Genomic DNA, 72,089 nt, shown 5'->3' with positions numbered 1-72,089 from the left:
TCAGAAAACAAGAGTATTGCCACCACATCAAGATAATTAAACTGTTATAAAATTCAGAATTCATGCAATTCTTCTCTTTTTCAATTAAGAACATTTTTCATTTAAGAGAGGTGATGGATTCATAGGACATTCATAACTTTAAGGCATAGACACTAAGACACTAATGATCACAAGACACAAACATAGATAAACATAAGCACTAAAATTCGAAAAACAGAAAAATAAAGAACAAGGAAATTAAAGAACGGGTCCACCTTAGTGATGGCGGCTTGTTCTTCCTCTTGAAGATCCTATGGAGTGCTTGAGCTCCTCAATGTCTCTTCCTTGTCTTTGTTGCTCCTCTCTTATGATTCCTTGATCTTCTCTAATTTCATGGAGGAGAACAGAGTGTTCTTGGTGCTCCACCCTTAGTTGTCCCATGTTGGAACTCAATTCTCCTAGGGAGGTGTTTAGTTGCTCCCAATAGTTTTGTGGAGGAAAGTGCATCCCTTGAGGCATCTCAGGGATTTGATGATGAGAGGGGTCTCTTGTTTGCTCCATCCTCTTCTTAGTGATGGGCTTGTCCTCATCAATGGGGATGTCTCCCTCTATGTCAATTCCAACTCATGAACTTCTATTTCTTCTCCAATCATGATGCTATGAATCATGATAGCCCGGTCTATAGTAACTTCGGACCGGTTGCTAGTGGGAATGATTGAGCGTTGGATAAACTCCAACCATCCTCTAGCCACGGGTTTGAGGTCATGCCTTCTCAGTTGAACCGGCTTCCCTCTTGAATCTCTCTTCCATTGGGCGCCCTCTTCACATATGACTGTGAGGACTTGGTCCAACCTTTGATCAAAGTTGACTCTTCTAGTGTAAGGATGTTCATCTCCTTGCATCATGGGCAAGTTGAATGCTAACCTTACATTTTTCGGACTAAAATCCAAGTATTTCCCCCGAACCATAGTAAGCCAATTCTTTGGATCCGGGTTCACACTTTGGTCATGGTTCTTGGTGATCCATGCATTGGCATAGAACTCTTGAACTATTAAGATTCCGACTTGTTGAATGGGGTTGGTAAGAACTTCCCAACCTCTTCTTCGGATCTCATGTCGGATCTCCGGATATTCACTCTTTTTGAGTGAAAAAGGGACCTCGGGGATCACCTTCTTCAAGGCCACAACTTCATAGAAGTGGTCTTGATGCACCCTTGAGATGAATCTTTCCATCTCCCATGACTCGGAGGTGGAAGCTTTTGCCTTCCCTTTCCTCTTTCTAGAGGTTTCTCCGGCCTTGGATGCCATAAATGGTTATGGAAAAACAAAAAGCAATGCTTTTACCACACCAAACTTAAAAGGTTTGCTCGTCCTCGAGCAAAAGAAGAAAGAAGAGAGTAGAAGAAGAAGAAATGAGGAAGAAGGGAATGGCTTTGTGTTCGGCCAAAAAAAGGGGAGAAGTGGTGGTTTGGTTGTGTGAAAATGAAGGAGTGAAGATGGGTTTATATAGGAGTGGGGGGGCTCATGGTTCGGTCATGTATGGGTGGGAAAATTTGTTTGAATTGGAAGGGTGAGGTAGGTGGGGTTTTATGAAGGATGGATGTGAGTGGTGAAGAGAAAGATGGGATTTGATAGGGGAAGGGTTTTGGGGGAAGAGATGTTGAGGTGATTGGTGAATGGGTGAAGAAGAGAGAGAGTGGTGGGGTAGGTAGGGATCCTGTGGGGTCCACAGATCCTGAGGTGTCAAGGAAAAGTCATCCCTGCACTAAGTGGCAAGCAAAAATGCGTTTTGAGCCAATTCTGGCGTTAAATATCGGGCTGGTGCCCATTTCTGGCGTTTAACGCCGAATGCTTGCCCTTTTCTGGCGTTTAACGCCAGTCTGGTGCCCCTTTCTGGCGTTAAACGCCCAGAATGGTGCCAGACTGGGCGTTAAACGCCCAACAGCTAGCCTTACTGACGTTTAAACGCCAGCACGCTCTCCTCCAGGGTGTGCTATTTTTCTTTCTGTTTTTCATTCTGTTTTTGCTTTTTCAATTGATTTTGTGACTTCTCATGATCATCAACCTACAAAAGAACATAAAATAACAAAGGAAAATAGATAAAATATAACATTGGGTTGCCTCCCAACAAGCGCTTCTTTAATGTCAGTAGCTTGATAGAGGGCTCTCATGGAGCCTCAGAAATACTCAGAGCAATGTTGGAACCTCCCAACACCAAACTTAGAGTTTGAATGTGGGGGTTCAACACCAAACTTAGAAGTTGGTTGTGGCCTCCCAACACCAAACTTAGAGTTTGACTGTGGGGGCTCTGTGTGGCTCTGTTTTGAGAGAAGCTCTTCATGCTTCCTCTCCATGATGACAGAGGGATATCCTTGAGCCTTAAACACAAAGGATTCTTCATTCACTTGAATGATCAATTCTCCTCTATCAACATCAATCACAGCCCTTGCTGTGGCTAGGAAGGGTCTGCCAAGGATGATGGATTCATCCATGCACTTCCCAGTCTCTAGGACTATGAAATCAGCAGGGATGTAATGGTCTTCAACTTTTACCAAAACATCCTCTACAAGTCCATAGGCTTGTTTTCTTGAATTGTCTGCCATCTCTAGTGAGATTTTTGCAGCTTGCACCTCAAAGATCCCTAACTTCTCCATTACAGAGAGAGGCATGAGGTTTACACTTGACCCTAAGTCACACAAGGCCTTCTTGAAGGTCATGGTGCCTATGGTACAAGGTATTGAAAACTTCCCAGGATCCTGTCTCTTTTGAGGCAGTTTCTGCCTAGACAAGTCATCCAGTTCCTTGATGAGCAAAGGGGGTTCATCTTCCCAAGTCTCATTTCCAAATAACTTGTCATTTAGCTTCATGATTGCTCCAAGGTATTTAGCAACTTGCTCTTCAGTGACATACTCATCCTCTTCAGAGGAAGAATACTCATCAGAGCTCATGAATGGCAGAAGTAAGTCCAATGGAACCTCTATGGTCTCATTTTGAGCCTCAGATTCCCATGGTTCCTCATTGGGGAACTCATTGGAGGCCAGTGGACGTCCATTGAGGTCTTCTTCAATAGCGTTCACTACCTCTTCCTCCTCTCCAAATTCAGCCATATTGATGGCTTTGCACTCTCCTTTTGGATTTTCTTCTGTATTGCTTGGAAGAGCACTAGGAGGGAGTTCAGTAATTTTCTTGCTCAGCTGACCCACTTGTGCCTCCAAATTTCTAATGGAGGACCTTGTTTCAGTCATGAAACTTTGAGTGGTTTTGATTAGATCAGAGACCATGGTTGCTAAGTCAGAGGTATTCTGCTTAGAACTCTCTGTCTGTTGCTGAGAAGATGATGGAAAAGGCTTGCTATTGCTAAACCTGTTTCTTCCACCATTATCGTTGTTGAAACCTTGTTGAGGTCTCTGTTGATCCTTCCATGAGAGATTTGGATGATTTCTCCATGAAGGATTATAGGTGTTTCCATAGGGTTCTCCCATGTAATTCACCTCTTCCATTGAAGGGTTCTCAGAATCATAAGCTTCTTCTTCAGAGGAAGCTTCCTTAGTACTACCTGGTGCATTTTGCATTCCAGACAGACTTTGAGAAATCATATTGACTTGCTGAGTCAATATTTTATTCTGAGCCAGTATGGCATTCAGAGTGTCAATCTCAAGAACTCCTTTCTTCTGATTGGTCCCATTGTTCACAGAATTCCTTTCAGAAGTGTACATGAATTGGTTATTTGCAACCATTTCAAACAGCTCTTGAGCTTCTGTAGGCGTCTTCTTCAGATGAAGAGATCCTCCAGCAGAGCTATCCAAAGACATCTTCGATAGTTCAGAGAGACCATCATAGAAAATTCCAATGATGCTCCATTCAGAAAGCATATCAGTGGGACACTTTCTGATTAATTGTTTGTATCTTTCCCAAGCTTCATAGAGGGACTCTCCTTCCTTCTGTCTGAAGGTTTGGACTTCCACTCTAAGCTTACTCAATTTTTGAGGTGGAAAGAACTTTGCCAAGAAGGCATTGACTAGCTTTTCCCAAGAGTTCAGGCTTTCTTTAGGTTGTGAGTCCAACCATATTCTAGCTCTGTCTCTTACAGCAAAAGGGAATAGCATAAGTCTGTAGACCTCAGGGTCAACCCCATTAGTCTTGACAGTGTCACAGATTTGCAAGAACTCAGCTAAAAACTGATGAGGATCTTCCAATGGAAGTCCATGGAACTTGCAATTCTGTTGCATTAGAGAAACTAATTGAGGCTTAAGCTCAAAGTTGTTTGCTCCAATGGCAGGGATAGAGATGTTTCTCCCATAAAAGTCGGGAATAGGTGCAGTAAAGTCACCCAGCACCTTCCTTGCATTGTTGGCATTGTTGTTGTTTTCGGCTGCCATGGGTTCTTCTTCTTTGAAGATTTCTGTTAGGTCCTCTACAGAGAGTTGTGCTTTAGCTTCTCTTAGCGTTCGCTTCAAGGTCCTTTCAGGTTCAGGATCAGCCTCAACAAGAATGCTTTTGTCCTTGCTCCTGCTCATAAGAAAGAGAAGAGAACAAGAAAATGTGGAATCCTCTATGTCACAGTATAGAGATTCCTTGAGGTGTCAGAGGAAAAGAAAAATAGAAGGCAGAAGTAGAAAATTCGAACTTATCAAAGAAGATGGAGTTCGAATTTTGCATTAAGGAATAGTGTTAGTCCATAAATAGAAGGATGTGAGAAGAGGGGAAGTAATTTTCGAAAATCAAGTAAAAGATTTTGAAAACATTTTGAAAAACACTAATTGATTTTCGAAAATAAAAGTGGGAAAGAAATCAAGTGATTTTTGAAAAAGATTTTGAAATTAGAAATCAAAAAGATTTGATTGAAAGTTATTTTGAAAAAGATGTGGTTAAGAAGATATGATTGGTTTTAAAAAGATGTGATTGAGAAGATATGATTTGAAAAACATTTTTTTTTTAAAAAAAATTGATTTTGAAAATTAATGACTTGGCTATCAAGAAAAGATATGATTCAAACATTAAACATTTCTCAACAGAAAAGGCAACATACTTGAAATGTTGAATCAAATCATTAATTGATAGCAAGTATCTTTGAAAATAGAAAGAAATTGATTTTGAAAAAGATTTGATTGAAAAGATATGATTTGAAAAAGATTTGATTTTGAAAAGATTTTGAAAACTTGAAAAAAATTTGCATTGAAAACAAAATTTTCCCTCTTGTGCCATCCTGGCGTTAAACGCCCAGAATGGTGCACATTCTGGCGTTTAACGCCCAAAACTCTACCCTTTTGGGCGTTAAACGCCCAACCAGGCACCCTGGCTGGCGTTTAAACGCCAGTCTGTCCTTCTTCACTGGGCGTTTTGAACGCCCGGCTTTTTCTGTATAATTCCTCTGCTGTATGTTCTGAATCTTCAATTCTCTGTATTATTGACTTGAAAAGACACAAATTAAAAATATTTTTGGATTTTTTATAGTGAGGAATAATCAAAATGCAACTAAAATCAAATAATAATGCATGCAAGACACCAAATTTAGCAGTTTGTATACTACTGACACTAATGAGAATGCATATGAGACACATAAACACTCAAGTCAAGAGGAATTAAAGATCAGAGTAATGAAATCATCAAGAACATCTTGAAGATCACTAAGACACATGAATGAATGCAAGAAAAACAGAAACATGCAATTGACACCAAACTTAAAATGAGACTTTAGACTCAAACAAGAAATTTTTGGATTTTATGATTTTCTAAATTTTTTTGTGCTTTTTCGAAAATTAAGTGGAAAAAGAAAATAAAGATATCAAAATTCTTAATGAGAATTCCAGGAATCATGCAATGTTTAGTCTAAAGCTTCAGTCTAAAGGAATTAGACATGGCTAGCCAAGCTTCAGCAGGACATTGCATTCAAGAGCTAAATTGATGAAAATCAATCAGCCTTGGTGATGATAAGAACATCACCTTGAAACACTAGAATTCATTCTTAAGAACTCTGAAGAAAAATACCTAATCTAAGCAACAAGATGAACCGTCAGTTGTCCATACTCGAACAATCCCCGGCAACGGCGCCAAAAACTTGGTATGCGAAATTGTGATCAATACTTTTCACAACACAAATAATCCCCGGTGATGAATCCAAAAACTTGGTGTTCAAAACCATGGCATAAACACAACTTCGCACAACTAACCAGCAAGTGTACTGGGTCGTCCAAGTAATAAACCTTACGCGAGTAAGGGTCGATCCCACAGAGATTGTTGGTATGAAGCAAGCTATGGTCACCTTGTAAATCTTAGTCAAGCAAACTCAAATGATTATGAATGATGAATAAAACATAAAGGTAAAGATAGAGATACTTATGTAATTCATTGGTGGGAATTTCAGATAAGCGTATGAAGATGCTTGTCCCTTCCGTCTCTCTGCTTTCCTACTGTCTTCATCCAATCCTTCTTACTCCTTTCCATGGCAAGCTTATGCAAGGGTTTCACCGTTGTCAGTGGCTACCTCCCATCCTCTCAGTGGAAATGTTCAACGCACCCTGTCACGGCACGGCTATCCATCTGTCGGTTCTCAATCAGGCCGGAATAGAATCCAGTGATTCTTTTGCGTCTGTCACTAACACCCCGCCTTCAGGAGTTTGAAGCTCGTCACAGTCATTCAATCATTGAATCCTACTCAGAATACCACAGACAAGGTTAGACCTTTCGGATTCTCTTGAATGCCGCCATCAGTTCTATCCTATACCACGAAGACTCTGATCTCACGGAATGGCTGGCTCGGTTGTCAGGCGAGCACTCGGTTGTCAGGTGATCAACCATGCATCGTGTATCAGGAATCCAAGAGATATTCACCCAATCTAAGGTAGAACAGAGGTGGTTGTCAGGCACACATTCATAGGTGAGAATGATGATGAGTGTCACGGATCATCACATTCATCAAGTTGAAGAACAAGTGATATCTTGGAACAAGAACAAGCGGAATTGAATAGAAGAACAATAGTAATTGCATTAATACTCGAGGTACAGCAGAGCTCCACACCTTAATCTATGGTGTATAGAAACTCCACCGTTGAAAATACATAAGAACAAGGTCTAGGCATGGCCAAATGGCCAGCCTCCCAAAGAGGGTTCAAACATAAAAACATGATCAAAAGCTCCCAAAGATCAAAAGCTTCAAATACAATAGTAAAAGGTCCTATATATAGAGAACTAGTAGCCTAGGGTGTACAGAGATGATTAAATGACATAAAAATCCACTTCCGGGCCCACTTGGTGTGTGCTTGGGCTGAGCATTGAAGCATTTTCGTGTAGAGACTCTTCTTGGAGTTAAACGCCAGCTTTTATGCCAGTTTGGGCGTTTAACTCCCATTCTTGTGCCAGTTCCGGCGTTTAACGCTGGGAATTCTGAGGGTGACTTTGAACGCCAGTTTGGGCCATCATATCTTGGGCAAAGTATGGACTATCATATATTGCTGGAAAGCCCAGGATGTCTACTTTCCAACGCCGTTGAGAGCGCGCCAATTGGGCTTCTGTAGCTCCAGAAAATCTGCTTCGAGTGCAGGGAGGTCAGAATCCAACAGCATCTGCAGTCCTTTTTAGTCTCTGAATCAGATTTTTGCTCAGGTCCCTCAATTTCAGCCAAAAAATACCTGAAATCATAGAAAAACACACAAACTCATAGTAAAGTCCAGAAAAGTGAATTTTAACTAAAAACTAATAAAAATATACTAAAAACTAACTAGATCATACTAAAAACATACTAAAAACAATGCCAAAAAGCGTACAAATTATCCGCTCATCAGAGATTGACCCTAGACACTTGAGAGATTTGAGCACATATACACTACCAGTGAGGGTTCAATGCTTGATTCTATGTTCCCCGCTTTCATGAGCTATCTTCTTACAAGCTTACTTGTTTTCACTGTAAGATTTGAATTAGTTAAATCTAATTTATGTTTGTCTAGGAGAACTTATTTATTTTTAACCAAGTAGGTAGAAACATTTTGCATTTAGTTGCATTCATAGGTTGCATCTCATACATTCTATCATTCATCTTCATCTCTTTATAGTTTCTCTTGAGCTTAGCATGAGAACATGCTATTATTTAAGTGTGGGGAGGTTGATAAACTACTATTTTATGGTTTATCTTATGCTGAATTGAGTGATTTTTATCAACTCTTTACCCACTTATTCATACTATTTGCATGAGTTTACGTTTTCCTTCCGGATTTTGTGCTATGATTAAAAACATGCTTCTTTGGTCTTATATTTGTTAATATTAATCCTCTTTTATTACCATTAGATGCCGTGATATGTGTGTTAAGTGATTTCAGGGATTACACGGCATGAATGGCTCAGAGGATGGAAAGGAAGCATGCAAAAGTGGAAGGAATACAAGAAGTTGAAGAAATTGCTAAGCTGTCCAACCTGACCTCTTCGCACTCAAATGACCATAACTTGAGCTACAGAGATCCAAATGAGATGGCTCTAGTTGCGTTGGAAAGCTAACATCCGGGGCTTCGCAACGATATATAATTGTCATAGCTGCCCCGACGCCAGGTGATGCGAACGCGTGGATCACGCGGCCACGTGACCTGGCAGGAACACAACCCACGCTAACGCGTGGACGACGCCTCCACGTCACTCTTCCGCGACCTGTACGGACCAGAAAGCGCTGGGAGTGATTTCTAAGCTATTTTTGACTCAGTTTTCAGCCCAAAACACAGATTACAGGTTATAAAGTGAGGGAATACATCCATTCATAATCATGCTTTCATAATTCACTTTCCATGATTTAGATTTAGTTTGGAGAGAGGTTCTCTCCTCTCTCTCTTTAGGATTAGGATTTAGTTTTAGGATTTTATATGCTTCCAGGATTATCTTTTTACCAGGTTCAATGTTCTTTTGCTTGACAGTTATCTCTTATTTTCAGATACCATTAATGCTTGCTTGTATTAGTTATGTTGCCTATTTGGCTTATGCTACATTCATGTTATGATTTTCTTATTTAATGTTACTTGAGATATTTCAGTTCAATATTGCTCTTTTTATTCATGTTATTGATCATTCCCAATCTGAAGATATTCTTATTCTGGTAGATTTAATTTCCTTCCCTTTTGGTCTTGGTTAAGAAATCAGTAACTCAGGAAGTTATCTTAGTTCAACATAATTGATAACTGTTATCTTGCTAATTGAACTGAACTTCAATAATCCCAACCTTTTCTTAGGAAATAAATAGGATTCGAAGTCTAACTAATTAGTCCCTTGACTTTCCTTTGCTTTAGCAAAGGTTAACTAAGTGGAATTAAGATTCAACTTTCATTATTATTGATAAGAATAACTAAGTCTGGACTTCCGATTTCTCATACCTTGCCAAAAGTTTGCTTTACAGTATTTATTTATTTTAATTGCCATTTGAATTACTTGTCATACTTCCCCCTTATTTCTAAAACCCCCAATTTTACCTTTTTCATAGCCAATAATAAGAACATACCTCCCTGCAATTCCTTGAGAAGGCGACCCGAGGTTTAAATACTCGGTTATCAATTTTAAAGGGGTTTGTTACTTGTGACAACCAAAATGTTTGCACGAAGGGATTTCTGTTGGTTTAGAATCTATATCTACAACGTGACTATTTTTATAAAATTCTTTACTAGCAAAAATCCTAACGTCAGATTACATGTCACGATATCCATCCAAACCCCAACCTAATCCAATGTGAGAAAGATTTCAAGCATGATTTTGTGATTTCTCTTCCAAGCCTATCACAGAGCCCAATTACATCCAATTTCTCTCCCAAGACAATTGAATAATTGAATGAAGAACGAAATCTTTCTAGTAGACCAAGAGAAAAGACAGAAGAAGAAGAATGAAAATTGGTATTGATCCATTAAATCACAACAAAGCTCCCTAACCCAATGACGGTGGGTTTAGTTGTTCATAGCTCAATTCAAACAGAGAGAAAGAAAGTGCAGAAAAATAAAGATGAAGAATTGATGAGCGGATATTTTATATGCTTTTTGGGGGTAATTTCATATAGTTTTTAGTATGTTTTAGTTAGTTTTTAGTATATTTTTATTAGTTTTTAGGCAAAATTCATATTTCTATACTTTACTATGAGTTTGTGTGTTTTCTGTGATTTTAGATATTTTCTGGCTGAAATTGGGGGAGCTGAGCAAAAATCTGATTCAGGCTGAAAAAGGACTGCTAATGTTATTGGATTCTAACCTTCCTTTACTCGGAATGGATTTTTTTGAGCTAAAGAAGTCCAATTGGCGCGCTCTTAATTGGGTTGGAAAGTAGACATCCAGGGCTTTCCAGCAATATATAATAGTCCATACTTTGCGCGAAGATAAACAACGTAAACTAGCATTGAACGCCAGTTCCATGTTGCATTCTGATGTTGAACGCCAGAAACAGGTTACAAAGTGGAGTTAAATGCCAGAAACAGGTTACAACCTAACGTTTAACTCCAGAAACAGCCCAGGCACGTGAGAGGCTTAAGTCTCAGCACTAGCACACATCAAGTGGGCCCCAAAAGTGGATTTCTGCACTATCTATCTTAGTTTACTCATTTTCTGTAAACCTAGGTTACTAGTTTAGTATTTAAACAACTTTTAGAGACTTATTTTGTATCTCATGACATTTTAGATCTGAACTTTGTACTTTTTGATGGCATGAGTTTCTATTGGGGGTGAGGAGCTCTACAGCGTCTTGATGAATTAATGCAATGATTTCTGTTTTCCATTCAAACACGCTTATTGCTTCTATCTAAGATGCTGATTCGTACTTAACTGTGATGGATGTGATGATCCGTGACACTCATAACCATTCTCAACCCATGAACATGTGCCTGACAAACACCTCCGTTCTACATTAGATTGAATGAGTATCTCTTAGATTCCTTAATCAGAATCTTTGTGGTATAAGCTAGAATCCATTGGCAGCATCCTTGAGAATCTGGAAAGTCTAAACATTGTCTGTGATATTCCGAGTAGGATTTAGGGATTGGATGACTGTGACGAGCTTTAAACTCGTGAGTGTTGGATGTAGTGACAAACGCAAAAGGATCAATGGATCCTATTCCGACATGATCGAGAACTCACAGATGATTAGACATGCTGTGATAGAGCATTTGGACCATTTTTCACTGAGAGGATGGGAAGTAGCCATTGACAACGGTGACGCCCTACATACAGCTTACCATGGAAGGAGCCTTGCATGTTTGAAAGTGAGAAAACATTATGTTACATGGATTCAGAAGACAAAGCATCTCCAAAACTCCAACATATTCTCCATTATTGCGTAACGAGTACTTATTTTATGCCCTTTCACTTTTTACAATTGAAACTAAAGAACCCTATTGGTATCCTGACTAAGAATAATAAGATAACCATAGCTTACTTCAAGCCAACAATCTCCGTGGGATTTGACCCTTACTCACGTAAGGTATTACTTGGACGACCCAGTGCACTTGCTGGTTAGTTGTGCGGATTGCAAAAGTGTGATTGCAATTTCGTGCACCAAGTTTTTGGTGCCGTTGCCGGGGATTGTTTGAGTTTGAACAACTAATGGTTTATTTTGTTACTTAGATTAGGAAAAATTTGTCTTTTTTTTTTTGGTTTAGAGTCACTAGAATTACATCTTTTATTATCCCTTTAAAAAAAATTTTCTTCAAAAATATTATTTTTCTTCATTAATTGTTAGTTCTTCTTTGAGTCCAAGTTTCTTGATTTAAGTTTGGTGTCAATTGTATGCTTTTTGTGTTCCTTCAATTTTTCAAAAAAAAATACTTTTTCTCCGTTTAGTTCATGCATTTTTTGAATGTGTCTATTTTCTTGGGAATAGTTGCCCCTGTGAATTTTCCTTTTAAAAATCTTTTTCAAAAATAATTTTTATTTGATTAAATCTTGTGCCAAATTTTAAGTTTGGTGTTTTCTTGCTAATTTTTTCTTAGTTTTCGAAAATTTATTTTTGGTTTTCTAAAAATTTTAAGTTTGGTGTTCTTTCTTTTGTTCTTGTTGTTCTTGTGAGTCTTCAAGGTGTTCTTGGGTCTTCTTTGTGTTTTGATCTTAAAATTTTTAAGTTTGGTGTGCCTTGGTGTTTTTCCTCTAAAATTTTCGAAAACAAGGAGCATTGGGTTTAAAAATTTTAAGTCTTGTGTCTTTTGTGTGTTTTTCTCTTTCATAATAAAATTCAAAAAAAATAAAAAATATCTTTTCTAACTATTTTTAAGCAGATTTTTCAAAATTTTTTATAAAAATTAATATTTCAATTTCAAAATTTTTCAAATCTTATCCTTTTTAAAAATTACATCTTTTTCAAAATATCCTAACCACTTTCTCTCTCCTCATTTTTTCGAAAATCTTCAAAAAAATATTTTCAAAATCCTTTTTTATTTTTATTTTATTTTATTTTATTATTTCGAAAATAATTTTTTTAATAATATAATAAAATAAATCCACATCATCTTCCTTACTCCATCATGGACCTAAGTGGAAATGAACAATCCAGGAGGATGCTGGGGTCATATGCTAACCCCACTACTGCTTCATACGGGAGTAGTATCTGTATACCCTCCATCGGAGTCAGTAGCTTTGAGTTGAATCCTCAGCTCATTATCATGGTGCAGCAAAGTTGCCAGTATTCCGGTCTTCCACAGGAAGAACCTACAGAGTTTCTGGCACAGTTTTTACAAATTGCTGACACAGTACATGATAAGGAAGTAGATCAGGATGTCTACATATTATTGCTGTTTCCATTTGCTGTAAAAGACCAAGCTAAGAGGTGGTTAAATAACCAACCTAAGGCTAGCATAAGGACATGGAAACAGCTGTCAGAAAAATTCCTGAATCAATATTTTCCTCCAAAACGGATGACACAGCTAAGGCTGAGCATCCAAGGCTTTAAACAAGGAGATAATGAATCTCTTTATGATGTCTGGGAGAGGTACAGAGAGATGCTAAGAAAATGCCCCTCTGAAATGTTTTCAAAGTGGGTGCAGTTAGACATCTTCTATTATGGGCTTACAGAGAAAGCTCAGATTTCTCTAGACCACTCAGCCGGTGGATCTATACACATGAGAAAGACAATTGAAGAGGCTCAAGAGCTCATTAATACAGTTACCAGAAATCAGCATATGTACCTAAGCAATGAACCCTCTATGAAAGGAGAAGCTAAAACAATAACTGTTGAACTCAGTCCTGCAGAACAAGTTATGGAATTCAATTAGCAATTAGATTTTCTAACAAAACAGCTAGCCAAATTCAAGGAGATATTACAAGAAACAAGAATGGCTAATATGAATACGGAAGTGCAGTTGAAGCAAACAGAACAGCAATTGTCAAAACAAATAACAGAAGAGTGCCAAACAGTTCAATTAAGAAGTGGGAAAACATTAAATACCTCACTTCAAGGTAGCAGAAAGCCAAGAAATGAACAAACTGCTACCCAAAATCCCTCTGAGGACAGTCAGAGCCCAGAGAAGAATAATTCTGGCACTCAAACGCCATAAAAGGGGTGGAGAGCTGGCATTGAACGCCCAACCCATGCTCAGTCCTGGCGTTCAACACCAGAAACACGCAAGGAATTGGCGTTGAACGCCCAAAGGAAGCACAGTTCTGGCGTTCAGACGCTAGAAATAGGTAAGGAGTTGGCGTCTAACGCCACTCCAGCTTCCACCCCTGGCATTCAAACGCCAGTGGGGGATCAGACACATACAAGTGCTGATAGCAACCTCTCTAAAAAGGCTTCTCAACCCACATTTATAGGCAATAAACCTACAGCAACTAAGGTTGAAGAATACAAAGCCAAAATGCCTTATCCTCAAAAACTCTGTCAAGCGGAAAAGGATAAGCAATTTGCCCGCTTTGCAGACTATCTCAGGACTCTTGAAATAAAGATTCCATTTGCAGAGGCACTTGAGCAAATACCCTCTTATGCTAAGTTCATGAAAGAGATCTTAAGTCATAAGAAGGATTGGAGGGAAACTGAAAAAGTTTACCTCACTGAAGAATGCAATGCAGTCATTCTGAAAAGCTTACCTGAGAAGCTTAAAAATCCCGGAAGCTTTACAATACCATGCACATTAGAGGGTACTTGTACCAAGCAAGCTTTATGTGATCTTGGGGTAAGTATCAACCTAATACCTGCATCTACTATCAGAAAGCTTGGTTTGACTGAAGAAGTCAAACCAACCCGGATATGTCTCCAACTTGCTGATGGCTCCATTAAATACCCATCAGGCGTGATTGAAGACATGATTGTCAAGGTTGGGCCATTTGCCTTTCCCACTGACTTTGTGGTGCTGGAAATGGAGGAGCACAAGAGTGCAACTCTCATTCTAGGAAGACCTTTCCTAGAAACTGGATGAACCCTCATTGACGTCCAAAAAGGGGAAGTAACCATGAGAGTCAATGAGGACGAGTTTAAGTTGAATGTTGTCAAAGCTATGCAGTATCCAGACACCCAAAATGACTGCATGAGCATTGATATTATTGACTCTCTGGTAAAAGAGGCCAATATGACTGAGAGTCTCGAATCAGAGCTAGAGGATATCTTTAAAGATGCTCAGCCTGATCTGGAAGAACCAGAGAGAATAATAGAACCTCTAAAAATTTCTCAGGAAGAGCAGAAACCTCCCAAACCTGAGCCCAAACCATTACCACCATCCCTGAAATATGTATTTCTGGGAGAAGGTTATACCTTTCCTGTAATCATAAGCTCTACCTTAGAGCCACAGGAAGAGGAAGCACTAATTCAAGTGCTAAGCACACACAAGACAGCTCTTGGGTGGTCCATCAGTGATCTTAAGGGCATTAGCCCAGCCAGATGCATGCACAAGATCCTATTGGAGGGTGACGCTAAGCCAGTGGTTCAACCACAGAGGCGACTGAATCCAGCCATGAAGGAGGTGGTGCAGAAGGAGGTCACTAAATTACTAGAGGCTGGGATTATTTATCCCATTTCTAATAGCCCCTGGGTAAGCCCTGTCCAAGTCGTCCCTAAGAAGGGTGGTATGACAGTGGTTCATAATGAAAAAAATGAACTGGTTCCCACAAGAACAGTTACAGGGTAGCGTATGTGTATTGATTACAGAAGGCTCAATATAGCTACCAGAAAAGATCATTTTCCTTTACCATTCATAGACCAAATGCTAGAAAGACTAGCAGGTCATGAATACTACTATTTCCTGGATGGATATTCAGGTTATAATCAAATTGCAGTAGATCCCCAAGATCAAGAAAAAATAGCATTCACATGTCCATCTGACGTATTTGCATACAAGAGGATGCCTTTTGCCTGTGCAATGCACCTGCAACCTTTCAAAGGTGCATGCTCTCTATTTTCTCTGATATGGTGGAAAATTTTCTGGAAGTCTTCATGGATGACTTTTCAGTATTTGGAGACTCATTCAGCTCCTGTCTTGACCATCTAGCACTTGTTCTAAAGAGGTGCCAAGAGACTAACCTGGTTTTAAAGTGGGAAAAATGTCACTTTATGGTGACTGAAGGAATTATCCTTGGGCACAAATTTTCGAACAAGGGAATAGAGGTGGATCAAGCTAAGATAGAGGTAATTGAAAAATTACCACCACCTGCCAATGTTAAGGCAATCAGAAGCTTTTTGGGGCATGCAAGATTCTATAGGAGGTTTATAAAAGATTTTTCAAAAATTGCCAAACCTCTGAGTAATCTGCTAGCTGCTGAGACACCATTTATCTTTGATAAGGAGTGTCTGCAGGCGTTTGAGACTCTGAAGGCTAAGCTGGTCACAGCACCAGTCATCTCTACACCAGACTGGACATTACCATTTGAACTGATGTGTGATGCCAGTGACCATGCCATTGGTGCAGTGTTGGGACAAAGGCATGACAAGCTTCTGCACGTCATTTACTATGCCAGTCGTGTTTTAAATGACGCACAGAAGAACTATACAACCATAGAAAAAGAGTTACTTGTAGTGGTTTACGCCATTGACAAGTTCAGATCTTATTTAGTAGGATCAAAAGTGATTGTGTACACTGACCATGCTGCTCTTAAATATCTACTCACAAAGCAGGATTCGAAACCCAAACTCATCAGATGGGTGTTGCTTCTGCAAGAGTTCGATATAGAAATAAGTGACAGAAAAGGAACAGAGAACCAAGTGGCAGATCACCTGTCTCGAATAGAACCAGTAGAAGGGACGTCCCTCCCTCTTACTAAGATCTCTGAAACTTTTTCGGATGAGCAACCTTTTGCCATTCTGGAAGCGCCATGATTTGCAGACATTGCAAACTACAAGGCTGTGAGATTCATACCCAAAGAGTATAGTAGGCAGCAATCAAAGAAATTGATCACAGATGCAAAGTACTATCTTTGGGATGAACCATATCTCTGCAAGAGATGTGCAAACGGAGTAATCCGTAGATGTGTGCCTAAAAAAGAAGCACAGAAGATTCTATGGCATTGCCATGGATCACAGTATGGAGAACATTTTGGAAGTGAGCGAACAGCCACAAGAGTCCTCTAAAGTGGCTTCTACTGGCCTACTCTCTATAAAGACTCCCGAGTGTTTGTACTTAATTGTGACAGTTGCCAAAGATCTAGCAATCTGCCTCACAGTTATGCCATGCCTCAACAAGTGATCTTGGAGATTGAGTTGTTTGATGTATGGGGTATTGACTTCATGGGGCCTTTCCCACCATCATACTCAAACACTTATATTCTGGTGGCAGTAGATTATGTATCCAAATGGGAGGAAGCTATTGCAACATCCACTAATGATACTAAGACAGTGTTGAAATTCCTCTAGAAACACATCTTCAGCAGATTTGCTATCCCTAGAGTACTAATCAGTGACAGGGGCACTCATTTCTGCAATAAACAGCTTTACTCTGCTTTAGTTCGATATGGAGTTAGCCACAGGGTGGCCACACCATATCATCCACAGACAAATGGGCAAGCTGAAGTCTCTAATAGAGAACTTAAAAGAATCCTGGAATGGACTGTGATTAACTGTAGAAGGGATTGGGCAAGAAGCTTGGATGATGCTCTGTGGGCATACAGAACAACATTCAAGACTCCTATAGGGACCTCTCCATACCAGCTTGCGTATGAAAAAGCCTGTCACTTGCCAGTGGAATTAGAACATAAGGCCTATTGGGCAACCATGCCAAGTTAGCTAGAGAAAAATGATTGCTCCAGCTAAATGAGCTAGAGGAATTCAAACTCAATACTTTTGAAAATGCAAAAATTTACAAAGAGAAAGAAAAAAGATGGCATGATAAGAAATTGTCATCCAGAGTCTTTGAGCCAAGGCAGAAAGTTCTGCTATTTAAGTCTAGGCTCAGATTATTCCCCGGGAAATTGAAATCCCAGTGGAAAGGTCCATATGTGATTACAAGTGTGTCACCATATGGATACATGGAGCTTCAAGATAATGATTCTAACAAAAAGTTCATTGTTAATGGACAGAGAGTCAAACATTATCTTGAAAGCAATTTTGAGCAAGAATGCTCAAAACTAAGACTTGATTAAAGCTCAGTAATAGTTCAGCTAAAGACAATAAAGAAGCGCTTGCTGGGAGGCAACCCAGCCATTAACAAAGCTTAATTGTTAATTAATTGATTTTTACAGGTTTATGTCAATTATCTTCAAGGTAAAAGAGCAATTGCTTGAGTTCACAGAGTTACAGAAGGATTCAGAGGATAAAACAGCAAAAAGGAAGCTCACTGGTGCGAAAAAGCCAGAAAGAGCTGTTTTGGGCGTTGAACGCCCAAAAGAAGCATCTACTGGGCGTTCAACGCCAGTAGAGATAGCCATCTGGGCGTTAAACACCAGAAAGAAGCATCTTATGGGCGTTAAATGCCAGAAAGAAGCATCCTCTGGGCGTTTAACAGCATCCTGGGTGTTTAGAAAAATTGCCCAGTGACAAAGGCATTCCTGGCGTTTAACGCCAGCCAGAAGCAACAGCTGGGTGTTAAACGCCCAGGAGAAGCTACAAATGGGCGTTAAACGCCCAAAACATGCAGTGTTTGGGCGTTTAACGCCAGGATTGTGGAGAAGAGGTGAATTCGTTTTCAACTCAATTTTCTTTCATTTTTCATGTTTCAATTCATAATTTCTTGCATAAACATGTTACAAACTCTAATCTTCCAACTTTCAATTCCAAAAATTTTTAATCCTAATTTCTAAAATCCCTTTTTCAAAAGATATCAAATGTATCTTAATTCATAAACACAAATCCTTTTCAAATCTTCTCCAACTTCTTTTCAAATCTTTTTCAAAACTCAATTATCTTTTCAAATTCATCTCAAATCTTCTTTTTAAAAAATTTAGATTTATCTTTTTCAAATATCTTTCATAACTTTTAAATTTTAAATTACATCTTTTTCCTATCAAACTTATCTTTTACAAATCATATCTTCTATCTTATCTTTTTCAAAATTTTCGAAAACCCACCCTCTACCCTTTAAATCCACGTTCGGCCTCTCTTCTCTCCTCCACAATTCAAAAATTGGCTCTCCTTCTATCCCTCTCCTTTCCTTTCCTTTGCTTGAGGATAAGCAAATCTCTAAGTTTGATGTGTTTATATGTGATAACTAAGCCATAACCACTAAGATCATGGCCCCTAAAGGAAAACAAACCACTCCAAGAGGCAAGAAAGAGAATATTCTAAAACTACTTTGGAATCAAGAGAAGTTCTTAACCAAAGAACATTTAGACCATTACTCAAAATAATGGGTCTAAGGTTAGTGATCCCGGAAGTTAAATTCGATCTGAAAGAAGATGAATATCCGGAGATCCAAAAGCAAATTCGAAACAGGAACTGGGAAGTCCTAGCTAATCCTAAAACAAAGGTGGAAAGAAACATGGTTCAAGAATTCTACGCTAATCTGTGGCAAATAGACAAGCAGAGAATATATGAAAATGTCCTCTATGACTATTGGACCTTGGTCAGAGGAAAGGTTGTTCACATCCACCTTGACAAAATCAGGGTGATCTTTAAGCTACCTCAGCTGAAAGATGACCCAGACTCCTTCAATAGGAGAATGATGAGAACAAATAAGGGCTTGGACAAGATTCTAGAGGACATATGCCTCCCTGGAACCAAGTGGACAACCAGCACCAAGGGCGTCCCAAATCAACTCAAGAGAGAAGATCTCAAACCAGTCACCAGAGGCTGGCTGGACTTTATTGGGAGTTCTATACTGCCCACTAGCAACCGCTCTGAAGTCACCATTAAAAAAGCAGTGATGATCCATTACATTATGTTGGAAAAAGAAGTGGAAGTTCATCAGCTGATTTCGTGTGAACTTTACATAATTGCAAACAAGAACTCCAAAGATGCCAAATTGGCTTACCCAAGCTTAATCTCTATGCTATGTAAAGATACTAGGGGTGAAGATGGGAGTAACTGAGTATATCTCAGTTGAGCGACCAATCACCAAAATATCAATGGAAAGACAACAAGTGCAGGACGACCCCATCAAGAGGAGAGCAAAAGAATTCCTCCTGGAGATCCCTCAAATTGAATACTGGGAGCATCTTGAAGCATCTGTTACCAAGTTGCAAGAAGCTATGGACCAAATAAAGGAAGAACAGAATAATCAAAATAGCATGCTTTGCAAATTGCTTGGGGAACAAGAAGAGCAAAGGCATGACTTGAAGGAACTGAAGCGTCAAAAACTATCTCTTGAAGGACCAAGCACCCCACAGACTAGAGGAACATCCACTTTCCAAAATAAAGGTTGTTGAGTCCTAATCTTAGCTTTAACTCTGTGATGGTTGTTCTTATAGGAATTTACCTTAGAAGTTATATAGGAGTAGTAGTAATTAGTATATCTATTTTGATTTTATCTCCAATTAAGCTATAATTTATTTTTCTCATCATCATCAAACATAAATAAAATAGTAGATTTTTTAGAATAAAGAGGCAATGTTTTTTTCGAGTTTTTAATAAGGAAAATTCTAATTAATTATATGTGGTGGCAATACTTTTTGTCTTCTGAATGAATGCTTGAACAGTGCATATTTTTTATATTGAATTTTATGAATGTTAAAATTGTTGGCTCCTGAAAGAATGATGAACAAGAGAAATATTATTGCTGATCTAAAAAATCATGAAATTGATTTTTGAAGCAAGAAAAAGTAGTGAAAAAAAAAAGCAAAAGAGCTAGAAAAAGCCAATAGCCCTTTAAACCAAAAGGCAAGGGTGAAAAGGATCCAAGGCTTTGAGCATCAATGGATAGGAGGGCCCAAGGAAGTAAATCCAGGCCTAAGTGGTTAGATCAAGCTATCCCTAACCATGTGCTTGTGGCATGCAGGTCCAAGTGAAAAGCTTGAGACTGAGTGGTTAAAGTCGTGATCCAAAGCAAAAGAGTGTGCTTAAGAACTCTGGACACCTCTAATTGGGGACTTGAGCAAAGCTAAGTCACAATCTGAAAAGGTTCACCCAGTTATGTGTATGTGGCATTTCTGTATCCGGTGGTAATACTGGAAAACAAAGTGCTTAGGGCCACGTCCAAAACTCATAAAGTAGCTGTGTTCAAGAATCAACATACTAAACTAGGTGAATCAATAATACTATCTGAATTCTGCGTTCCTATGGATGCCAATCATTCTGAATTTCAAAGGATAAAGTGAGATGCCAAAACTGTTCGGAAGCAAAAAGCTACTAGTCCCGCTCATCTAATTAGAATCTGAGCTTCACTTAAAACTCTAAGATACTATTGCTTCTTGATTTCTTTTTATCCTATTTTATTTATCTAGTTGCTTGAGGACAACTGATAAACCCATATTTTATGATATATTTTGTGCCTAATTTAAGTGATTTATTCAATCCTTCATTCACTTATTCATATAAATTGCATGGTTTTACTTTTCCTTCCTTATTATGAGATATATGTGAAAAACATGTTTCCTACGCTTTAAAAATAATAATTTTAATTTTTCTTCATTATCATTCGATGCCGTGATTCATGTGTTGAGTAATTTCAGATCTTCTAAGGCAGGAATGACTTAAAAGATGGAATGGAAACATGCAAAAATGGAAGGAAAGCATAAAGCGGAGTTTTTGAAGAAACTGACAGCGACGTGATCGCATGGGCGACGCAGCCGCATGCCAGCGCGAAATGGCAGTGATGCAACCGCGTGATTGACGTGATCGCGTGTCATAAGCGAAACGCAAATGATGCGGACGCATGACTGAAGCGATTGCGTGACAAGGAAAACTCCAAATGACGTGACCGCGTGACCCACGCGGACGCGTGACAGAGGCCACGCACCAGAAATTACAGAAAATGCTCCCAGCGATTTCTGAAGCCCTTTTTGGCCCAAATCCAAGTCTAGAAGGTGCAGATCAGAGGTTATGAAGTGGGAGAATGCATCCGTTAGAAAGAGAATCTCCAATTAGTTACTATTCATGAATTAGATGTAGTTTGGAGGGAGAGGTTCTCTCCTCTCTCTTCTAGGATTTAGAATTAGGATTTCTTTTGCTTTCAGGATTATCTCTTTTCATCAGGTTCTGTATTCCTTTTTATTTATCTTCTCAATTTAATTTATGAATTCTTCTACGTTACAGATTATTCTTTGAATTAATGTTATTTGAGTTATTTCAGTTTATTATTACTCTCTTTTATTTATGTTACTGTTGCTTCCAATCCGAAGACGTTTTTATTCCAGTAGATTTACTTTTCTCCTTTGGTCTTGGTTAAGAAATTAGTAACTCAGGAGTTATTAGACTCAACATGATCGATAATTGCTATCTTTGCTAATTAGCTTGAACTTCAATAATCCCAATCTTTTTCTAGGAATTAACTAGGATTTGAAGATTAAACTAATTAGTCACTTGACCTTCCCTTGCACTAGCAAAGGTTAACTAAGTAGAATTAAGATTCAATTTTCATCATCATTGATAAGGATAACTAGGATAGGACTTCCAATTTCTCATACCTTGCCAAAAGTTTATTTTAGAGTTATTTATTTATTTTACAGTCTTTTATTTATTTTAATTGCAATTTAAATGACTTGTTCCTCATCTTTAAAAACCCCGATTTATAATCTTCATAACCAATAATAAGAATATACCTCCCCGCAATTCCTTGAGAAGATGACCCGAGGTTTAAATACTCGGTTATCAATTTATTTAGGGGTTTGTTACTTGTGACAACCAAAACGTTTGTACGAAGGGATTTTCTGTTGGTTTAGAATCTATACTCACAACGTGACTATATTTTATAAAATTCTTTACTAGCAAAAATCCTAACGACAACAAGCAACAGTTTAAGTTTGGTGTTGTGATGAGCGGATATTTTATACGCTTTTTGGGGGTAATTTCATATAGTTTTTAGTATGTTTTAGTTAGTTTTTAGTATATTTTTATTATTTTTTAGGTAAAATTCATATTTCTAGACTTTACTATGAGTTTGTGTGTTTTTCTATGATTTCAGATATTTTCTGGCTGAAATTGAGGGAGCTGAGCAAAAATCTTATTTAGGCTGAAAAAGGACTGCTAATGTTGTTGGATTCTGACCTCCCTGCACTCGGAATGAATTTTTTTAAGCTATAGGAGTCCAATTGGCGCGCTCTTAATTGGGTTGGAAAGTAGACATACAGGGATTTCCAGCAATATATAATAGTCCATACTTTGCGCGAAGATAAACAACGTAAACTGGTGTTGAACGCCAGTTCCATGTTGCATTCTGGCATTGAACGCCAAAAACAGGTTGCAAAGTGGAGTTAAACGCCAGAAACAGGTTACAACCTGATGTTTAACTCCAGAAACAGCCCAGGCACGTGAGAGGCTTAAGTCTCAGCCCCAGCACACACCAAGTGGACCCCAAAAGTGGATTTCTGCTCTATCTATCTTAGTTTACTCATTTTCTATAAACCTAGGTTACTAGTTTAGTATTTAAACAACTTTTAGAGACTTATTTTGTATCTCATGACATTTTAGATATGAACTTTGTACTTTTTGACGGCATGACTTTCTAAACTCCATTGTTGGGGGGTGAGGAGCTCTGCAGTGTCTCGATGAATTAATGCAATGATTTCTGTTTTCCATTCAAACATGCTTGCTTCTATCTAAGATGCTGATTCATACTTAACTGTGATGGATGTGATGATCTGTGACACTCATCACCATTTTCAACCCATGAACGTGTGCCTGACAAACACCTCCGTTCTACATTAGATTGAATAAGTATCTCTTAGATTCCTTAATCAGAATCTTCGTGGTATAAGCTAGAATCCATTGGCAGCATCCTTGAGAATCTGGAAAGTCTAAACCTTGTCTGTGGTATTTCGAGTAGGATTCAGGGATTGAATGACTGTGACGAGCTTTAAACTCGCGAGTGTTGGGCGTAGTGACAGACGCAAAAGGATCAATGGATCCTATTCCGACATGATCGAGAACCGACAGATGATTAGCCGTGCTGTCACAGAGCATTTGGACCATTTTCACTGAGAGGATGGGAAGTAGCCATTGACAACAGTGACGCCCTACATATAGCTTGCCATGGAAGGAGCCTTGCATGTTTGAAAGTGAGAAAGCATTATGTTACAGGGATTCAGAAGACAAAGCATCTCCAAAACTCCAACATATTCTCCATTATTGCGTAACAAGTACTTATTTTATGCCCTTTCACTTTTTACAATTGAAACTAAAGAACCCTATTGGTATCCTAACTAAGAATAATAAGATAACCATAGCTTGCTTCAAGCCAACAATCTCCGTGGGATTTGACCCTTACTCACGTAAGGTATTACTTGGACGACCAAGTGCACTTGCTGGTTAGTTGTGCGGATTGCAAAAGTGTGATTGCAATTTTGTGCACCAAGAATAAAAACTGAAATTGAAAACTACAAAGTTCATAAATGAAAATTACAAATTAAAACTAAACTACTACTAAGGAAAGAACGAAAAGTGTGTGAGGGGAGGGAGTCCGAAGACCCCCCTCTCTAGTGTGTTTTCTAATTTAAACTCTAAGCTATTTATACACTTTCTTAATTAGGTCTTCCATTCTTGGATGTGGGCCTTGGCCTTTTCTTGAAGCAGATTGAAGTGGATCTCGGTGATGTAGAGGAGAGAGGTGCTCAATTGCATTGTTCTAGTATCAACGTTTGGGTCAACATTTTTAAGCAAATGTTGGGTCAAACGTTCTTTTAAAGAAAATAGATTCTGGGTGTTTCAAGCAATGTTTGACTCAACGTTGGGACACCAACGTTCGCCTGTTCACGCGTACGCGTGGCCCACGCGTACGCGTGAATGGGCAAATTTTCCATTCTATGCGTATGCGTTCCATATGCATGTGCGAGGTTGGAACGAAAATGCACATCCACGCATACGCGTCATCAACATGTACACGTCACTGCAAATTCCCCAACTCCAGGTTTTGAATAATTATCGCAAACGTTGGACTCAGCATTGGCTTGGCAACGCTCCCTCCAACGTTGGTCTACCCACGCGTGCGCGTTACCCACGCGTACGCGTGGATTGTTTGTTTCAATTTCCAGAAAGCAAAACATTGGGTGTAATATTGGTGTACCAACGTTCCCTCCAACGTTGGCACCAGAACTTTTCAGAGCTTTGCATTGCCCTTCCTCCAACGTTTGAGGCAACGTTGGTGAGCCAACTTTGGCCACCAACGTTGCTTGCTCTGCTTCTTCTCTGCCCTTGCTTTGCTTCTTCTTACCTATCATCAACCAAACAAAATACATCAAAGCATTGCCATAATCACAAGATAATGCATCATTCATAGCATCAAATAATTCTTGCATAAATTTCATGAAAATACACATATTTAACAATGTTTGATTAAATCAAGACATGCATACAATTCTCATCCAAATACTTGCTTATTGCTCAAGAAAGTGCATGAAACTAACTTAAAACAACTAAAAATGACTTGTGAAACTAGCCAATATGCCCTGGCACCAGTGTTTCCGTTCTACCACGGCATTTTGTTGTGGTTTGTATGGACAAGAGAATTGGTGGAGAGCTCCCTTTTGTTGCAAGAGATCTGTGAGTGCAAGTTCTTTTGCATTGTCCGACCTGAAACACTTAATCTTGATGCTAAATTGAGTTTCTATTAAGGAATAGAAATTCTTTAAACAAGTTGTAGCATCTGATTTATTAGTCAATAGATAAATCCAACAAAATCTCGTGGCATCATCAACAATAGTCTAGAAAAATCTCTTTCCATTATAAGTTGGAACTTGATAAGGTCCCAATACATCACAATGATCAAGGTCAAAAGAATTTGAAGACAAATTATTGTAGAAATCAAAAGGAAGTTTTTGAAATTTTGCAATTGGACATATCTCACAACCACTGCAATCAACTTTATTTTGTAAATGAACAGTATTATCTAAATGATGCAGAATTTTAGATGAAACATGACTTAAGCAAGTGTGCCACAATTGTGAGTTGCACAAATTTATTGAAACAAGATTAAAATTAGAACTTCAAAGATTTGGTGATGTCAGCGGCTTTGAGTAAATGGTTGGGGATGATGCCTTTAGGATGTATAGTCTTTGATGCAAATCACCATTTCCAATCCTCTTCAATCTGGAGTTGTCTTGAATAGTGAAGTATGTTGAGCCAATAGTTACAGTAAGAGCAGTGTTGGATAAGAAAGCAAAAACTGAAAGTAAATTTACACAAAAGGCTTATGGAGAGAAATGTGTTGGTTTAGAACAACTGTCCGTATGAAATTTGCAAAAAAATGTTCACCGATTGATAAAGAGACAGAAAATTTTCTAGAAGTGTGAATTGAAGAAAAAAGTGACAGATGCATAATGCCTAATACTTTCCAGTCTTAATATCCTGCTCAGTCATCGGCAACCTACATTACTCGGGTATCTGGTACTTGTCCAAATCACTAGGCCTAACCCCGAGCCACTTTATGTTAGGGGTTGTCAGGTTGGCACTGTCGTAGGACATATTCTTTGATCCACATCCATAGAAAAAGAGAATCTTCAACCCATACGAATCACTGTCCATAAATGCAAGCACTGGCAGCTTCATCTCTGTCTTCATCTTCTTTAGGAACAGCCTTGTAGCAACATCAGGTTTCCCTTTTGCAGTCACGATTATACAAGGAAACCGATTGTAGAACCTATCCTCTCGGCCAATCTCATATAAGCAGCATCCTTCTCCACCAACATAATGAACAAAGCATCACTCTACATATCCCCAACTCGATCAATATTTGGTGGAATGGCCTTCCCACCCATACCCATCTTCGTGCAATCCATCATGTCCCCATTCTCGCTGAAGATCATCAGCCTCCCGACAACAACACCTTTGGTTGATAAACATCACATAAAATAAGAGAAAATAAGAATTGGAGATTAAAATTTTTTACTAAGCAATGAATACGTATAACAAGTCATTTATACAAACATGAGTAGTAAATTACATACGCATCTGAATCTAAGCCTATTAATCAAATCACCCAAAGAGGTAAATGATCACTAGCTAACCACATGAACATATGCAACTAATCAGCTGACTCAACTAACTAATAAGATTTCATGGGAGCAACTAATCAACTACTCAGCTAACTAATCAAATTGCCAGAGTAACTAATCACTAACTACTCACAAAGGATCAATCTACATGATAAACAACTGAGATTCTAGCATAATAACATGGGTTTGAATATATAGTTAGTGATATTAATTTGCATACTGCATAAACTCTATAAATTAAGGCAGCCAAGAGGAGCCAAAAAATATGGAACACGTCTTTCAAAGAGGACCAAGCCTAACACCACATCTTAAACTTAATTTCAAATTTATAGTCCTCCCTTAGACCAAGTCCATATTACCATGTTAAGCTTCTTCCCTAAAATTTAAACGCCTAACTTTACACTCCCAATGTCATACACAACCAAAAGGCTTATAACGTGATGCCGACGCAACATTGCAATCACAACCACCACAATTTGAATGTGACTCTCTATCACACAACGGGTAAGACCCGGACTTTTTAAAATTAAAAATAAATTATTTATGATTTATTATATTTAATTAAGATTATATTTTAAGAGATTTTATATATAAATTAAATAATTTTTTATTTATAATTTAAAGTTGTAGTAATCGAATAATAACGAGGATTATATATGCTTTAAATTTAAATAATTAGATTTTTAACTTTATTTTATAATTTAAAAGAAATTAATTTAATTATCTTATCTCTAATTATAAAATTAAAATTTTTATTAAAAATAAATTTGTAAATTTATAATTAAATAATATTTTCATAAATGAGTGGTGGATTAAAAATTAGTTTTTAATTACTATATATCCCTAATTTTTATTAAAATTATTAAACTACCGAAAAATTTTCAAATTAAAACCCTAATTTTATCCTGACCCCTACCCACACTCACCGCCACTCAACCCATCCCTCACCCACAGCACTCTCACTCAACATAAGTGCGCGCGCACACACACTCAACAATGACACACACAGCGAAGAACCAAGAAAGGGGAAGGAGGAGGGGACGGCGCCAGCGAGCTGGGAGCCGTTGTCGCTGTCGAGTCACTGAGAGGGAGAGAGAGAGTTCTCGAAGAAGAAAGATGGAGACATGTGAGGAGAACTGCGACGGAAGGAGAGGAAGAAGCCGCCTCATGTTTTGCTGTCATCGCCACTGTCGTCCTCATGGTGAATCGCCGTCACCGTAGTCACGGTGGGTTGAAGCCACTGTACGAGAGAGGGACGCCGTCAAGGAGAGAGAACGAGCGTGTGAGGGAGGATCTCGTCGTTGCTACTGGAGGTGCGGTCGCCGAGCCTCTGGCAACTGGAAAACAGCATCGTCGATGCCGGAGGTTGCCATCGGAGCTGCTGATCCATTCCGTCGTTCTTTGTTACAATAAGCTGTTCCCGTTCTGAAACTCTTGTTATACTTGTTCTGGTTATTTGTTGTTAAGAGTTTTGAGGTATGGATGTCGTAAGATTAATTTACTGAGACTATATACGGTGAAAGTTGCCGCAAGAGTGGAATGGGTTGTGGTTGTCGCTGTCGAGGTTATAGGCCGAGAGAAAACGGAGTTTTTCGCAAACGAGGTAGGTTTTTTTAATTTATTTTATATTACAGAATTGTTTTAAATAGATGTTGATGTGAAAAACATATTTCTGAGATTATGTTTGTCTTATAGATGTGGTTGTTTGCTGGATTCACTACAACATTTTGGGTCTATGGCCACGGTTTTTTTTGTCACGATAAAAAATCGTGACCATAGACCCTCTATGGTCACGGTTTTTTAGCGTGACAAAAAAAGTTATGGTCACGATTTTTAGAGAAAGGGTGACCATAGAGTACCTATGGTCATGGTTTTTAAAAAAGGGTAGCCTAAAAGGGTCTATGGTCATGGTTTTGGGAGTGGCCTAAAGGGGTCTATGGTCACAGTTTTTTACAGTGACCAAAAAGGGTCTATGGTCACGATTTTTCAAAGGGTGACCTAAAAAGGTCTATGCTCACAGTTTTGTGGGATGGCCTAAAGAGGTCTATGGTCACGGTTTTTGGAGGTGACCTAAAGGGGTCTATTGTCATGGTTTTGGGGGTGACCTACAAGGGTCTATGGTCACGATTTTTCAAAAAAGGATGACATAAAATGGTCTTTGGTCACGATTTTGGGGTGGCCTAAAGGATTCTATAGTCACGGTTTAGGAGGGTGGTGGTCTAAAGGGACCTATGATCACAGCTTTGGAGAGTGGCCTAGAGGGATCTATAGTCACAGCTTTGGGAGGTGATCTAAAGGGGTCTATGGTCACGGTTTTTGGAAAGAGTGACCTAAAAGAATATATAGTCACGATTTTAGGAGGTAACCTAAAAGAGTCTATAATCACAATTATTGAGAGTGGCATAAAGTAGTCTATGATCATAATTTTTTTATTTTTTTTAAATTTGTCCCTAAAACAGCATCGTTTCTCCTCTCCCAAAATCTCCATTTTTTTCATTTTTTTTATTACCCCTCCCCAAAACGTGGTCGATTCCCCTCCCTCCCAAAATTCCCATTCCCTCATAAATTAGAAAAAAAAAGATAACCATAGCCTGTTTCGTTCTTCTTCTTCTTTCGAGCTCACTTTCCTTCCTCCCAACCCCCACCATCGCCAAAGACAGAAACCCCCAGCCTATTCACTGTGTATTCAACTCAGTCTCTCTTCACTGCGTGCGCCGGGGCTGCTTCTTCGCTCCTGGCCGTGCGTCGTCGTTGCTCCGCTCCTTTCCGTGGGTCGTCAATGCTTCTTTGCATCCTCGCTAGGCTTGTTGTTGCTACCTGGTGCACGAATTTGTGATCCGCACAAATAACCAGCAAGTGCACTGGGTCGTCCAAGTAATACCTTACGTGAGTAAGGGTCGATCCCACGGAGATTGTTGGTTTGAAGCAATCAATGTTTATTTTATTAATCCTAGTCAGGATGTCAATGAGATTAATTGGTTTTAATGATAAGAAGTCAAAGTATTTGGAATAAGGAATTGTTACTTTATTAATGGAGAATATGTTGGAGTTTTGGAGATGCTTTGTCCTCTGAATCTCAACTTTTCCTTGAAATCCTCTTCCCACACGCAAGGTCCCTTCCATGGCAAGCTCTATGTAGGGTGTCATCGTTGTCAATGGCTACTTCCCATCCTCTCAGTGAAAACGTTCCTATGCTCTGTCACAGCACGGCTAATCATCTGTCGGTTCTCAATCAGGTTGGAATAGAATCCATTGATTCTTTTGCGTCTGTCACTAACGCCCAGCCTTCAAGAGTTTGAAACTCGTCACAGTCATTCAATCCCAGAATCCTACTCGGAATACCACAGACAAGGTTTAGACTTTCCGGATTCTCATGAATGCCGCCATCAATCCGGCTTATACCACGAAGATTCTGATTAAGGAATCTAAGAGATACTCATTCAATCTGATGTAGAACGGAGGTGGTTGTCAGGCACACGTTCATGGATTGAGGAAGGTGATGAGTGTCACGGATCATCACCTTCTCCACAATTAAGCGCGAATGAACATCTTAGATAAGAACAAGTGTGTTTGAATGGAAAATAAAGGAATTGTATTAATTCATCGAGACGCTGCAGAGCTCCTCACCCCTAACAATGGAGTTTAGAGACTCATGCCGTCAAAAAGTATGTAATTCAGATCTGAAAATGTCATGAGGTACAAGATAAGTCTCTAAAAGTTGTTTAAATAGTAAACTAGTAACCTAGGTTTACAGAATATGAGTAAACTAAGATAATTGGTGCAGAAATCCACTTCTGGGGCCCACTTGGTGTGTGCTGGGGCTGAGACTAAAGCTATCCACGAGTTGAGGCCTTTCTTGGAGTTGAACTCCAAGTTGTAACGTGTTTTGGGCGTTCAACTCCGGATCATGACGTTTTTCTGGCGTTTAACTCCAGACAGCAGCATGTACTTGGCGTTCAAGGCCAAGTTACGTCGTCTATCTTCACACAAAGTATAGACTATTATATATTGCTTGAAAGCCCTGGATGTCTACTTTCCAACGCCGTTGAGAGCGCACCAATTGGACTCCTGTAGATCCAGAAAATCCATTTCGAGTGCAGGGAGGTCAGGATCCAACAGCATCAGCAGTCCTTTTTCAGCCTAACTCAGATTTTTGCTCAGCTCCCTCAATTTCAGCCAGAAATTACCTGAAATCACAGAAAAACACACAAACTCATAGTAAAGTCCAGAAATATGATTTTTGCCTAAAAACTAATGAAAACATCCCTAAAAGTAGCTCAAACTTACTAAAAACTATCTAAAAACAATGCCAAAAAGCGTATAAATTATCCGCTCATCACAACACCAAACTTAAATTGTTGCTTGTCCCCAAGCAACTAAAAATCAATTAGGATAAAAAGAAGAGAATATACTATAAATTCCAAAATATCAATGAATATTAATTATGATTAGATGAGCAGGACTTGTAGCTTTTTGCTTCTGAACAGTTTTGGCATCTCACTTTTTCCTTTGAAGTTTAGAATGATTGGCTTCTCTAGGAACTTAGAATTTCAGATAGTGTTATTGATTCTCCTAGTTAAGTATGTTGATTCTTGAACACAGCTACGTTTTTTTAGTCTTGGCCGTGGCCCTAAGCACTTTGTTTTCCAGTATTACCACCGGATACATAAATGCCACAGACACATAACTGGGTGAACCTTTTCAGATTGTGACTCAGCTTTGCTAGAGTCCCCAGTTAGTGGTGTCCAGAGCTCTTAAGCACACTCTTTTGCTTTGGATCACGACTTTAACCACTCAGTCTCAAGCTTTTCACTTGGACCTTCATGACACAAGCACATGGTTAGGGACAGCTTGGTTTAGCCGCTTAGGCCTGGATTTTATTTCCTTGGGCCCTCCTATCCATTGATGCTCAAAGCCTTGGATCCTTTTTACCCTTGCCTTTTGGTTTTAAGGGCTATTGGCTTTTTCTACTGCTCCTTCTTTTTTTTTTTGAAAGCTTTTGCTATTCACTGCTTTTTCTTGCTTCAAGAATCAATTTCATGATTTTTCAGATCATCAAAAACATTTCTCTTTGTTCATTATTCTTTCAAGAGCCAACAATTTTAACATTCATAAACAACAAGATCAAAAACATGCACTGTTTAAGCATTCATTCAGAAAACAAAAAGTATTGTCGCCACATCAATATAATTAAATTAAATTCAAGGATAATTCGAAATTCATGTACTTCTTGTTCTTTTGAGTTAAAACATTTTTTTTTAAGAGAGGTGAAGGATTAATGGAATTTATTCATAGCTTTGAGACATGGTTACATACTAATAATCATGAATTTAGAGACACAAAACATAGATAAATACAATATTAAAAACCAAAAAGCAGAAAGAAAATAAGAACAAGGAATGAATCCACCTGAGTGAGGGTGGCGCCTTCTTGAAGGTCCAATGGTGCTCTTTGAGCTCCTCTATGTCTCTTCCTTGCTTCTGTTGAATGATTCCTAGTAATTTTGGTGTTTCTACCCTTGGTTGCTTCCAATATTTGTGTGGAGGACAATTTATCCCCTGAGGTATCTCAGGGATCTCTTGATTTGCAGCCACATGTTCTACCACTGAGCTATGACGGCTTTATATGAGTCTTTCCATCTCCCAAGACTCAGAGGTGGAAGCTTTTGTCTTCCCTTTGAGGTTTCTCTGGCCTTAGGTGCCATTAATGGTAATGAAAAAGCAAAAAGCTATGCTTTTACCACACCAAACTTAGAAAATTGCTCGCCCTCGAGCAAGAGAAGAAAGAAAAGATGATGAAGAAGAAGAAGAGATGGAGGGATGTGTGTATTTGGCTATATGGGTGGGTTTGGGTGGGAAAGAGTTTTGAATTTTGAAGGGGAGTTGGGAAGAGTGGATAGAAGTGAGTGGTGAATGAAAAACAGAAGAGATGACCATGAATGGAGAGAGAGAGAGGGCGAGGTAGGTGGGGATCCTGTGAGGTCCACAGATCCTGAGGTGTCAAGGAATTCCATCCCTGCACCAAATAGGCATGTAAAATGCCTTTGCACACCATTCTGGCGTTTAAACGCCGTGTGGTGCACATTCTGGGCGTTCAACGCCCATGTAAAGCATGTTTCTGGCGTTGAACGCCAGTTTCATGCTTGTTACTAGCGTTCAGCGCCAGCTTTTCTTCTCTAGGCACATTCCTGGCGTTCAGCGCCAGAATGTTGCTTATTTCTGGCGTTCAGCGCCAGAATGGTGCTCTGTTCTGGCGTTGAACGCCGGCCAGATGCATCTTACTGGCGTTGAACGCCAGCCTGTGCGTCCTCCAGGGTGCGAATTTTTTTCTTCTGCTGTTTTTGATTCTATTTTTAATTTTTATGATTTTTTCGTGACTCCTCATGATCAAGTACCTAATAAAACACAAAATAACAATAAAATAAAAATTAGATAAATAAAATTGGGTTGCCTCCCAACAAGCGCTTCTTTAATGTCAATAGCTTGACAGTGGCTCTCATGGAGCCACAAGGTGATCAGGTCAATGTTGTATAGTTGCCAACACCAAACTTAGAGTTTGGATATGGGGTCTTTACACCAAACTTAGAGTTTGGTTGTGGCCTCACAACACCAAACTTAGAGTTTGACTGTGTGGACTCTTCTTGACTCTGAACTGAGAGAAGCTCTTCATGCTTCCTCTCCATGGTTATAAAAGGAGAACCTTGTTTCTTATAGTTTGCAATGTCTGCAAACCACAGAGCTTCCTGAACAGCAAACAATTGCTCATCCGGAAAGGTTTCAGAGATCTCAGTAGGAGGGAGGGATGCTCCTGCTATTGGTTCTATCCGGGACAGGTGATCAGCTACTTGATTTTCTGTTCCTTTTCTGTCTCTTATTTCTATATCAAACTCTTGCAGAAGCAACACCCATCTTATAAGCCTGGGCTTTGAATCCTGCTTTGTGAGTAGATATTTAAGAGCAGCATGGTCAGTGTACACAATCACTTTTGATCCTACTAAGTAGGATCTAAACTTGTCAATGGCATAAACCACTGCAAGTAATTCTTTTTCTGTGGTTGTGTAATTTTTCTGGGCATCATTTAAAACACTGCTAGCATAATAAATGACATGCAGAAGCTTGTTATGCCTCTGTCCCAATACTGCACCGATGGTATGGTCACTAGCATCATACATTAGTTTAAAGGGTAATGTCCAGTCTGGTGCAGAAATAACTGGTGCTGTGACCAGATTAGCTTTCAGGGTCTCAAACGCCTGCAAACACTTTGTGTCAAACACAAATGGCGTGTCTGCAGCTAGCAGATTGCTCAGAGGTTTGGCGATTTTTGAAAAATCCTTTATAAACCTCCTATAGAATCCTGCATGCCCCAGAAAGCTTCTGATTGCCTTAACATTGGCAGGTGGTGGTAATTTTTCAATTACCTCTACCTTAGCTTGATCCACCTCTATTCCCTTGTTTGAAATTTTGTGCCCAAGGACAATCCCTTCAGTCACCATAAAGTGACATTTTTCCCAGTTTAAAACTAGGTTGGTCTCTTGGCATCTTTTCAGAACAAGTGCTAAATGGTTAAGGCAGGAGCTGAATGAGTCTCCAAATACTGAAAAGTCATCCATGAAGACTTCCAGAAACTTCTCCACCATATCAGAGAAGATGGAGAGCATGCACCTTTGAAAGGTTGCAGGTGCATTGCACAAGCCAAATGGCATCCTTCTGTATGCAAATACTCCAGATGGACATGTGAATGCCGTTTTCTCTTGATCCTGGGGATCTACTGCAATTTGATTATAACCTGAATATCCATCCAGGAAGCAGTAGTATTCATGACCTGCTAGTCTTTCTAGCATCTGATCTATGAATGGTAAAGGAAAATGATCCTTTCGGGTGGCTGTATTGAGCCTTCTATAATCAATACACATACGCCACCCTGTAACTGTTCTTGTAGGAACCAGTTCATTTTTTTCATTATGAACCACTGTCATGCCACCTTTCTTAGGGACGACTTGGACAGGGCTTACCCAGGGGCTATCAGAAATAGGATAAATAATCCCAGCCTCTAGTAACTTAGTGACCTCTTTCTGCACAACTTCCTTCATGGCTGGATTCAGCCGCCTTTGTGGTTGAACCACTGGCTTGGCGTCACCCTCCAGTAAGATCTTGTGCATGCATCTGGCTAGGCTAATGCCCTTGAGATCACTGATGGACCACCCAAGAGCTGTCTTGTGTGTCCTTAGCACTTGAATTAATGGTTTCTCTTCCTGTGGCCCTAAAGCAGAGCTTATGATTACAGGAAAAGTGTCACCTTCACCCAGAAATGCATATTTCAGGGATGGTGGTAGTGGTTTGAGCTCGGGTTTAGGAGGTTTCTCCTCTTCCTGAGGAGTTTTCAGGGGTTCTTTTATTTCCTCTGGTTCCTCCAGATCAGGCTGAACATCTTTAAAAATGTCCTCTAGCTCTGATTCGAGACTCTCAGTCATATAGACCTCTTCCACCAGGGAGTCAATAATATCAACGCCCAGGCAGTCGTCTAATGTGTCTGGATGTTGCATAGCTTTGACAACATTCAACTTAAACTCATCCTCATTGACTCTCAGGGTTATCTCCCCTTTTTGGACGTCAATGAGAGTTCGTCCAGTTGCTAGGAATGGTCTTCCTAAAATGAGAGTTGCACTCTTGTGCTCCTCCATTTCCAGCACTACAAAGTCAGTAGGGAAGGCAAATGGCCCAACCTTGACAATCATGTCCTCAATTATGCCTGATGGATATTTAATGGAGCCATCAGCAAGTTGAAGACAGATCCGGGTTGGTTTGACCTCTTCAGTCAAGCCAAGCTTTCTGATAGTGGATGCAGGGATTAGGTTGATGCTTGCCCCAAGATCGTATAGAGCTGTCTTGGTGCAGTTACCTTCTAATGTGCATGGTATCATGAAGCTCCCAGGATCTTTAAGCTTCTCAGGTAAGCTTTTCAGAATGACTGCACTGCATTCTTCAGTGAGGTAAACTTTTTCAGTCTCCCTCCAATCCTTCTTATGACTTAAGATCTCTTTCATGAACTTAGCATAAGAGGGTATTTGCTCAAGTGCTTCTGCAAACGGAACCTTTATTTCAAGAGTCCTGAGATAGTCTGCAAAGCAGGCAAATTGTTTATCCTGTTCCGCTTGGCGGAGTTTTTGAGGATAAGGCATTTTGGCTTTGTATTCCTCAACCTTAGTTGCTGCAGGTTGATTGCCTGTAGAAGTGGGTTGGGAAGCCTTTTTAGAAGGGTTGCTATCAGCACTTGTATGTGACTGATTTCCCACTGGCGTTTGAATGCCAGGGGTGGAAGCTGGAGTGGCGTTAAACGCCAACTCCTTATTTGTTACTGGCGTCTGAACGCCAGAACTATGCTTCCCTTGGGCGTTCAACGCCGAATTCATGCTTGTTTCTGGCGTTGAACGCCAGGAATGAGCATGGTCTGGGCGTTCAGCGCTAGCATTATTCCTCTCTGGGCTCTAATTGTCCTCAGAGGGATTTTGAGTAGCCATCTGTTCATTTCTTGGCTTCCTGCTGTTTTGAAGTGAGGTATTTAATGTTTTTCCACTTCTTAATTGAACTGCTTGGCATTCTTCTGCTATTTGTTTTGACAGTTGCTTTTCTGTTTGCCTTAACTGTACTTCCATATTCCTGTTAGCCATTCTTGTTTCCTATAGTATTTCCTTGAATTTGGCTAGCTGTTGAGTTAGAAAGTCTAATTGCTGATTGAATTCATTAGCCTAATCTACAGGACTGAGTTCAGCAGTTACTGTTTTAGCTTCTTCTTTCATGGAAGATTCACTGCTTAGGTACAGATGCTGATTTCTGGCAACTGTATCAATAAGCTCTTGAGCTTCTTCAATTGTTTTTCTCATATGTATAGATCCACCAGCTGAGTGGTCTAGAGAAATCTGAGCTTTTTCTGTAAGCCCATAGTAGAAGATGTCTAATTGCACCCACTCTGAAAACATTTCAGAGGGGCATTTTCTTAGCATCTCTCTGTACCTTTCCCAGGCATCATAAAGGGATTCATTATCTCCTTGTTTGAAGCCTTGGATGCTTAGCCTTAGCTGTGTCATCCGTTTTGGAGGGAAATAGTAATTCAGGAATTTTTCTGACAGCTGTTTCCATGTTTTTATGCTGTTCTTAGGCTGGTTATTTAACCACCTTTTAGCTTGATCTTTTACAGCAAATGGAAACAGTAATAATCTGTAGACATCCTGATCCACTTCTTTATCATGTACTGTGTCAGCAAATTGTAAAAATTGTGCCAGAAACTCTGTAGGCTCTTCATGTGGAAGACCAGAATACTGGCAGTTTTGCTGCACCATGATAATGAGCTGAGGATTCAACTCAAAGCTACTAACTCCAATGGAGGGTATACAGATACTACCCCCATACGAAGCAGTAGTGGGGTTAGCATATGACCCCAGAGTCCTCCTGGACTGATCATTCCCACTTAATTCCATAATGGAATAAAAGAGATGATATGTATGTTGCTATTGTTTATTTTATAAAAAAAATTAATTTTTATAAAATAAAATAAAAACGAAACAAATAAAAGAAATTGAAAAATATTTTGAAATTGAAATCTGAAATTTTTTTTATATAAAATTTTTGAAAAAAATAGTTTAAAATTAGTTAGGAAGAATAATTTTTTTTTTGAATTTTGAATTTTATGATGAAAGAGAAAAATATGCAAAAGACACAAGATTTAAAATTTTTAGATCCAATGTTCCTTATTTTCGAAAATTTTTGGAGGGAAAACACCAAGGAACACCAAACTTAAAAATTTTAAGATCAAGACACAAGAAAAACTCAAGAACACTTTGAAGATTCACAAGAACACCAAGAACAAAAGAAAGAACACCAAACTTAAAATTTTTAGAAAATCAAAATAAATTTTCGAAATTTATGAAAAGATTAACAAGAAAACACCAAACTTAAAGTTTGGTACAAGATTAAATCAAAGAAAAATTAATTTTGAAAAAGATTTTCAAAAGTATTGGTGCTCCCTTATCAAGAATATAAACCAATATTCTAGCCAAATGGGCAGAAAAGGTAACAATTGTTCTGAATGGGTATATTCCTTTTTGAAGACTAATGCTTTGGATTAGTATAAGAAAAACAAGAAAAGACACAGAACAAGAAAAATTAAAGATCAATCAAGAAAAATACACAAGAACAACTTGAAGATCAATGAAGAACAAAGAACACAAGTCGAAAATTTTAGAAAAAAAAATTATAAAAGATGCAATTGACACCAAACTTAGAACAAGACACTAGACTCACGAAAAATTAACAATTAATTAAGAAAAATAATTTTTTTTGAAAAGAAATTTTTGAAAAGAGACTATCCTATCAAAATTTAATGACTCTATAACAACAAAAATAAATTATTCCTAATCTAAAAAATAAAATAAGCCTTCAATTGTTCAAACTCAATAATCCCCCGCAACGGCGCCAAAAACTTGGTGCATGAATTTGTGATCCGCACAAATAACCAGCAAGTGCACTGGGTCGTCCAAGTAATACCTTACGTGAGTAAGGGTCGATCCCACGGAGATTGTTGGTTTGAAGCAATCAATGTTTATTTTATTAATCCTAGTCAGGATGTCAATGAGATTAATTGTTTTTAATGATAAGAAGTCAAAGTATTTGGAATAAGGAATTGTTACTTTATTAATGGAGAATATGTTGGAGTTTTGGAGATGCTTTGTCCTCTGAATCTCAACTTTTCCTTGAAATCCTCTTCCCACACGCAAGGTCCCTTCCATGGCAAGCTCTATGTAGGGTGTCACCGTTGTCAATGGCTACTTCCCATCCTCTCAGTGAAAACGTTCCTATGCTCTGTCACAGCACGGCTAATCATCTGTCGGTTCTCAATCAGGTTGGAATAGAATCCATTGATTCTTTTGCGTCTGTCACTAACGCCCAGCCTTCAGGAGTTTGAAACTCGTCACAGTCATTCAATCCCAGAATCCTACTCGGAATACCACAGACAAGGTTTAGACTTTCCGGATTCTCATGAATGCCGCCATCAATCCGGCTTATACCACGAAGATTCTGATTAAGGAATCTAAGAGATACTCATTCAATCTGATGTAGAACGGAGGTGGTTGTCAGGCACACGTTCATGGATTGAGGAAGGTGATGAGTGTCACGGATCATCACCTTCTCCACAATTAAGCGCGAATGAACATCTTAGATAAGAACAAGTGTGTTTGAATGGAAAATAAAGGAATTGTATTAATTCATCGAGACGCTGCAGAGCTCCTCACCCCCAACAATGGAGTTTAGAGACTCATGCCGTCAAAAAATATGTAATTCAGATCTAAAAATGTCATGAGGTACAAGATAAGTCTCTAAAAGTTGTTTAAATAGTAAACTAGTAACCTAGGTTTACAGAATATGAGTAAACTAAGATAATTGGTGCAGAAATCCACTTCTGGGGCCCACTTGGTGTGTGCTGGGGCTGAGACTAAAGCTATCCACGAGTTGAGGCCTTTCTTGGAGTTGAACTCCAAGTTGTAACGTGTTTTGGGCGTTCAACTCCGGATCATGACGTTTTTCTGGCGTTTAACTCCAGACAGCAGCATGTACTTGGCGTTCAACGCCAAGTTACATCGTCTATCTTCACACAAAGTATGAACTATTATATATTGATGGAAAGCCCTGGATGTCTACTTTCCAACGCCGTTGAGAGCGCGCCAATTGGACTTCTGTAGCTCCAGAAAATCCATTTCGAGTGCAGGGAGGTCAGGATCCAACAGCATCAGCAGTCCTTTTTCAGCCTAACTCAGATTTTTGCTCAGCTCCCTCAATTTCAGCCAGAAATTACCTAAAATCACAGAAAAACACACAAACTCATAGTAAAGTCCAGAAATATGATTTTTGCCTAAAAACTAATGAAAACATCCCTAAAAGTAGCTCAAACTTACTAAAAACTATCTAAAAACAATGCCAAAAAGCGTATAAATTATCCGCTCATCACTGCCCTTCTTCGCGTCATTGTTGTTGCTTTCCTACTTCACTGCTGGGTGGTCTCTGCTCCTCTGATTTTAGGTAACTCTTTTTCCAATTAATTTTTAAGATTCTGAGTTTGTGTTTTCAGTTTGGAATTGAGAAAAAGAATCTGGGAAGAGTGCGAATGCGTGAATGGATCTTAAGTTATAACCTCATATGAACTCGCCATTTTATTCCCTATTTGTCGTTTGTCGTTTATCGGTTCTCCTCCTCACTAGTTTGATTGAAATTACAATAGGAACGAAACGACGAGGTTAATTAAGGATAATCAAGGAGCTTATTCTTGAGAGAGGTAGAAAAGAAGGGGAAAGAGGTTTTGAGTTTCAGAATTGAAAAATAAGAAAAAATGAAGACTACGAAGGGCGGCAAGGTCATGAACGCTACCGATGCTTATCGAAAGGAGCTTCCCAAGAAGGAATTGAAAAGGGTAATTCTTCACTCTTTTCTCACAATTTTTTTCAATATGTACCCTAATTAGTTGAAAAACAATAATACAAGTAGCCCCGGTACAAATTGAAAGGGAAGTTATGATGATAGACATATGGGTATTTCTTTTTAACCCTAGTAGCTGCTTCAATGAAACCAGCTTTATCTACTGAGATTTTTGTTATTACAAAGTTCTTGCTTACTTATTTATTTTAATTTAGTTATAATTATTTGTTCTTTTTTTATGCTTAACAGAATAAGAAGGAAAGGAAGAAGGTGAGGGAAGTGGGAATTCTTAAGAAAGATCCTGAACAGCTGAAGAAACAGATTGAGAACTTGGAAATGATGAGTATGTCAAGTCTTGAGCTTTCCCACACCACTTTCTTTTATTTATTTGTTGTTCTTGTTATTGTTTTATTATTATTGTTATTGTTGTCATCATGAAAGTATTACTTGATCATGTGTATTGCTATAGAATGCATGAATCTCTTATCGTGTGGAATAGTGAAAACCAATTTGTAGTGACTTGTAATATCTGCCGAGTGCCGAGAATTGAGATTTCTTCAAGAATCATGATCATCTACTGATAATTAGAACTAGTTAACAGGACAAGATTTACATGAAGTTAAAGAAAATAAAGTTCAGCAAGTTTGTGAGCATAAATTCTTTCAAATTGCCTCCAAATTAGTGGTTATCTTGGGAACGTTGTTTGATTCTCAATGGAGGAATTATGTTATCTGTCTCATTGAAGGGTAGGCAAAGAACTATGGATATTCACTTGTATATAACTGCACACAATTATTTCCTTTTTACGAAAAACAATAATGGAGGACATATTACTGTGATAGTTGATCTCTGGCACTCTGACGCCAATTTCCAAGTTGATTTTATCTCTGACCTTAATTAAATTTACACTCAGAAGTCACTCCACACAGTTGTATGCTAATCTTTTTTTATAAATAGTTTCTGTCAATTATTACTTATTATGATGTATTAATCTAAAACCGATTTCTTTCTTAAATAGGAATATGAAGATAAAAGGAAGGAGAAGGGTGAGACCCCTGTTATGTTCAGGTGAGAGATTTCTTGAAGAAATGGTTTATTTTCTTGCAGATTTCATTTGTCATTAATAAGTTGGTTTTGAACAAGTGTAGCTTTCTCTTCTTTGGTGAAAAGCTAAATTTAAAATGTTGCTTTAGATTTTGTTTCTAGCAATGTTAACACTAAATAATAACTGCAGAGTGCTCATCGGAAAGCATTGGATATGCTGAACACAGTGGGGATGCCAAATTTTGTTGGGGCTAATTGAGAGATGTGCTGAACACAATGAGGATGATACGAAGAAAATATTTTGAGGCTAATTATATATATATATATATATAATATTTTGATGTGTTATGTATTTTTTGTAAACAGACTTTACCTGGTATTACATATAATGAATAAAAACAATGTAGCTTATAATATAAATTTTATGATCTAGATTTTTTGAATTTCTCATTTTTAAACTTATTTTGTAATTATCATAAATTTGGGATGCGATTATGCTTTAAAAAAATAAATCTCATAAAATAGAGTAGGCTATGATCACGGTTTTTAAAATAGGATGACCATAGATAAGCTATGGTGACGGTTTTAAGGAGGGGAGACCATATAGGCTATGGTCACAGTGAAATCCGTGACCGTAGATAAGGCTATGATTACGGTTTTAAGGAGGGGTGACCATAAAAGTTATGGTCACGGTGAAAACTGTGACCATAGATAAGGCTATAGTCACTATTTTAAGGAGGGGTGACCATAGAGGCTATGGTCACGGTTTAAGGAGGGGTGACCGTAGAGCTATGGTCACGGTGAAAACTATGACCATATATAAGGCTATGGTCACGATTTTAAGAAGGGGTAAATATAGAGTCTATGGTCACGGTTTTAAGGAGGGGTGACCATAGAGGCTATGATCACGGTTTTTAGGTGTGACCATGGTAAAAAAAACGTGGTTTAAAGTGTCAGAATTTGAAAATAAAAACCGTGACCATAGATAAAAAAACCGTAACCATAGACTTATGGTCACGAGAGAATAGGCCACGGTAAAAACCCGTGTCCATAAGTCCAAAACCGTGACCATAGATCTATGGTCACTCTTTTTAGTAGCTATATCGTGACCATAGGCCTTTTTTTGTAGTGATTGAATTACTGATTGTTTGAGTGGTGTGCAGTGATTGATAAGAAATTGATTTGTTAAGTTATTTGGTTGAATATTATGAAAAGTGATTTTTCTTAGTTTTGGAGTTAATTTGATAATGAAGATGAATCGGCACTGGAAATGGTTTGAGATATGAAAATGATTTGATTTTGAAAGTGGTTTGATTTTATAAATGATTTAATGTTGGAGCCGGTTTGATTTTTAAAAAGATTTATTATTGAAATTAGTTCGATTTTGAAAATTATTGGATATCAGACTTGGTTGGATTTTAGAAAATGATTGAGGTTTAGAAATGGTTTGGTTGGGACCCTTGAAAGGTGACAAAGTCTAAATTTTAAAAAAGATGTTGCCAAATTTTTTTATAAAAATTGAAAGTTTTATTTGAAGTGGTTATTTAGGAAGATTTATATTTTCCAAGATTTTATAATTTGATTTTTGGAGCCATTAAGAAAAAGATTATGTTTTTGTTTGATTTATTTAGAAAGGAATGGATTATATTTTGAATCTGAATTATTGAAGAAAGTAATGAGAGGTATGATGAGAATAAGTGTGAGAATGAGGATTGATTTTAAACTATGATTTTTGAATGAATTGAATGATATTGAGAAATAGATTTGAAAATGAAATTGAATTCGATTAAGAGTTAAGACCCCGGGTAAGAGATAGTGGCGTTGTCCACTTGCTCCGGAAAAGAGATGAGGAAGAAGAATGATGAAAACTGAGTTTGAGTATGAAATAAAATGAATATGATAAATGAGACATGATTGAGGATTATTGATGACAAGTAAGTCTATGTTTTCTCTCTGGTTGTAAGGGTGACAAGGCACCTATTCCTTCAAATGGTGGCAGGGCACATATTCCCTCAAATGGTGACAGGGCACATATTCTATCTAATGGTATTAATGTGCAACAGAGAGACAATGTCCGGGTTAGCTACCAAACTTAAGATAAAAAAAAATAGAAAAGATATTTATTTTTTTATTTTTGAAATTAATGAAGAAAGAAAAAACAACAAAGAGACACCAAACTTAAAATTTTTAGATCTAAAACACTTAGAATTTGAAAATTGCAAAGAAAAACACAAAGAGACACCAAACTTAAAAATTTTATGATCAAAAGAAGAAGAAAAACAAGAACACTTTGAAGATCAAGAAGAACACCAAGAACAAAACTCAAAGGATTAAAAGAAAACAAGAACATGCAAAGCATACCAAACTTAAAAATTTTAAAAACCAAAGACACAATTTTCGAAAATTTTAAAAGAAAATATTCAAGTAGACACCAAACTTAAAGATTGACTCAAAACTCAAACTAAAGACACTATTTTTGAAAAATTTTTGGAAAAAGAAACAAGAAATTTGAAAATTCCACAAGAATACAAACAAAAGACTTAAACCAAAAACAAGAATTAAATAAAGAAAAGAAAATATTTTTGAAATTTTTTTATTTTTCAAAAAAGAAGAAGGAAAAAAAGACTCAAACAAAATTAAAAACAATACCTAATCTAAGCAACAAGATAATCCGTTAGTTGTCCATATTCGAACAATCTCCGGCAACGGCGCCAAAAACTTGGTGCACGGATTTCCACACTTCCGTGCAACTGAACCAGCAAGTGCACTGGGTCGTCCAAGTAATACGTGAGTGAGTCAGGGTCAATCCCATGAGGATTGTGATTTGAAGCAAGCTATGGTTATCTTGTAGATCTTAGTCAGGTGGATAGAAAAGTTGTTTGATTGTTTGAACGCATAAGAAGAAAACAAATAAAATGTTACTCAGTTGATGGTGAACGCAATGATATGGAGATGCTTTGTTCTTCTGGATTAATCCGATCTTACTGTCTATTCTAACTATGAATGATTTATTCTATGGCAGGCTGTATGTGATCAACGCCCTTCTTAAGAGATCGCTAATGCTCCTCCAGATATGAACCCCAGGGTTAGTGCGGATCCAGTCTGATTAAGGGTGAAGCTCCTGCAGTTCATTCTCCTTAGTGATCATACTCAAAACGCCACAAACAAGGTCGAATCTTTTGGATCAAAGGATGCTGCGCCTTTGGTTCTAGCCTCTACCACAAAGACTCTAATCTTCTCGTACTCGGCTGAACTGGTGTTTCGAGAAGTCCCCAACGAAGTCGTGGATTAACCGTCTAAGAGATGTATAATCAAGCTAGTGGTTCATCATTGTCCGATGAAGAACTCACTCTGAACCCATGTAGAATGAGATAACCTTGTGCCGGTTTAACACATTCATAATGATGAAGAACGAATATACATCTTAGAATAGAGAATCAAACACGTATTGAGATAGAACAGTAGTACTTTATTAATCCATAAACTCAGCAGAGCTCCTCCCGTAAATCTAGGAGATTTAGAAACTCATACTGATAAAAAATACAGTGTGTAATTTGAAAATATGGCAAAAAGTCTTTGAACAAGGGTGATCCTTGTCCTTTAAATACTAAACTAATGACTAAGGATTACATAAGAAGGGTAAAACAGTCTTTTAGTGATAAAATTCACTTCTGGGGCCCCCTTAGTGAGTGTTTGGGCTGAGCTTGATTGAGATCCACATGCTAGGAGGGCTCTAGGGTGTTGAACACTGGCTAGGGTGTCCTTCTTGGGCGTTGGATGCTGGTCTCTTCTTCTTTGGTCGCTGGACGCTAGAATAGGGCAGGAGGCTGGTGTTGAACGCCAGTTTTGGGCCTTCAATTCTGAAGCAAAGTATAAACTATTATACATTGATGGAAAGATCCGGATGTTAGCTTTCCATAGACGTTGAGAACGCTCCATTTGGACTTCTGTAACTCCAGAAAAGCTCTTTCGAATGCAAGGAGGTCAGATCCGGACAGCATCTGCTGTGCTTTCTCTGTCTCTGAATCAGACATTTGCTCCAACTCCTAAATTTCAGCTAGAAAATACCTAAAATTGCGTAAAAATACACAAACTTAAAGTATAATCCAAAAATGTGAATCTTGCACTAAAAACTATGAAAACTCAATAAAACTTAAACAAAACATACTAAAAACTATATGAAAATGATGGCAAAAAGCGTATAAAATATCCGCTTATCAAGGTCGTTGGAGCAGGTTCAAGACTTACTCAACAATGTAGAGAATTTTGGAAATTTGCGGGTTTTTTTTCACCTTTATCTTCAAGGCTTAGCTTAATAATCAGAAATTCACTTATAAAATATCCGCTAATCAAGGTCGTTGGAGCAGGTCCAAGACTTACTCAACAATATAGAGAATTTTGGAAATTTGGGGGTTTGTTTTCACCTTCATCTTCAAGGCTTAGCTCGATAATCAGAAACTCGCTTATAAAGGTTAGTCTTTTCTCAATTTTTAAACTTGAATATAGATTATGCATTAATTGTTCTAAGCAATCGGAATCATAGGGTGTTAGTTTTATCCAATTTGAAGGAACCTTTTCAACGTGTTAATCTGGGGGTGCATTTTTTATCTCCTCAGCAGCGGTGGCTATATTTATCCCTATAATTTAAAAGGAGATACATAATAAAACATTATTCCTTACTGATTTGGATTTCTGGTATTATAAAGTATTTGAGTAATTGAGTTATTGCAATCATAAACCATCTATAAGGGATGTTAATATATATGATATTAGGAAAATTACTATGAGCTGTGGAAATTGGAACCCAAGGTTAATCACTTAATAAAAGAATTTGGACAACACCAACAAGTAGTATTAATATTATAATATTTGTTTGTTCATCTAGAATATTGTTCATTGATGCATAGTTTGTCTTGTTTGGGTCTTCAATAATAGGAGATCACAAGAAATTGTTGAAGAGGGCAAGAGAGAGTTTATTGTATTGAAGAGTTGCATGTGAAGCAATTGCTGAAGTTGAATACTATTGAGGTCGAAGGTGAAGCGAAGTTGCGAAGAAAAGTTAAGGATTAAGTTACAAGTACAATTGTTAGCTTTACATGTTTGGATTAACTTGGAATTTTTTGTATTTATATTTTATGGAGTATGACTATATAAAACTTGTAGAATGCTATTTATTATTTTATTGGTAGACACATATAAATTATTATTTAGAATAGAAATATTTTTTTGCAATATTTAATAAAAGAAAGCTTTGATGTTGGAGAGATTATGACAGTTTAAAACAATCACTAAATACAAGAAAAAATTGTCACAAGAATAAGTAACTTAGTAACGGACTTAAATCTAAAAACTATCACTACAAATATTATGACGGTTTAAATAGTCACTAAATATGCCTAAAACTGTCATAAGAACTAGTAACTTAGTGATGGTTTCAAATCGTCGCTAAATTGTGACAGTTTAAAATAGTCATGAAATATAAGAAAAAATTGTCATAGGATTTGGTAATTTAACGACAGTTTCAAAACATTGCGAAATACAGTTCCTTTACAAGTGTTACAAATTAGTGATAGTTTTATGTTTTAAAAACCGTCATAAATAATTTAGTAACACTCCTTACCATCGGTGGTCCAAAACCGTCACTATGTCAACTGGCGACGCTCAAATATGTGACGTTTTTTTTAACTGTCGCAAAACCATTTAGTGACAGTTAAAACCGTCACCAAGCATTAAAAAAATCGTCGCCAAAATGCTGTTTTGTTGTAGTCATATCTGTGTTTTTCTTGTCTATTTTGTCTGTGTTTGCTTTAGTGTGGTACTTTTGAGATTGAATTTTGGTACTGAATTGATGATAAGTGCTGATTGATTGCGTGAATGGGCATGATGCTGTGATTGGTTTCTGAGTGAGATTTAGTTAAGTATGAAAAATCAAGTTGGTTCAGCATAGACTTAATGAACCTATGCTTGGAATAGGTTAATCATTCATACAATCTTTGATTTGAATAGTTAACTGATTTCTTTAAAGAAGGTTTTGAATTTTTGGATGGTTAAACCGTCAGTTTTCAAAAGATTCACAAGACAACGATAATTATTGAGTTTGAAAACAGTTTTCTTATTAAATATCTTCTTACGACAATTCTAAAACTCCGTGGTGAGACCGTATGGTTAGGTTCTCACCCCCTACAACTTTACTTTTTCAGGAATCGAATGAAGGAGCATTATAAAGAGTTTTATTATGTTTTGTTTATATGATGTTATAATTTTTTCTTTCCTCACCTTTGTTATTATAATTTTGTAAGAGGAATAAGAGTTGTATGTTTTATATGTATATTATATCTATAAGCTACTTATATAATAAGTTATATATATATATATATATATATATATATATATATATATATATATATATATATATATATGAATATACTTGATGATTTTCAATTTTAAAGTCTTTTCCATTTTTTTAAAGAAAACAACGATATGGTTCCAAGTCAAAGACTCATATTTTTTTACTAAGTATATGAAGTCGTCGTAATACTTCTTGCTATCAGAGTGGCACAGCTGAAAGTATAACATTTTGATACTAAGAGCGTTACACAATAGTTCCTATTTTAGAAATTTTAGAGGAGATTGAAAAAATTAGAAGAAATTATGAGAATAAAAGTGTTTGTAAGTAATATATACAGAGTAATATAATACTAATTTATTAACAATAACGGTTATATGACCATTGCCTCACAACATATAGCTAACGAGTCCGCCCTAGAAAAATTGAAAGATCCTCCACTAACCTCACTTGGATAAAAACTTTCACTAAAATCTTCCACAACAATTTACAGACAAAACACCTCCTCAGTCATGCTAATGAGATAATCCTATAAGCTAACTTGATGAGCTTGAACAAGGCTACTATGCACTGCACAAAATCTCTAATTTCTGACTTTTGAAGCCACTTCAACACAAATACATTGATCCATAATATCTATGACTTTGTAGTTATTTACTTTGACGGAGGACAAGATCCACACATGCTACCACTATATTTGTTAGCCTCTGAAATTTCAATAGCTTGACAACTAGTTTATTCCAAAGACTTCTAAAGAATCAAACCTAATATAAGTCTCCAAAAAAACAAAAAAGAGGGGGTAAAATTTATTGACAAGCTCTTTGTAATGAACATGAGCTAGTTTATTACTATTTATAATTCACATTATTTATAAAGTTAAAATAGAGATAGTATATACAGAAAATATACCGATTTTAGACCGATAATGGAGGATCATGATCTTTTGTCAGAGCTGTTTGATCCACTTTTTACATTTTACTTTTCTAAAGACTCAGGTTGATGGTCATTTGTATCAAGGAGAGTTTTGAAGAGAGGCGTGCCATTTTCTCTTATGGATAGAAGTTTAAGATGGAGTTTTAAAAGTTTACTTACCATTTTCTTTTTGGAAGTTCTCCCTAATATATTTTTCATACGCTAATATAAGACTTTTGTCCTCTTATTATTATGATTTTTACTCAAAACAAAAGTAAACTTTATTTTTGAAAAAAATAAACTTTTTTTTTTCATAAAGGCTTTATTACCAAACTAAAAAGATAGACCCAATTGTAATGAGACTATTTTTCTCTTTTTTTTTGTTGTTGACTTGGGTCCACTCATTATTGTCTTGCGATTCCAATAAATTACTCTTTCTCTCATCCTTTAATTTATTTCCATGCAATGTCTCTTCATGAAAAATAGCTCCCTCTTTTGTTAGAGCTATTTGATTCACTTCCACATTTTACTTCTCCAAAGACTCACGTTGATGGTTATTTGTATCAGAAAAATTGCAAAGTTTGAGATGGAATTTTGAAAATTTTTTCGTCATTTTCTTTCTGGAGGTTCTCTCTGATACATTCTTCATAAGTTGATAAAAGATTTTTGCTCCTTTATTATTATGATTCTACTCAAAACGGAGGTAAGCTTTGTTTTTGAAGAAATTAAACCCTTTTTTCAAAGAGACTTTAGTAACAAACTGAAAAGTTGGATCCAATTGTGATAACTCATTAGCAACAAAAATTAATTTTTTTTATTGTTGACTTGTGTTGTGTCCACTTATTATTGTCTTGTGATCCCAGTAAATCAGTCATTCTCTCATCCTCTAATTTATTTCCATGCAATGTATCTTCATGAAGAATAATTCTCTACTTTGTTGTCCTTGATTGCATGACAATTTTTTTGGAATTGACAATTAGAACATTTTTTTGATTTTCGCTCTTCATTGATGCTTGTTCATCACTGTTTTTCACTTCTTCTGATGACACAACGTGTGGCTCATCATCTGATTTCACTTTTTTATTATTGATGATGCATTCATTTTTCGTTACTTATCATGCTTTGATCTTTGGTTGCATTAATAAATGGTTTGACCAAAACATCTACACCTATCATAAATAAAATCCAAGTTTTCATATTCTACTTTAAATTTGGTGTCTTTAATAACGATTTCATCCACGATTGACAACTCTAAATTTATTTGAATATACATTCTAGCAAAACATCTTTGTTTTGTCTCTTTTAGTTGCGATATCGACCTTGATAGATGTATCAATAGTCATCGTAATTCTTCTCATAGCAAAATCATGATAATACTAAATACTAAGGTCAGTAATTCGAATCCACACAAGGATGGAGTCGAAAGACTCCTCGCAAAATTAAACTAATGACGTCCAAAATTTCATCGGCACATAATAAGATTTGATGGCTACTCCTAATAAAGATTTTATAATTATCATCATGTGAAGATATTTTATTTTGACCATTAAATGATAAATTATAGGGCTAAATTTTCATATATTATAAAAGTATTACTTTTATTTAATATGTGGTCAAACAAATAAATTATACTTTTTAAATAAAAATCATCATAAAAAAATATTTTTAGCATCTTCATTCATAAGATTTAACCATTCAAAATCCAAAAAAAAAAAAAAAACCTGATAAATAATTGATTTTGGAATCTAAATACTACTAATTAATTAATAGGATTTGCTAGGAGAAAAGCACGTGACGTGAGGAAGTAACTCACAAGTCCCATCTCCCTCTTCATACCCATCTGTCTTCCAAATCTCTCCTCTCCCTTGTCCCCCTTACTCTTCCTCTCATGTCGGCCGTAACGCGAGTAGCGAACCGCTCCTCCATCTCTTCACTACTGGCGAGGTGGAGGTCACTTTCCTCGGCGGTGCCTCCCTCAGGAACCAACGACAACAACAACAAGTCCCACGCGCCGCCGCACTTTCGCCTCAACCCCCTTCCCTCTCCGCCGCCACCGAATGAGAAGAAGCGGCAGGTGCAGTGGGTCTTCCTTGGCTGCCCCGGCGTCGGAAAAGGAACCTACGCCAGCCGCCTCTCCAACCTCCTTGGCGTCCCTCACATCGCCACCGGCGATCTCGTTAGGGAAGAGCTCGCTTCCTCGGGCCCCTTCTCTTCGGAGGTTTCTCTATATTGCACCTTTTTTCTTTTCAATTTTTTTTTTCATTCTCGGAGGGCTTCATTTTTTTTAACGTTTATGTTGTTTTGTTGTTGACTTTGAATGAATTTGTATGCACAGTAGCATGATCCATTTCAAGCATTTGATTTCATAATGTATCTCTTTCAATTTACATGGGAAATGAAAAAGTCTAATGAAACCTTTTGACTTATTTCTCCAGAGTGATTAGCCGCTTTACTATAACTCTTTTGGAAATTTTGCCACTGATTTCTTATTTATTTTATTTTTTTAAGAGTTGTTCTTGCAATTCCAACCTATGAGGTGGTTTTGTGAAGCCTCCTACTCAAACTCAAAGTACCAATTCCAATGTTCGAACTGTGTTTGGAACAAATATTTTTGGATTGGATTTGATTTGAAAAGAAGTAAATTGGAAATGCATTAGTGTGTTTGGAATTAATAGTAGTAATTGCTTTGATTTAAAAATTGATATAATGATTTGATTTTATATTTTTATCCTTTATTTTTTACACCATCAATATCAGTAGTCAGATGTCACCCTGGGTCGGTGGCTGGCGCAGTTGACCGGAGGCCTCTAGCACCTCTTCCATACTTATCTTTTAGTCATAACTTGTAAATCAATTCAATTTCTATTTCTTATCTATTCCAAACAAAGAATTTGATTTTGTAACCAAATCAATTCCAATTCCATTGTATTCTAGATGCACTCTTAAAAAGTTTCTGAGTCTCAGCCCACATCCACTTTCATATGTCATTTTTTGGGACTGCACTGTTACTAGAAAATTGATGGATGTAAACACCAACAACAATAATAAAGTTTTGTCCTAGTAGGTAAGGTCGGCTACATAAATCAAACGATATCATTGAGCTCTATCATGTATCATGTTTGGAGAGAGATTGTTTATAGGTAAATCTCATTTGACCATCTCATGGATAGTCTTTCTAGGTCTTTCTCTGCATTTCAGTCTTTGTCCATCTTCCATTTCATCCACCCTCTTAATTGAGTGATTTGTCGGTCTTCTTCTCATATGTTCAAACCATTTGAGACGTGATTCTACCATTTTTTCACAATAAGTGCTATTCTAACTCTCTCTTATATCTTCGTTCCTTATTCTATCTAATTGCGTATAACTACTTATCCATCTTAACATTTTTATTTCTGTTACACTTAACTTATATTCGTGCTTTCCTTTGACCGCCCAACACTCTGTACCATAAAGCATAGTTGGTCTGGTAGCAGTGCGATGGAATTTATTTTTAAGTTTTAAAGACATTTTTTTTGTCACATATAAAACCAGAATTTTGACCAACCTACTTGTATCCTATGATTTACATTCTATTCAATCTTTCCATTATCTTGTATGGCATTCAAGATATTTAAAATTTTTAACTTTTCGTAGGATATTTTCTCCAATCATCACATTTTATTAGGATTTTACCTTCGGCGGCCGAATTACATTCCATATATTTCGTCTTGCTACAGCTTTTGCGTAGATTATACACTTCTAAAGCTTCTTTTCATAAATTCAACTTCTTATTTAGGTCTTTTTTTTTTACTCTCCCATAAGGACGATATCATCAGCAAAAAGTATGTACCATAGCACAGACTTTTGGATATGCTCTGTGAGTACTTCCAAGATTAATGTGAAAATGTATGGACTTAATTCTATACTAATAGAAAATTCCTCTGTCACACTACCTTGAGCTTTCACACTAGTTGTAGTCTCATTATATATATCTTTAATTGCACGAATATATGCAATGCTTACTCTCTTACTTTCCAAAACCTTCCATAAGACATCCCTTGACACCTTATCGTACGCTTTTTCCTGTATACCAAAGTTTAAATCCAGAAGTATCCAACTCCCTAGCCTTCACACCGATCTATTTTGTTTTTTGTTAGCATATGTTAATCTTTCTCTTTGTCATAATATTCACCACCTCCATGGATTTTCCTATTTGAGTGCCTAAGTTCTATGTCCTAAATCTCAACCTTCTATCGCTCCAAGTTTTACCTTTACCTTTTTTTTTTTGTGAACTAACTTAATTATCCTCGTCCGTTCACGAAAACACGGGAACCCTTATTCATTTAACACTAAACGTGGGCATCGATGCAACGGCTCTTGCTCATTTGACACTGTACGCTAGTCATACAGCGCGTTGCTTCCGGGCAACAATCTAGCTTTAGTGCTATAACGTCTTTGATCCATGTTATGAGAATTCGGCTAATTTTTTATGTTGGCTGTCAAAGGCCTAGCACAATCCTCCTCTTTTATCCGGGCTTAGGACTAGCTATGTATCGCAGATGTAGCATAGGCGGAGTTAGAAAATTGAAGGGTATCTGTATCCAAAATAGAACTTTTGCAGGAGAACTGGTTTTTGTGTGAAGAATATGTTTCAGTATTTTCTATTTTCAAGATTTGTGAAGAATAAAAAAAGTGTGAAAACAGAATTAAAATTTTATTTTTTCAACAGTATCTTTTTTTTCCCTCTACAAAATTCTGGCTGAAATGAAAAACCCAGCAGTCCTAACTCCTAATGTTCTCCTAATCCATACTAGTGAAGTCTTGATTGGTGATTACTCAATTTTTATTCTGCCATTTGTATGTGATTAAGGTACTGGATACCTGATTGTTCTCAATCTCTTCTTAATGGTCACTTGACTGAATATTTGTTTCAGAGTTAACTATTGCATAGGTATTACAGGAATAAATTTCAATTGCTCTATCATGTGGTCTAATCCTTCTATCTTTTGGAATACTTTTTTTCGGTTTATGTCATCATGCTGTCTTGTTTGCCTTCAGCTTTGTAATTTTTGGTGTCTTGCAGCTATCGGAAATTGTAAATCGAGGTCAATTGGTGTCAGATGAACTTATCATAAGTTTGTTGTCAAAAAAACTTGCTGCTGGAGAAGCTAATGGCGAGACGGGATTTATTCTAGATGGCTTTCCTCGAACAATAAAGCAAGCAGTGAGTATCTTCACTTCGGTAAAGTGTATTTTAATCTAGGTATTCTCCCTTTTTCCTATTGCAAAATCTGGTTAAATGAACATGGGAAAGTAGAATATTGCCATTTGGTATTAGATTTCGGAAAAAAGTGTAATTTGCATTGAGAATTAAATTATAATATGATATTGTGATGTGATGATTTAAGTTACCTTGCATCTTTCATAGTTCCCTTTTCAGCTAGTCAGCTACTACTCTTGGCCCCTTTCTGGCAAATGCTTTACCACTGTTGAAATAAGTAAGGTCTCATTTAATGCGTCTTTATATAAACGTATTTCTATATATCTCATCATCATGTGAGTTATGCTGAACCTAAGCAATCAGTTTCTTTGTCTCTCCTTCTCAAGTTGCTTTACCACTTTTATGTTTTGGGTCCCAAGTGTTTATGTAATGTGCTTACTTTCACTGTAGCAGTTTATAGAACAAGTGCTCAAGTTTTTTTTTTTTACTTTTATTTTTTGTGCTGCTCAGGAAATATTGGAAGGGGTGACTGACCTTGACTTGGTAATCAATCTGAAGCTCCAAGAAGATATACTTCTTGAGAAATGCCTTGGTAGGAGAATTTGCAATCAGTGTGGGGGGAATTTCAATATTGCTTCCATCAACATCAAGGCTGAGGATGGGAGCCCTGGAATCATCATGGCCCCTCTTCTTCCTCCTGCAAATTGTTTGTCGAAGCTCATTACCAGATCAGATGACACTGAAGCAGTGGTGAGAGAAAGGCTTCGAATATACAATGAAATGGTATGGTTCTGTCGTTGCTATTATTGTTCAGGTGAACTTGCATTATTATTTTGCTTGCAAGATCTTAGGGAGTTGTATAAATGGTTTGTATTTCTAAGTCTTTTATGAATGAATATTTCCATTTGATTTCTAATTTGTTTTGGATCTTTTGGCATTAACGCTGCAGACTCGGCCTGTCGAGGAATTCTACCGTAGTAGAGGAAAATTATTGGTGTTTGACCTGCCTGGAGGAATTCCGGAGTCTTGGCCAAAGTTGCTGCATGCTCTTAATCTTGATGATTATGAGGACAAACAATCGGCAGCAGCGTAAATATATCATAATGTACCATAGTATTGAGTATTTCATTCTTTGCATGCATATATTGTATGCCTGTCAATTTTGAAGGAAAGAGAACCGAAGGGGACTTCTCTAGTAGTATTAGTGGTACCGATAATGATATTGGTAAGTGTTGTAATCTGAACAAATTAACAGTGTTGGGTTTTCATTTATTATCTTTTTTGTTCCCCGATAAATTTGTTTATATGGTTGTGCTGTTGGGTGCTTTAAATATTACTGGCAAGAATTTGTTAGAGTTGCCACATAGGATAGTTAGTTAGCAATAACGTTCACATTGTTACACCATTACTGGGTTGTGGTAACATAAATGTGAATGAACACATGAAGCAAATTTTCTGAATTATTCTTCACGTCCTAGAGATTCAGAAAGCATCGAGATAACTAACTTACTTGAAAATTAAAACCTATTTTGTGATGTTATTTGAATATGCACGTTGAAAGTACAATAAATTACTAAGACAATTTTCTTTCAATCTGCTGCTTGTTACAAAATGTTTATGTTGTTTTGATGTGTTTGAACTCTAAGAAGTTCTCAATTCTGCTACCGAGGTAGGTAGTCCCGGTGAAATCGTAAGGTTTCTATCTTGTGACTTGTTTGTGACTTAGAGGTTGTGAGTTCAGGTCCTATCAACAGTCTCTCATATCTTGTGGTGTTATGATGATACCTGATGAAGTAAAAGGCTATGGACATGCCTTTTTTGACTGTGCTGTACTGCTGGTTGCAATGTGGATTTCATCTTTCTCACTTTCCGCCTTCTTGTTATATCTCCTCCCAGATGGCAAGTTTGCAATCCATGGGTTAAATGTTGTCGTTGTGTTAAGATTAAGTAGTTAGTTGGAGAAGTTAGTTACTATAAATAAAAGGTACAAGGGAATCACGGATTAATTCGGTTTGGTTCATCTTTTTGAGAGTCGTTTCTTGGAGAGGTTGTGTAGCTTTAACTCGTAAACAACCTCTACCTGAAACTACACATTTAAATTGCATTTTTCTCCAATTTATAGGGTTCCTTGCACACTGCAAGGGGTTGCCCAATTCAATACACATTCCTATTCTATATTTGTGGTACCTGCTAGGTTTAGAGAGGTGCGGATGACGGCATTTCCATATCAATTGCAGCTTTTCTTCATTTGCAGCTGGCCGGGATGGTTGGCAGCGTATTGCGAGCCAGAAAGTAAAGCAGCTGCAACATAAAACAATGCCCAGTTCCAGCTCTATGCTGCTCGAGTCTGCATGGTACAAGACAGAATTTGCATACACCATTCATGGTTACTTTGCTATAGTCAGTTCTGGAAAATGTGTTTTTGGCTTGTGTTTTTATTTTCTTCTGTATTCCCTGTTTTCAGTATTTTATGAAAAGAAAAGAGAAAATAATAGAAATCTGGTTTTCTTTTTTCAAACTTTTAATTTTTTCTTTTTTTCTTTGCAAAATCTTGGGAACAAAAAATATAAACTAAACGCACAATCTTTTGGTTTTTCAGTTTTATATTTTGGGGTCTTTTCTTCCTTTCCTATGCAGTTGGCCCGGTTGGTTTGCGTCAGAGTTGCAAGCCAATAAGTTTGGTCAGCCGCTAGAGCTAGCAGCTAAGGCAATGGCTTATGGGAGGAATTGTCGGCCTCCTAAAGAGCTGCAGAGTTCAAGTCCTAGTTAAAACCAGGAAGTGGATAGTGTGTTGTAGAACAAAAAAAAAAAAAAAAAAAAAAAAACGAAAAAATACAGCTGCTAGATTAAGCGAGTATTGTACCAGTTCTGAACAGCTAAAGTTTGATTGCAGTCATTGCACCTTAGTCCCTACATTATCTTTTGGGTCATTCTACCGTACAGATGTAATTTTGTACAGATTTATAGATATATCATCTCCACGTGTCTCCTGCTGACACGCGTTGTCTCCTTTGTGCGGCTCGAGCAGGCTTTCAGCGAGGTGGGGGCGCTCACGGGTGGGCCGAGTGAGCCAAGGTGGTTGCGGGAAATGGAACGGGGGTTGTGTGCGCCGGGTTCCGTTGGTGAGACGTTTGCGTTTTGGGCCTAAGTGGACGCTAAAAAAAATGGAGGGAAAAAAAGGCAACTTGGGTCTTCACGTCACGCCTCTCCCTTCAGTAGAGCAAAACCTAGCTCCGCCTACGAGGGTCGCCGCCGCTGGTCTACTCGCTGTCTCTGCTGGTGGCGCTTGGGATCTGCGTGTGTTCGTCGTGGTGAAGCTCGCTTCCTAGTTCGCAAATCGCCAGTTGCTTCGTCGCAGCAGTGGAGTCGTTGTCCCCCAGCCCTTCACCCTGGTTAGTGGCGCTATTCCCGCCGTTGCTTGCCATTTATATTCAGTTATTTTCCATTAATTATTAGCAGCCGCTTCATGAGATCAAAACAATTTTTTCGCTTATGTCATTCTAGGTTTGCTAGAGTAGAAATACATAACAAGCATAGTATTTTTTGGGACATAATTAATTTCTTGTTCTTGGTTATGTCATTGTTTATGTTTGAATAGATACTCGATGTAAGATTAGTCAAGAACATAGGATAACCAATCTTTTACTGTTAAAGTCATTAATTGTGGGATCAAACTGTAGGAGTATTTTTCTTTTTTTTTTTTTTGTTGGAAAAATATGAGTGAAAAGGCAAAGAATTGAAGGAATAAGCACTGTAAATACAACATGGACAACTATAGAGAATTTAATTTTAACATGTGTATGATGATTCTGGGTTTTGAAAATTCTTATTGCTATGGGTATTGATAGCAAGGTAGGCATGATAATGAATACATAGTTGTTGAGACGGCACTTCTTGTCACTTTGATGGTTCACATGTTCTCTATGGAGATTGAGTTAAGCTGTTAGTTCCATGTGTTGTATTGTAAATTGCTTGGTTTATTCAGAAAAGAATGTTCTATGCCTGATTGTCTCTGAATATTAGAGTTGTTGTAGAGTTGAAGACTTGTTGCACTTTATTAAGCATGGACAACTTCAAAGACAGCAGACAAATGGACATGATAATTCCAAAATTTTGTTTCAAAGGGGTCATGCCATATATGTAAATTATAATGAAGCTTGTGATTGAGTTATAATTAGATATTGATTTGTTGTTGAACTTCCCAAAAACCCGTTATTCATTATTATCGTGCCTTTAATTAATCTTGTCCGACTCATATTGTCCCCTATGTTGGAAAAAATAGTAGTAGTTATTTATAAATAAATCTCTCTTTTCTCATTGTGATGTTGTTTTTGTCTCAACAATGAATTCTAAAATTAATGGTTGACAATTATGAAAAAATTATTAAGTGTAATGTGAGAATATATATCCTGCTAATTTTTTTCACTATCAAAATTAAAAATAAGAAATAGCGACTTGTAATAATTTTATTCCCAGAGCCAACCGCTTACTTGATTGCCGAACTCAACCTTAGTTTCATAGACATAACTAACATTATTGGGACTATTTTGGCGTTTATATATGATTTCGAATATGACTCCCTCATCGAAGTCCTTAGTTAATTTTCATTGCTTCGACGATTATACATAACTATTCTAAATATCAACAAATTTATTGCCTTTCATTGCTAGTATTTTTACTCCTTACCATAAGTATATATGAATTGTTAGTACAATACAACCATGGATGCTTTTGCATTAACCCATGCTATTTGAATATGCTTTGTTGTAAGAATCCAATAAAATTTTCTTCATTGCAGCGAACTGCTGTGTGATTACACAGCAAAATACTAGCAAATCATGCTACACGATTGTTCATAATTACCCGGACATATATACGTTTAGGCCACGATCGCCGGCTATTAACTACTATGATAACATGCTACACGCTGCTTCCGAACTCATTCAAAGGGATGCTATTGTGATCAACTTTATTACTTTAAACTAACGTAGTTCATGATAAACATATGCCGACTGTAAACGGACAATCGCGTTGGAAAGATCGATACACTATCTCATGCCAAGCTTTAATAACTAACTAATAACTTCATATTCCTTATATCTGTTTGGTAAATAAACTCTTAATTTTTTTCCTCTTATTAACTGCTTTTAAAATTCTATCCCAATGTATTATTCATGAATCTAACCTTCATTTTGTGTCATCGTCAGTCCTTCTACTATTTCATAACTTTCACCCAAAATACCCAGAAGACCAACTATTTTCTAATTTTATTTTCTACTCGCCACTAATACTATTTTCGTATTCGGAGGCATACCCACATCTACACTAATCAATATAACCTTTTCTATTGCCTTCTTCTGATTAACAATAATACTTAGAATACAAAAAAAAAAATGTCACCTAAACACTCAACACCAGATTAGGGGTTTAGCATTCAATAATTATAGTGCCAACTAGTGACAAACACAGAAAAATTTTGACTTCTAAACAAAAATAATATACAAAAATATTAAAATATTTAATCTTAATGTATTTATATTTTTGAATATTCACGTATATTAGTGTTCATCACCTGCACCAATAACTGATAGCTAGGCCGATTAACACATAAAGGCCCACCAATAAAGGTGGACTTCATCGTGAACTCGACCTCTTTGAAGAGGTCGGACAATGACGTGGAGGTCCAGGTTTGCATGATCTAACGAGCAACTGCCTCCTTAAATCTCTCCTACTATCTCTATCTCATCTAGAAGGTGGATTCCAACAAACTCCTAAGATAAAGGGAACGTTTATCCATCAAAAAAGATGGAACTACTCCAACAAAGGTGGTTATCTACTCTACTATAAATATATTGGCACTCCCATGTATAACTCATGTTCTACTTTACTAAAAACCTGCCTAAAGTCCTTGCTAACTTAACCATTGGAGTCTCTTGCAGGTACCACCCCCTACCTCCTTACGAGAAACTCGGGCATGCGGCACCTCGACACCTACAAATTGAACGTTGCCGCTCAAAGGGATCTGGACATCACGTTCAGGCTCAAATCAATCGTTTCAGGTAACCCTCAAAACAATTAGTTAGATAATATTCTAATAAATAACTGTAATTAATACATCTAAAGTATATTAACCTACAAATATTTTTTTATTGCAATTTTTGGAAAATATTAAATGTGTCATACATCTATTATTAATACTACATAATCGCATATTTAATATTGGTTAAATCACATTTACTATATTAGCCTAGAAATATTTTTTCTAGCCATATATATATATATATATATATATATATATATATATATATATATATATATATATATATATATATATATATATATATATATATATATATATATAGATAGAGGGTGATCTACTCTTTTGTTTTTTTATTCAGGGGCATACATTCTTTAGTGATATATTCTTCTTACATCATGGTTTTCTCTATCCATAATAACACCTAAATCAACCAAGGCCTTATGTGTAACGTTTTTGGTCTCTAGATCCAATTATTGCAACAGCATGCTTGGCTCCAACTAAACCCTAAACCCTAAACCCTAAACCCTATATATATATATATATATATATATATATATATATATATATATATATATATATATATAGAGGGTGATCTACTCTTTTGTTCTTTTGTTCAGGGCCATACATTCTTCAGTGATATATTCTTCTTACATCATGGTTTTCTCTATCCATAATAACACCTAAATCAACCAAGGCCTTATGTGTAACGTTTTTGGTCTCTAGGTCCAATTATTGCAACAGCATGCTTGGCTCCAACTATCCGTTTCGACATTCTCAAAAAAAAAAAAAAAAACTCAACGAAGCCATCCACCCTGTCAGTTTCAGCAACTCGGCTCTGTACTGTTCTGCCCAGACTATCACGCTGCTCCCAGTTGCATGGCTCTTGTACACATGTCACTTCTGTCTTTTTTCAATTTGAATATCTGTAAATCTTTATACAATTGAATATGTATACTATAATTATCCTTATCTTTTTGGTCGGAAGATTCAATGTCATTCTTTGATAGAAAATCTAGAAATAAATACCGCAATAGATTATAACATACTAGAATAAGCCTAAGCTATGTGTTGTGTAAGCTCATTCGAACCAACTAATACTTATGGCTTTTAACTTATAGTCTTATTGATTTCTATCAAATAAATGTACAACAAAATTAGGGGTGTGCATGGTTCAGTTTTTCTATGAACTGAACTGAAATTGTATTAAACCATTTTAAATGGTTTAGAAACTAAACCAAACTGGTTTGTCACATAAGAAACTGGTTTTAAACCAGTTTATAATACAGTGCACCAGTTTAAACCAATTCATAAAAATAATACTGGTTTTAATTGAAAAAACTAGTTTAAACTGGTTTATAGGCTAAAACTAGTTTTCACATCCTCTCTCTCTCTCTCTCTCTCTTTCCCTTCTCTCTCTCTCTCTCTCGCCCCTTCCCCCTCTTTCTCTCTCCCTCCCCCCCTCTCTCTCTCTCTCTCTCTCCCCCTACCTTTCCCCTCTCTCTCCCATTTCCTCTCTCTTTCTCTCTTTTCTTTTTCTCTCTTTCTCTCTCTCTCTCCCTTCCACTTTCTCTCTCCCCTTTCTCTCTCTTTCTCCCCTTCTGTTTTCTCTCTCCCCTCTTTCTCTTTTTCTCTAAATCAAAAGTTGCAAGAATCATAAAATATGCACACACTAATAAACTAAAATATTGTGTTACTTTTTGTTCAATGACAATATTCAAAACATGATATAATATGACACTAACCTAAATAAAGTTAAAATAAACTAATTCAAATCTAACATAATTTTGGCCCGTTACAATATTCTAATAATCTTCTAAAGAAATAAGTGTGCCAACATTTGTTGAAGAATTTCTCCCTACATAAAAAAATATCTCATTAATTATAGAAAATTAACAATTAGTAACAAACAAGCAATAAGAAAAAAAGTATATTACCTTGTTTAGATTTTTCAATCTCTTCAAAATTTTTAATTAGTCCAAAAGGCTCATCTATTACCCAATCTTGAGCGCATACAAGAGCTTCCACCATATATGGTGTCAATCAAGGAGCTCCGATAAAGGTCAATAATCCTTCCTCCTGTACTAAACACACTCTCAGAAGCAATTGTAGAAACTGGTATGGCTAAAATTTTTCGAGCTATACGTACAAGAATAGGGAATTGGGTTGAATTTCCCTTCCACCAACCCAAAATATCTGTCAAATTCAGATTTATCATCTGAATCACTTCCAGTTGACTGCAAATAAATATTCAGGATATCATCTTCATCCTCTTCATTGATCATTGCATCTTGATTACTTTAAGATTCATCTTCTTTGCCTTGGTGGTGATTATAAAGGAAATTCAAGCAAGTAGACAATTTTGACTTGAGTTCTCCTCCCTTTTCAACACCAAATGACTCATCCAATTTACAAAATCCAACTTGTGACATAGATCAAGCACAATTGCAATTAACAACAACATGTTAATGACATTTGGAGTTACCCAATACTTATCATATTTCCTTTACATCTTGGACGCCATTAATCTTATGCTCAAATCAGTATTTTCACAATGCAACTTGATTTTTCTTCCAATGCTAAAGACTTCTTTCTTGTATTTATTACTAGTGACATACGAATGACGTTAGGACTTTTGCTAGTAAAGAATTTTATAAAAATATAGTCGCGTTGTAAGTATAGATTCTAAACCAACAGAAAATCCTTTCGTACAAACGTTTTGGTTGTCACAAGTAACAAACCCCTTTAAAATTGATAGCCGAGTATTTAAACCTCGGGTCGTATTCTCAAGGAATTACAGGGAGATATGTTCTTATCATTGGTTATGCAAAGGTATATTTTGGGGTTTTCAAAAGGGTTGAACAAGTAATATAAAATAACAAGTCGTCAAAATAATAACTAGTAAAGCTCTTGGCAAGGTATGAGAACTGGAGGTCCTATCCCGGTTATCCTTATCAATTGTGATTAGAATTGGATTTTTCTCCCACTAAGTCAACTTCTAACTATGAAGGTAAGTCAAGTGGATGAATTAATTTTGATTCCTCAGGTCCTAGTCATTCCTTGGGAAAGGCTAGAGTTATTGGAATTCGAATTAATTCTTGAAGAATTCCAATTTTCAGTCAACAATGAATTTGATAACTCAAGAGTTACCAATTAATCAACCGAAGCCAAAAGGGAAGAAAATCTACTCGAATGAAAATAAATTGGATAAAGCTAAACATCCATAACATATAAGTCTGAAATACCTCAATTTATATTAAATAAAGAAAATCCTAACATGAATGGCTCATAAGCCAAATAGGCAACATATGTAATACAAGCATTAAAGTATCTGAAAATAAAAGAGAAATATAAAGTAAAAGGAATATTGAACCTGATGAAGAGTTGAAATCCTAAATCCTTTAAGAGGAATCCTAATCCTAAATCCTAAGAGAGAGGAGAGAACCTCTCTCTCTAAAAACTACATCTAAAACCTAAAATTAAATTATGATCTGATATGCAATTTTATGTCCTGAGTCTCTGGATGTTCCCGGACTTTAATCTGTGTTTCTGGGCCAAAAACTGGGTTGAAATGCGGCCCAAAATCTGTGGCAGTGACTTCTGTAATTCTGCAGATCGCGCACGTCACGTGTCTGCGTCGTCCACGCGATCGCGTCACTCAGCGTTTTTCGTACCACGCGTGCGCGTCGTCCACGCTTTTGCGTCGTTCATGCAGCTTCCAATCCGCGCGGTCGCGTCTGGCACGCGAGCGCGTCACGGTAATTTCTTCTATTTTGCGCGGTCACCTGAGCCATGCGACCGCGTGACTTCTCGCTGGTCATCTCCTCAATTCCTTGTGTTCCTTCCATTTTTGCACGCTTCCTCTTCATTCTCTAAGCCATTCCTGCCCTATGAAGTCTGAAACACTTAACACACAGATCAAGACATCGAATGGTAATAAGAGAGGATTAAGATTAGCTAAATTAAGACCAAAGAAGCATGTTTTTAATCATAGAACTAAACTAAGAAGGAATTGTAAAATCATGCAAATCCTATGAATAGGTGGGTGAAAAGCTTGATAAATCCACTCAATTAAAAATAATATAAACCATAAAATAGTGGTTTATCAACCTCCCCACACTTAATCATTAGCATGTCCTCATGCTAAACTCAAGGAGCCAAAATAAATAAGTAGGGAAAAGCAGGACTCATGCAATGCAACCTATGAATGTGAATGCAACTACATGCTAAAATGACTCTACCTACTTGGTGAAATTGTAAATAAATCCTTCAAGAATAAATATGAACTGGATTTCACTAATTCAAATCACAAAATACAATACAAATAACTTGCAAGAAAAAGATAGCTCATGAAAGTAGGGAACATAGAATTGAGCATTGAACCCTTACTGGTAGTGTATATCACTCTAACTCTCAAGTGTCTAGGGTCAATTCTCTCAATTCTCTACTAATCTTGCTTTCTATAGCTTGCTCTTCATCTAACAATCAACAAAAATTTAATGCACCAATACATAAATCAAGAGGTCTTTTAAGGGTTGTAATGGGGTTAGGGTCAAGGTAGGATTGTATTTGGCTAAGTGGACTAAAATATGAATCCTTAATTAACATAAACTTTCCACCTAACTTAGGACAATCCATGTAATATAAAATCAATAACTACCCATTAACTGCATTTACTATATATTTATGCACTCCAAGTTTTGAGTACAGCTAATATGCATTGATTTCACTATTTATTTTGGGGTATTTTGTCCCCTTTTTATTTTTCTGCTCCTTTTCTTTTCTTTGTCTCTCCGTTTTTTTTCTTTTTATTTTTTTTTCTTTTGTTTTTCTCAATGCATATGATTAAGGTATTGAATGCATAAATATGTTCTCAATATTTTTCACATTTTCACAGAAAGTCTAACATACTCAGTTCCCAAACCAAACGTTTCCAAACCCACTTTCTCCACACTTAATTCATGAGCACCCTCACTAGTCTATGCTAATCAAGGATTCAAATTAAGGATATTATTGTTTTCTACTTAGAGTTAGTGATGAGCTAAAGTAAAGAACAAGGGGTAAAATAGGCTCAACATAGGTTTGCAATGGATAATTAAAGGTAAGGCCATATGGGTATGTAAGCTCAGTGAAACAAGGCCTCAATCATATAAGTGCATGCATACATCAAATAATGGAAATATAGAATTAAGCAAGACAAAGATCACAATTTTAGAGAGAAAAACACACAAAAATAAAATATATTGGTTGATAAAATGAAACCAATCAAATAGGCTCAAAATCTCACTGGTTTTGTGTGTTCGAGCTCTAAACTATGTTCCAAAATAATATTTCTTCATACAAGTTTTTCAAAAAGTTTTATTCAAATTAGTGAAATACTATAAAAATTTTCTTGAAAAAGAAAATATTACTTCAACCAAGTGGTAAAATATGCACAAAATAAAACAGACATGCAATCAAACATGCAAATGCAACAATGAAAAACAAAAATTGGTGTTGAGAAGGGACTAACTAACCCGTGGAGATCGGTATTGACCTCCCCACACTTAAAGATTGCACCATCCTTGGTGCATGCAAAGATGTGCAGGTGGCGGGGGTTGTGGTTCCTTAGCTGTTGCTCGTTGTAGAGGCTTTCTCTTTACCCGTCCTGGTGGCCATCCTGAAAAGGGAGAAGAGAAAGGGACATGAAGTCAAAGGGATAGAGCAAAGAAGAGGGCAGTACGAGTGATAATCATGCCAAGTAAGGAATATAGTGAATGAAAGACATGGTCGCAATTCCATGTGATTAGTTCAACAATAGAAATATAGCAAGGCATCGTGAGTATTGGATGCAAGATGTTTATTAGTATGCCGGCAAAGGCATGAGTAGCATAGATCAAGCATCAAATATTAAAAATGTATTATTACTCGTAACAAACCGACAATCATGTTTGTATTGACAATTATAATTAAATAATAAAATGTGGAAAGGGTTTTGTGAAAAACAGGCATTAAGGTAGTAGAATAACATAAAAGTAGTGCATGATGCCATACGGGTTTTTTCACAAACACATAGCATGCATGGTAAATAAGTTATTGAAAGTATTAAATTGAACATGCAAGCAGCCTTTTTAAAAATTTATATAATTGTCAAACAATTCTTTGAATAATCCACAAGCAAAATAAATAAATTTCTAACACCAATGAAAATAATGCAATGAATGAAACTATGCAAATAAATTAAATAGAAGTGAAGAGGGATGAGAAGAAGAAAGTAAGAGAAGGAAGAAGAAAGAAGAAAAGAAATAAGAAGGGAAGAAAAGATTTAAATATAGGGGAGAAAAGATAAGATATTTGGTTGCTCTGGATAAGCTGTGCGCCGCTTGTGACGCGGATGCGTGAGTGACGCGTTCGCGCGGATAGCGCTTCTATGAGATGACTGGTGGACGAAATTGTGATCACTATTCTTTTTGTATACTCTGATGACATTGTTTATTTTCACAACTCCGTTCAACTAACCAGCAAGTGTACTGGGTCGTCCAAGTAATAAACCTTACGTGAGTAAGGGTCGAATCCACAGAGATTGTTGGTATGAAGCAAGCTATGGTCACCTTGTAAATCTCAATCAGGCAGATTAAAATAGTTTATGGGTTTTCGAATTTTAAAGAAGAAATAATAAAATAGAATATAATAAAGAGGGATAGAACACTTATGCAGATTCATTGGTAGGAATTTCAGATAAGCGGATGGAGATGCTGTAGAGCTCTCGGACGCCTGCCCTCCTACTGCTTCTACTCAATCCTTCTTACTCCTTTCCATGGCAAGCTTTGTATAGGGGTTCACCATCAACTGTGGCTACTTTCTTCCTCTCGGGGAAATACCCTGTGCGGCTGTCACTCGCACAGCTAACCAGTCTGGAGGCATCACCCATGGCTAATGGCTACATCCCATCCTCGCAGTGAAAACTAATGCACGCACTCTGTCACAGTACTGCTAATCACCGGTTGGTTCCCGCTCCTACTGGAATAGAATCCCTCTTTTGCGTCTGTCACTGACGCCCAGCAGGTTAAATTTTGAAGCACATCACAGTCATTCATTACCGGAATCCTACTCGGAATACCACAGACAAGGTGAGACTTTCCGGATTCCCAGGATCCTACTCGGAATACCACAGACAAGGTGAGACTTTCCGGATCCTCATAAATGCCGCCATCTATCTAGCTTATACCATGAAGATTCTGTTGGGGAATCTAAGAGATACGCATTCAAGCTCTGTTGCATGTAGAACGGAAGTGGTTGTCAATCACGCGCGTTCATAAGTGAGAATGATAATGAGGGTAATCTGACTCATTACATTCATCATGTTCTTGGGTACGAATGAATATCTTGGAATAAGAATAAGAGAGATTTGAATAAGAGATAATAGAATTTCATTAATACTTGAGGTACAGCAGAGCTCCACACCCTTAATCTATGGTGTGCAGAAACTCCACCGTTGAAAGTACATAAGCAAAGAGTTCAGGCATGGCCGAATGGCCAGCCCTCTCTATGATCAAGTGACCGAATGAAAAAGACTAAAAATGGTCAAAAGATATCTAATACAATAGATAAATGTTCTATATATACTTAGACTAGCTCCTAGGGTTTACATGAGTAAGTAATTGATGCATAAATCCACTTCCGGGGCCCACTTGGTGTATGCTTGGGCTGAGCTTGATCATTCCACGAGCTAAGGCATTTCTTGGCGTCAAACTCCGGGTTATGACGTGTTTTGGGCGTTCAACTCCGGATAATGACGTTTTTCTGGCGTTTAACTCCAGACAGCAGCATGTACTTGGCGTTCAACGCCAAGTTACGTCGTCATTCTTCGAATAAAGTATGGACTATTATATATTGCTGGAAAGCCCTGGATGTCTACTTTCCAACGCCGTTGAGAGCGCGCCAATTGGAGTTCTGTAGCTCCAGAAAATCCATTTCGAGTGCAGGGAGGTCAGATTCCAACAGAATCAGCAGTCCTTTTGTCAGCCTTCTTCAGAGTTTTGCTCAAATCCCTCAATTTCAGCCAGAATTTACCTGAAATCACAGAAAAACACACAATCTCATAGTAAAGTCCAGAAATGTGAATTTAACATAAAAACTAATGAAAACATCCCTAAAAGTAGCTTAAACTTATTAAAAACTATATAAAAACAATGCCAAAAAGCGTATAAATTATCCGCTCATCACAACACCAAACTTAAATTGTTGCTTGTCCCCAAGCAACTGAAAATCAAATAGGATAAAAGAAGAGAATATACTATAAATTCCAGAATATCAATGAATATTAATTTAATTAGATGAGCGGGACTTGTAGCTTTTTGCTTCTGAATAGTTTTGGCATCTCACGTTTTCCTTTGAAGTTCAGAGTGATTGGCGTCTCTGGGAACTTAGAATTTTGGATAGTGTTATTGACTTTCCTAGTTAAGCATGTTGATTCTTGAACACAGCTACTTATGAGTCTTGGCTGTGGCCCTAAGCACTTTGTCTTCCAGTATTACCACCGGATACACAAATGCCACAGACACATAACTGGGTGAACCTTTTCAGATTGTGACTCAGCTTTGCTAAAGTCCCCAGTTAGTGGTGTCCAGAGCTCTTAAGCACACTCTTTTGGATCACGACTTTAACCACTCAGTCTCAAGCTTTTCACTTGGACCTTCATGACACAAGCACATGGTTAGGGACAGCTTGATTTAGCCGCTTAGGCCTGGATTTAACTTCCTTGGGCCCTCCTATCCATTGATGCTCAAAGCCTTGGATCCTTGCTACCCTTGCCTTTTGGTTTTAAGGGCTATTGGCTTTTTTTCTACTTGCTTTTTCTTTTTCTTTCTATATTTTTTTTCGCCATATTTTTTTTCTTTTTTCTTTTTTTTTCACTGCTTTTTCTTGCTTCAAGAATCAATTCATGAATTTTTCAGATCATCAATAACATTTCTCTTTGTTCATCATTCTTTCAAGAGCCAACAATTTTAACACTCATAAACAACAAGATCAAAAATATGCACTGTTCAAGCATTCATTCAGAAAACAAAAATTATTGCCACCACATCAATATAATTAAATTAAATTCAATAATAATTTCGAAATTTATGTACTTCTTGTTCTTTTGAATTAAAACATTTTTCATTTAAGAGAGGTGAAAGACTAATGGATTTTATTCATAGCTTTAAGGCATGGTTACATACTAATGATCATGAAGTAGAGACACAAAACATAGATAAACATAATACTAAAAACCGAAAAACAGAAAGAAAATAAAGAACAAGGAATGAATCCACCTGAGTGAGGGTGGCGCCTTCTTGAAGGTCCAATGGTGCTTTTTGAGCTCCTCTATGTCTCTTCCTTGCTTCTGTTGAATGCTTCCAATATTTGTGTGGAGGACAACTTATCCCCTGAGGTATCTCAGGGATCTCTTGATTTGCAGCCACATGTTCTACCACTGAACTATGACGGCTTATATTTTTTTCATCTCCCAAGACTCAGAGGTGGAAGCTTTTGTCTTCCCTTTGAGGTTTCTCTGGCTTTAGGTGCCATTAATGGTAATGAAAAAGCAAAAAGCTATGCTTTTACCACACCAAACTTAGAAAATTGCTCGCCCTCGAGCAAGAGAAGAAAGAAAGGATGATGAAGAAGAAGAAGAGATGGAGGGATGTGTGTATTCGGTTATGTGGGTGGGTTTGGGTGGGAAAGAGTTTTGAATTTTGAAGGTGAGTGGGGAAGAGTGGATAGAAGTGAGTGGTGAATGAAATTTGGGAATTGTGACATGGGGAATTCAAATCACAAAAATAGGATTAGAAGGTAAGGTGGGAATATGGTAGGTGGGGATCCTGTGGGGTCCACAGATCCTGAGGTGGGGATCCTGTGGGGTCCACAGATCCTGAGGTGAAAAGAAATACCATTCCTTCTCCATATAGGCGTGTAAAATGCCTTCATGCATCATTCTGGCGTTCAAACGCCCATTGGTGCATGTTCTGGGCGTTCAACACCCATGTGATGCATGTTTCTGGCGTTGAACGCCAGTTTCATGCTTGTTCCTGGCGTTCAGCGCCAGTTTGTCCTCTCTGTGCACCATCCTGGCGTTTAACGCCAGGTTGTTGCTTGTTTTGGGCATTCAGCGCCAGAATGGTGCTCTGTTCTGGCGTTGAACGCCGGCCAGATGCACCTTCTGGGCGTTGAACGCCAGCCCGTGCGTCCTCCAGGGTGAAAATTTTTTTTCTTCTGTTTTTGACTCTGTTTTTAATTTTTTTTGATTTTTTTGTGACTTCTCATGATCATGTACCTAATTAAACACAAAAATAACAAAGAAACAAAATAAAATAAAATTAGATAAATAAAATTGGGTTGCCTCCCAACAAGCGCTTCTTTAATGTCAATAGCTTGACAGTGACTCTCATGGAGCCACAAAGTGATCAGGTCAATTTAGTGTGGTCCCAACACCAAACTTAGAGTTTGGTTGTGGCCTCACAACACCAAACTTAGAGTTTGACTGTGTGGGCTCTTCTTGACTCTGAACTGAGAGAAGTTTTTCATGCTTACTCTCTTCTGTCACAGAGGGATGGCCATGTGCCTTAAACACAAGGTAGGCCCCATTCAATTGAAGGACTAACTCACCTCTGTTGACATCTATCACAGCTTCTGCTGTGGCTAGGAAAGGTCTTCCTAGGACGATGGATTCATCATCTTCCTTCCTAGTGTCTAGGATTATGAAATCAGCAGGGATGTAAAGGCCTTCAACCTTTACTAACACGTCCTCTACTGTCCCATAAGCTTGTCTTACTGACTTATCTGCCAATTGCAATGAGAACAAGGCAGGTTGTACCTCAATGATTCCCAGCTTCTCCATTACAGAGAGTGGCATCAGATTTATCCCTGACCCAAGATCACATAGAGCTTTTTCAAAGCTCATGGTGCCAATGGTGCAAGGTATTAAGAACTTGCCAGGATCTTGTTTCTTTTGAGGTAGAGTTTCCTGAATCCAAGTATCTAAGTCACTAATGAGCAATGGAGGTTCACTTTCCCAAGTCTCATTACCAAATAACTTGGCATTCAGCTTCATGATAGCTCCTAAGTATTGAGCAACTTGCTCTTCAGTCACATCTTCATCCTCTTCAGAGGATGAGTATTCTTCAGAGCTCATGAATGGCAGAAGGAGATTTAGTGGAATCTCTATGGTCTCTAATTGAGCCTCAGATTCCTTTGGATCCTTAATAGGATACTCCTTCTTGCTTGAAGGACGTCCCAGGAGGTCTTCCTCACTAGGATTTTCGTCCTCCTCCTCCTTAGTGCATTCGGCCACTTTGATCAAATCAATGGCCTTGCACTCTCCTTTTGGATTCTCTTCTGTATTACTTGGGAGAATACTGGGAGGAGTTTCAATAACTCTCTTACTCAGCTGGCCCACTTGTGCCTCCAAATTTCTAATGGAGGATCTGGTCTCATTCATGAAACTAAAAGTGGCCTTTGACAGATCAGAGACTATATTAGCTAAATTAGAATTATTTTGTTCAGAGTTCTCTGTCTGTTGCTGAGAAGATGATGGATATGGCTTACTATTATTCAGCCTATTGCGTCCACCATTGTTAAAGCCTTGTTGAGGCTTTTGTTGATCCTTCCAGGAGAAATTTGGATGATTTCTCCATGATGGGTTATAGGTATTTCCATATGGTTCACCCAGATAATTAACCTCTGCCATGGCAGGGTTCTCAGGATCATAAGCTTCTTCAGAAGCTGCCTCTCTAGTACTGTTGGATGCATGTTGCAATCCATTCAGATTTTGAGAGATTATGTTGACCTGTTGAGTCAACATTTTGTTCTGAGCCAATATGGCATTCAGAGCATCAATTTCAAGAACTCCTTTCTTCTGAGGTACCCCATTATTCACGGAATTCCTCTCAGAGGTATACATGAACTGGTTGTTTGCAACCATGTCAATGAGTTCTTGAGCCTCTTCAGGCGTTTTCTTCAGGTGAATAGATCCACCTGCAGAATGGTCCAGTGACATTTTCGAAAATTCAGAGAGACCATAATAGAATATATCTAACATGGTCCATTCTGAAAACATGTCAGATGGACATCTCTTGGTCAGCTGCTTGTATCTTTCCCAAGCTTCATAGAGGGATTCACCATCTTTTTGTTTGAAGGTTTGAACATCTACTCTCAGCTTGCTCAGCTTTTGAGGAGGAAAGAATTTATCTAAGAAAGCAGTGACTAGCTTATCCCAGGAGTCCAGGCTATCTTTAGGTTGTGAATCCAACCATATTCTAGCTCTGTCTCTTACAGCAAAAGGGAAAAGCATGAGTCTGTAGACTTCAGGATTAACTCCATTCGTCTTTACAGTATCACAGACTTGCAAGAATTCAGTTAAAAACTGATAAGGATCTTCCGATGGAAGTCCATAAAACTTGCAGTTTTGTTGCATTAATGCAACTAGTTGAGGCTTAAGCTCAAAGTTATTGGCTCCAATGGCAGGAATGGAGATGCTTCTTCCATCAAACTTGGATGTTGGCTTTGTGAAGTCACCAAGCATTCTCCTTGCATTATTATTATTATTATTTGCGTCTGCCATGTCCTTCTCCTGTTCAAAAATTTCTGAAAGGTTGTTTCTGGATTGTTGTAATTTAGCTTCTCTTAATTTTCTCTTCAGAGTCCTTTCAGGT

The 72,089-nt window shown here is 37.4% G+C and overlaps 1 protein-coding gene, 1 long non-coding RNA gene and 1 pseudogene across 2 annotated transcripts; 2 read left to right on the top strand and 1 right to left on the bottom strand.

Annotated features, from left to right (window-relative positions):
- Positions 1-25,530: 25,530 nt before the first annotated feature.
- On the bottom strand, positions 25,531-26,260 carry LOC112742419 (DNA topoisomerase 6 subunit A-like; annotated as a pseudogene).
- A 13,226-nt stretch (positions 26,261-39,486) lies between these two features.
- LOC140177856 (uncharacterized) lies at positions 39,487-41,363 on the top strand. The gene is made up of 4 exons (XR_011869376.1): positions 39,487-39,871; positions 40,126-40,219; positions 40,895-40,944; positions 41,111-41,363. It is a non-coding gene; the product is annotated as an uncharacterized lncRNA (long non-coding RNA).
- Positions 41,364-49,932: 8,569 nt separating this feature from the next.
- On the top strand, positions 49,933-54,971 carry LOC112742410 (adenylate kinase 1, chloroplastic). Its single transcript, XM_025791650.3, has 4 exons — positions 49,933-50,396; positions 53,241-53,381; positions 53,889-54,161; positions 54,328-54,971. The coding sequence occupies exons 1-4, from the start codon at positions 50,067-50,069 to the stop codon at positions 54,469-54,471; spliced, it is 888 nt and encodes a 295-aa protein (XP_025647435.1). The 5' UTR covers positions 49,933-50,066; the 3' UTR covers positions 54,472-54,971.
- The last annotated feature ends 17,118 nt before the right edge of the window (positions 54,972-72,089 follow it).

Source organism: Arachis hypogaea, chromosome 2 (genome assembly GCF_003086295.3).
Source record: "Arachis hypogaea cultivar Tifrunner chromosome 2, arahy.Tifrunner.gnm2.J5K5, whole genome shotgun sequence".
Lineage (NCBI taxonomy): Eukaryota > Viridiplantae > Streptophyta > Magnoliopsida > Fabales > Fabaceae > Arachis > Arachis hypogaea.
Note: the sequence above shows the minus strand (reverse complement) of the source record. Positions and strands in the feature narration are given on the sequence as shown.

What these genes read in the sequence shown, in the direction of transcription:
- LOC112742410 (XM_025791650.3), top strand. Translation starts at nt 50,067, where the DNA reads ATGTCGGCCGTAACGCGAGTAGCGAACCGCTCCTCCATCTCTTCACTA. An exon ending in CTCGAACAATAAAGCAAGCA is followed by an intron (nt 53,382 to 53,888) that starts GTGAGTATCTTC and finishes TGTGCTGCTCAG; the next exon opens with GAAATATTGGAAGGGGTGAC. An exon ending in TTCGAATATACAATGAAATG is followed by an intron (nt 54,162 to 54,327) that starts GTATGGTTCTGT and finishes TTAACGCTGCAG; the next exon opens with ACTCGGCCTGTCGAGGAATT.